Here is a 72,089-nt window from a genome sequence, read left to right on the forward strand (position 1 = left end):
AAATAAATGGCCCGAGCCTGGGTCTGACATGCCTATCCGTTTGGGGCCTGGACTATGATTCCCTCACGCAGACTGTTCGGAGTTTGTAGGTCTAGATGTAGTACTTCTTAAAAGATAACAATTAGTTAGGTTTTATTTTTTAGAGCCAAGTTAAGTTGAGAATTATGTCTTGCTTTAGGATATCCTTTTAAAACAAATGAGATGAGCCTCGCCAAATAAAACACAGAAGTTGCGGGGCCCTTCGTAAATATTGCGCTAAAATACTTTAGATTTCGGGACGGGCCGTCCAATGAATTTCATGGCTCTCCTCAAAATAATAACGCGCCAGTCACTTTAGGCGCACTTTTAATAAAGTACTCTCTTAAACTCGGGTGCGCATTTATGTGACCCAAATCCAACTCTCAACGGAGTCGGAATGTGTCAATAACCACGGGCGCATTGATGTGACATGGTTGAGATGTGTTTTCACGACGTTGCAATTCTCATAAAAATAATAATAATAAAAGCGGTAAAAAGTTAAAATTTGCACATAGGTTCAACAGATATTAAAATCATATAAATAAGCCGAATATGATAGTTGAGCGACCGTGCTAGAACCACGGAACTCGGGAATGCCTAACACCTTCTCCCGGGTTAACAGAATCCCTTATCCGGATTTCTAGTTCGCGGACTGTAATACAGAGTCAATCTTTTCCTCGATTCGGGATTTAACCGGTGACTTGGGACACCATAAATCTCCCAAGTGGCTACTCTGAATTAAATAATAAATCCCGTTTCATTTGTCCTTTAATTAGAAAAACTCCCTCTGCGCCGCCTTTGCAGGGGCGCGGGTGAAAAAGGAGGTGTGACAGCTCTGGCGACTCTGCTGGGGATCGAACCCAGAATCTCTGGTTTAGGGTTCAGAATTCGAGCTTAGATGAATTGTTATATTTGGCTTTAAATATTATCTTATTTCATTACATGTTTTGTCCTAATGTGCTAAAATGTTGCTTTTACCGCTTTGATATTATCTGAACTGTATATAAACTGTGCCGAAACCCTTCTCTTCTTACCTCCGGGGATGAGCTTGCTGGTTGAGACTCCCTATTCTGTTAGTGACATACCTTGAAATAAGAAAGAGGCCGGACAAGTTACAAAGCCGGATGATCCCGCGGGTCCCCGGTATGTAGCCCCCTCCTCGACTCAAGTTGTCCGCTCGGGTACACAGTCTAGAACAAATACCCAGGTTACGAACCTAGAATAACTCAGCTTCATGCCGGATCCCTAGTAGGATGTTTGCATCACGTGCATTTGACTTTGGAGGCTCCACACAGGGGTTGGGTCTGTCTAGGACAGGTGTACCAAAAATGAAAATGACTATCCTGATACATCTTCCTTGCTTCTACTTGTGCATTTATTTGCTTCGGACTTGCATGCTGACCGGCTTTTGAATATTTTGAGGAAAGAGAGATAGAGGTACGGGGGTTAAAAAGAGTTAAATCGCCTATTTTGAAAACTAGTGTCCAAATAGCGTCGAAACTCTGCCGAATTTTTGAGAAAATGAAAAAAAAAGGAAGAGAAAAAGAAAAAAAGGGGTTTTTTTTATAATGAAAAATAGTTTTATTTGCCAATGAAAAAGAGTTTGTTTTCAAAAGAAGTTTGTTTTATCGGCCCGAACTACGCCGGTTTGATTCTCACAGGGTGTGAGATACGTAGGCAACCCTCATCGGGTCCAACCTCCCTTTTTTGCAAAAATAGCCAAAAGAACATAATTTACTTTAATTTGAAAGATAGTTAGAGTAATGTCATTCTTGTCAGAAATAGCCGAATGTCCTTAAAAAAGGGCACCTGAAGGCCTTTTTGCAAGAACAGCCACCTGTGGTCATTTTTTTGCAAGGCTTTCGTCAGTGAGCCAACACAACCTTAAAATCTTCGTGCTCGAAGGGCTGAAAGGCCGTATTTGCAAAATCGGGTTTTTATTTTATTTTTGAAAAATGTGTGTTGATTTTATTTTGAGTCAAATAACTCTTAAATTTTAAACACCCTAATAAATGTGCAGAATGAGCACAAATTAGAATTTACACGTAACAATAGTGAACAAGATCCCTTTGGAGTTGCACATGTGGTGGGATGACTTGGGCGAATCAGGGCGCGACACGGTCAAGCTATACCTGGGAGACCTCACTGGGTTGCCCTAGATTAATCCTAGGGGAATATCATAAAAGCTTTGGCTACATTTTGGACACACCCCACAATGTAGTCCATTTCTCAGATTTCGAACTCACCCCAAAAGAGGTAGCAGGTTATAGGACATTACTGAGGGGCTAAGGCACAAATATCTGATTACTCCAAGAGCCGTCAATACGCGCCAATTCATGGATCTACTGAAGATAAGCAAGGGAGTCCCGTACGCTGAGTCAGATAATGATTTTCTACTCTGCAGTTCATGGGCATATAAGAGGGTTCAACGATCCAAAAAGCGGGGTTGGCAACAAAGAAATCAGACAAAATGGGATGAACATAGGCGGTTCGCTTTCATGGTAGCATTCTGGGGCATGATGATCTTTCCCCGACAAGACAGAAATATTGATTTAAAGCTGGCAGGAGTCGTCAAAACCCTGATTACCAGCAATAAAAGCACGCTTGCCCCATGATGGTATCCAAGCTGTACCGAGCTCTCACAACTTGTAAAGCTAAGGCCGATTTCTTCGAGGGGTACAAAAGCGCGAGCAAAGCCTATGTGGCAAATAAAGAGGGACTACGAAGGGAACATCGCTATGTTGAGAGAAACAATATCCAAGAGCGGATCTTTAGACAGGCCCAAGATGCCAGAACAGATAGGAAGTGCTGCTATGATCTGATGGCCCGAATGGAGAAACAGATGAATGAGTTTTAGGATCAACTCTTTTACAACGCCCAACTACTGGGGATGCGGAATCAACAAATAGAGCAAATGCTTATGGAAAGGGACAAAATCAAGGGAAGAATCGACGATATCGGGCACTACATCACCATGAAGTGCCTAGCTTGTGAGAATATGTCCCGTACCACCTTCTTTGCTTCAATAATGATTCACGTCCACCAGATCATGGAAGATTTAAAAGATCTGCAGAAAGGTCTTGCACCAAAACCCGCGGCGAGGCCGAATGACGCCCCGCGGGCGCCCAAAATTTAAAACTCCGAGACATTCACAGTTTGAAGTCTGTATGTTCTTTGTCTTCAGAGTCTGTTGTCCGTTAGAGTTTGTAATTTCCCTTTTGCATAAAGTCTGTAGTCTGTGTCAAGTCCGTCAGTTTCCTTTCAAAAAGTGTTTTGCCTTGTAATAGATCGTTTTGCTAATAAAGATTGAAAAATCCAAAAATGGTGTCTTTGTTTTTTCGTACTAGTGGACAGAACTACGCACGGTCTGATTCATGCGGGGACATGATACGTAGGCAATCCACATAAGATTCGACCACCATCAAAAAGAAAATATATATACGTATAAAAAAAAGAAAAATGAGAAATAAAAGAAAAATAAAGGAAGGATTGGGAGGCATTCAAAAGGAGCACAATTACAAGAAGCCGGAATGATGCACGTAACTGAAGCAAATGCATGATAGAAAGGGTTAATTGCCTAGTTGCATTGCATCCTCAATGTGTGTTTTCCTATCTATTGAAAACCTTAATGCTAACAGGTTGCTCCCATTTTGTTCTCGATTATATTTCCAGCAAAGGTGGTTGGTTGTGATTCTAAAGTAACGCTTCCCTGCAACACAAAGGCAAAAGACAATGCCAGAGAATAACAGAACTGAGCGGGTTGGTACCGATGCCCGAAAGCGGTTGGTTGAACAGGACTACGGGTTGGTATAAGAGGTAAAAATGTTGAGACAGCATGTGGCAGACATGTATCGGGCATGGATGACTGGGAAAGCACCACCCCCGCCACCCCCTAGCTTCCTAAACTCTATCTTTACCCAAAAACCTCACACAATAACGGATGATCCTCCATACTATCCATATCTACCCACCTACGACAGATTTCCCAGCCACCCGAGTAGCTCTATCACTCGTCATCCAACTATGTTTTTTTAACGCTACTCCCCTCCCCGACGCTACTTCTCTCCACGGGAATCCCAAAAACATGCTTCACTCTCCAAGTACCCAGCTCCACAAAATGCCTATCCACCCCCAAGAGCACACCAGAAACCCCCTGGATCAGGTTTTAGGCCAAATCAGGCATTTAGGAACGAGAGGTTGTTGAAACGAGGAAAGGCTCTCACCCCTATCGGAGAATCTTATGCAAGTCTGTTTGAAAGACTAAAGCATGCTGGCCTGATTGAGCCGCTCCCCGAATATACTCCAGATCTACATGCAAGAAGCTTTGATCCTACTACACGATGCGCATACCATTCTAATGTCCCAGGGCATAGCATTGAGAGTTGTCATTCGTTAAAAAGGGAAATAGAAAGAATGATTCACGAAGGAGTGATTGCGATCGACGACAGTAATAAAGAGCATGTGAACCCTCTTAGGATTTTGACTAAAGTTGAAGATGTTGAAGCAGATGGTGGTCTTGATGCGAAGCTCAGTGGCTAAGATGTCGTGCTTGGTAATTGGGAAGATGCTTCCTTTCTTGGTCAGCTGGAGCGGAGCTTTGGTGGTTCATTTTGTTATCATTTCTGTTATCTGGGTTATTTGCAGGGTTGTAATCCAGACATTGTCTTGTGTCAAACCCTCTTATCCTTCCATTTTGTCATAGTGGTTTGTTTAGTGTTGTCTAGGATTGTTTTAGGTTTGTTCCAAGGTTGTACCCCAGTTGTTTTGCTTGTTTCGTTATACGAACCGTTTCACCGCTTGTCTAATGCAAATTCCGGTCTTTTGTTACCTCCATTCATTTTCTTTGTTTAGTTCTTTTTATCCTTTTGTTTTGTCTTTGTTCAACGCCTATTCTAGTGACATGACATGCGCGCACAGTTTGGGCCTAATCTTAAGAGTTAATTATAAAGCCATTGGGAGATGATCGGGACACTTAAGGGAAATAAGAACAGCTTGAGATCATTTGAAGCCTGAGCCACGTGAAACTGGGGCAAGTAAAACATAAAGAAAAACCATAAAAGCAAGTTAGCCACATTAACAAGGGGACCGTTCATGGTAACTAAAGTGAGAGTATTGCCCAACAGTGCTTTAAAAATGACAGATGAAAAGGCGAATGTGTGGATATGGTTATCAAGTCCGGCACAATCAGAAGATGTGGCGAATGTTTAATTGTGTTGTTTGTGCTTGGCATGTTTTGAAGATTGGAATGACGAAGGCATTTTATTCTTCTATCTAAAACACTTTACCCTTCGTTAACCCTTTGAGCCTTATTGGTTTTCTTTCATAGCCCTCGTGTGGAATCAGTAGAAAAGATTAGAAAACACAAGCATGGAAGATAAAGAAAAAGAAAAAAAAGGAAAAGAAAACAACAGAAACAACAAAACAACAAAAAAAAGGAGAAAGGAGAAATGAACAAAAGAGAAAGAAAAAGAAAAAGAAAAAAAAGAAATAATAAATAAGCGGAAAGGAAAACAAAAAAGGAATGGGGAATTACGTTTGACCTGATTCCTCAAGAAGGATACGGAGGCGCTTCACGGCTCGGTCATAGTGTAACAAAAAATCAAAATTCCCTAAGCAAGAAACTGGGGCAGAAGTTGTGTTTGATGTAAAGAAATCTGGTTCCGAAGGTTGTAAATTTTGAACCCAAATTGATTCGTTTTGAGCCGCTAATACCCTTTCTTTCTAGCCCTATCCAAAACCCCACGTTACAGTCCAAAGAAAGACCTTTTGACCAGCCTTCGAAAGATGCCAAGTCATGCAAATGGAAGTCGAGAATAACACTCTGATCCCCGACAGAAAAGTGATAAAATAAGAGAGTCTTATCGGTGAAAACCTTCACGGGCACCTTGAGGCGGCTATAAGTTGAGAGAAAAATCAAAATGAGAGAGGCTTGATAGTGAAAACCCTTCGGGCACTACAAGTCAAATAAAGATTGAGAATCAAATAGGAAAGCACCATACGAAGATTGTAAAAGGCGATTAACAACAAAGGATAGGCCACAAGTGCATGTCATGGCCAATGGAGTTGGCATCCACATCTGATAGGTTTTACTTTGTAGTTTTTCTCGTCAGGAGTCATCTCTTCCTTTTGTCTTTTACTCCGTTCCTTTTACCTTTGTCGTTTCTTCTTCTTGAGTCTCTTTGGTCAGAACAAGGGAGAAATGATTTCAAAATTTGCCATCAGCTTTCCAATTATGCAAGACGAGATCTGACTAGTACATCAAAGTGGTATAAGTCAGGAAAGAACAAGCGCAATGAGCTGGTAATAGTCAACGTGATTTGAGGTTCGCGCAAAATACCCAAGATTGGTCCACATCAATTCAGGGATAGTGCAACAAAAAGAGGGACAGGGAGATTGAACCGAGGGTATATTTGATGATGAGATTGACAAAAGGATGGACCAGTGTTAAGAAGGATATCCCCAGCAGAAATCGAGGGTTATAAGGCCAAGGCCAACGGAAAATCAAGAAAGAACAACGCGGAAAGCAATGGACATAATTGGGAAATTCATATGAGACTCAAAGGTTGGGGAAATGCCAGTTCACGGACAGTACCGCAAAAGAAGATATTGGGTCTGCACCGGAAAAAGGTATTTCAGTAACACAGACGATGGAGGGAGTGGTTAATCAATGAACATGCAAGATCTTCAAGTGAAATCAGCTGTCATGAAAATACATGAGGTCAGATAAGGAGACTGGGAAAATGGTTAAGAAGTTTGTGAATAAGGAATCGTCAAGAAGGTCGGAAGGTATCAGCCAAGCTTCAAGACGGTCAGACAACACATAGATGGGAAAATGGTTGATAGCATCCCCAGCAGGAGTATCACAACTAACCACCACGTTTTAAACTGACCAAATTTTCTTTGATTTGAAGCAGGGATAGGGAATGTTACTGATGATGGAAAGATGCGCCACAAGAAAGATTGTCAAACTGGGGCAGAAAATTTTCGGGAAGTCTAACACAAGTTTGGTGAAAAGCAGTATCCTCAGCAGTTTTCGGGAGGAAGATAACACGAGTTTTAAGGGAGGTAGTCTTCGAAGGAAGAAGATAAAAAAAAAAGACTTTTAAGGAATACCTGTTTTTGAAGAGATAATGGAACACCAGTTTTTCAAAAGGAAACGGTTTGCAGAGGAATGAAACATCAGTCTTAAGAGAAGTAGTCTTTGAAGGAGTAAGATAACATATCTTTGAAAAAGTGTTATCCCCAGCCGTTCGCAGAGAAGTGAGACACCAGTTTTGAGGGAAGTAGTTTTGAAGAATGAAGATAGTACAAGTTTTGAGACAAGTAGTTTTGAAGAAAGATAATTCAAGTTAGAAGGAAAATGGTTCAGGAGGTAAGGGGAAACAATGGCGATTTATTTTTCGAAGTTGTTGTTGAGGTCAGGAGCTCGCCTGAAGAAAGGTATGGCGCTTTATTTTTTTCGAAGATGTTGTTGAGGTCAGGAGCCCGCCTGAAGAAAGGAATGGCACTTTATTTTCGAAGTTGTTGTTGAAGTCAGGAGCCCGCCTGAAGAAAGGAATGGCGCTTTATTTTCGAAGTTGTTGTTGAAGTCAGGAGCTCGCCTGAAGAAAGGAATGGCGCTTTATTTTTTCGAAGTTGTTGTTGAGGTCAGGAGCCCGCCTGAAGAAAGGAATGGCGATTTATTTTTCGAATTTGTTGTTGAGGTCAGGAGCCCTCCTGAAGAAAGGAATGGCACTTTATTTTCGAAGTTGTTGTTGAAGTCAGTAGCCCGCCTGAAGAAAGGAATGGCGATTTATTTTTCGAAGTTGTTGTTGAGGCCAGGAGCCCGCCTGAAGAAAGGAATGACGATTTATTTTTCGAAGTTGTTGTTGAGGTCAGGAGCCCGCCTGAAGAAAGGTATGGCGCTTTATTATTTTCGAAGATGTTGTTGAGGTCAGGAGCCCGCCTGAAGAAAGGAATGACGCTTTATTTTCGAAGTTTTTGTTGAAGTCAGTAGCCCGCCTGAAGAAAGGAATGGCAGTTTATTTTCGAAGTCGTTGTTGAAGTCAGTAGCCCGCCTAAAAAAGGAATGGTGCTTTATTTTTTTGAAGTTGTTGTTGAGGTCAGGAGCCCGCCTGAAGAAAGGAATGACGCTTTATTTTTCGAAGTTGTTGTTGAGGTCAGGAGCCCGCCTGAAGAAAGGAATGGCGTTTTTTTTCCGAAGTTGTTGTTGAGGTCAAGAGCCCGCCTGAAGAAAGGAATGGCGCTTTATTTTTCGAAGTTGTTGTTGAGGTCAGGAGCCCGCCTGAAGAAAGGAATGACGATTTATTTTTCGAAGTTGTTGTTGAGGTTAGGAGCCCTCCTGAAGAAAGGAATGGCGTTTTTATTTTCGAAGTTGTTGTAGAAGTCAGAGCCCGCCTGAAGAAAGGAATGGCATTTTATTTTTCAGTTTTGAAGCTGGGAACCCGCCCATATAACAGGGGAATACATTGATGTTTGAAGTCAGTAAAGCGGAGGGTTACAACAAAAATCCCCAGCATAGGTTAAAATTCAGAAGTCGGAAGGAGGGCAATACTAATCAGAAGAAGGCAGTTCAAGCTTTGAAGGAAAAATAATTCGAAGCTCACAAGAAGAAAATAAGCAGTTCAAATTCGGCAATAAAGAGAGAATTACAAGTCAAGTCAGAAGCAAAGAAACATCAGAGGAAACACAAGACAGCAAGACAACAAAGCAACAAGGCAACAACAGTCACATGACCAAGTTTGAGAATAAATCTTTGTAATTCATAGACCATAGCTTAGTATAACTTCTTTATTTTTATCAAGGTGTAACAAGGAGGTCTGTCAGTAGCGGCAGCAGCAGCAACAACAGTAACAGTAAATCCACAGCTCCAGGGTAGTCCCAGCTACCAAAACTTCCCGAACTACATTGACCTGATTTCCTTTTTAGCCAGGGATATGTAGGAAACATTTGAAGCAGAGGTTCGGTCAAATCTTTCAAAAATGCTTCACACGGAGTAGCCGAGCGGGCAAAAATCACTCGTATCCGCTCACTTTATCTTTGCACGGAAACTCTTCATGTTTCCGGACAAAGAGGGGCAGCTGTGAGCACGTGATTTTTTGCCCTACAAGAGCTACTCCCACAAAAATTCAAAATAAACTAGTTTTGTGTTGTGTGTGATTTATTTGTATTTTTTGTCTGTGCATGTTTATTCTACTTTAATTAAGAAAAATACAAAAATATGTGTTGTGTGCGTATTTAGGATTTAATTTTACGATTAGGAATTAATTAAACTGGTTTGTTTTACAAAAATGGAAAAATCACCAAAAAATATGTATTTTGCATTTAATGTACGAATTGTGTGATTTTATCTTTATTTGATGTTTAATTTCATGTGATTGTCAATTTTATAATTAGGATTTTTAGTTGGTAATTAGGAATTAAAAAGGAAAGAGAAGAAAAGGAAGAAATAAAGAGAAAATCGGACTAGGCCAGTTTTGAATTAAGTAGACCAGGCCCAAACCAAAATAACCCCTTTGCAACCCAGTCCAAATAACTTGTTTACCCGGTCCAATTAGGCTGGCAACGCGACCGTCCAAACGACGTCGTTTTTGCCAGTCTCAGTCTGGGCCGTTGATCGCACTAGATCAACGGTTCAGATCACTCCGCCCTTACCCATTCCCTGGCCTGACCCACTTGCACCCGGATCGACCCCGTCCCAGTATTACTCCAAAACGACGTCGTGTCTGTTAAATGAATTGATCCAGGCCGTTGGTCGGGCTTGATCCAATGGCCAGGATTAAAACACCCCCCCCCCCGTATATAACCTTGATTCCTTACCCCCATGCCCCCTCTAAACCAAACCCCTCCCCCCCCTTTCACCTTCGTCTCTAAGCTTCAGAGACCAAACATGTCCGCCGCCTTCAACCACCATCCTCCGCCCACCGGAAATTGCCTCATGGCGGTTCCGGTGGTCCAAACAGCCCCAAAATTACACCATGGAACCCCCTCAGCATCCTCTTTCCGAATCCCCACCCCATCGCCCTCGAATCATCCCCGAGTTCTTCGAATCTTAGATCGTAGAACTGGCCCCTAACCCTAGCTCATCCAAACAGCCCCAAATTTACACCACAGCTTCCCCTCGACCTCCCCAACCTAACCCCTCTAATCGTCACCCTCGAATCCCACCCGTTTGTTTCGAATATCGGATCGAAAATCGGACCAGAACCCTAGTTCATCTAATTAACCCCGAAGTCACACCACTAAACCACCTAGCTAACCCCGTCCCAAATTTCACCCAGGTTCTGTCCAAATCTTGTCAAAGCCTTTCAAATTTCAAATCGAAGGCAAACCCTAGAGGAACCAGCTTCAGGCTGTGTACGAGGTTAAAGGTTTGAGGTCTTAACCGACTTTAGTCGAGTGTTCTCAGTCGAGAACACTCGATTAAGGTCTGTTTTGGCTTCAAAAATTTCAAGACGAAGTGTCAGTGAGAACGGAGTTCATTTGGGTTTCTGATTTTTGAGGTATTTCTCCTCTTTTCCTTTTTTCTTCTCTGATTATTGTTTGTTGTTGTCTAATTAGTTTTCCTTGCTACGTTTGTCAATTAATTCCCCTTCTCTTTCGAACCTTTTCTTGGTCCAGTTTCCTTCTGTTGATTAACATGTGTTTTAAACAGTTTCGTCGATTAATCCATTCATGTCTGTATTTTAGTAGTCCTCGTCAAGTTGTTTGGTGTCGTTTGTTTTGTTTTCAGCCGTAGGGTTCCATTCAGTATATCCTCAGGGTCCTTACATTTTTGTGTTTAAGGCTAATTTAGAACCATGAATATTGGTTCGAATTGCTTCATTTCTGTGATGTCTGATTCCTTGTTTGTTTTGTTATGCGTCAATTTACATTATAAATGCAGTTGTGCCCATCCAGTGTGTGACAGTATTTCATGCATCTTGTTTGATTTAGAATTGGGAACTTAGTTAGTCATCCCCCTGTATCTGTGCCAATCATGGTTTGAAATTTGACCTTGGTAGTTCAATAGGATTTTGTTCACATGCATTAGTCTTTATGCTATTTGATCTGACCTGAGTTCTAGTTTGAATTGCTGATTGGATTATTAACTGATTTGAATTGGTTATAGTTGTGGTAGTTAGTTGGATTCAGTTTAGTTAACGGGTAGGTTTGAATAGGTTATAGTTGAAGGTTTCAATGCAGAGTGAAAGGGATTAGGTAGGATAGTGATTCCAGGGGCTTTAGGAGGGTATTTTGGGGATTGAAAAGTTCAAAAATTGGCTAGTTTAAGTGGGCTGTCAGTAAAATATTAAAGTACCATTAAACTAATGAATTGTTTAGTATTAGTGGGGAACAAAACATAATAGCATGGGGATTAATGGAATATTATAAGCTACCCATGCCTTTGGTTCAAGACACATGATCATGGGTTGTAATAGAATATCATGGGCAAAAGGATGGTGGTGGTATTAGTTTAATTGCTTTTGAGAAGGGGAAGGGTCTGTTTTTTGGCAGATGAATAGAGCAAGGTTTAGTCATTGCTGGGGACGCTTTTTTTTTAGGGATTTGGGAAAGAGTTAAGGCTGGGTTTCTGGTAGCTAAAAAAATCAGTTCTTTGATCCTTTTGAGGCTGGTCTGGCTGACCTTTTGGGCAGACTTTAGGAAGAGAACATTCTGAAAATCTGGAGGGCATTCAGTTTTCTTTTAGCTCGGGGAAGTTTAAGAACAGAAAACCAAAATATATTGTCTCAGTGCTGAAGTGGTTCAGTAGTCTACTAATTAAGTTTTGGTTTGATTCAAACTCTATTGAGTCTGTTCATTTTGGTATTTGCTATGGCTATTGTTTCCCTTTTGCAACTTGTTCTGGGCTGTGGTCGAGTTGATTCTGGGTAAAAGTTGGTCTTGAACTGTGATGGTTGTTGTTGGAATCCCTGGTTGCTGTTGTTTGCTCTTCTGTTGCTAACTCCTCATTCTACTCGATTATCTTTCCAGGTACCTTGTTATCTCTAATGCCTTGAAGTTTCATTCGATGTATCTGAACGATTATGAAATCAAACGACGAGGCACTGCTATCATATGAATTTGCTTCTGTATTTCATTACTCGTATAACTTGTAGTTGTAGATTTCAAATATGCATTAATGTCGATTAGAATTTCTAAAACTCGTCTTGTAATTAAACTAGAGAGACTGTGGAGCATTGATGATATGACCTTGAATCTGTACTGGACTGTATGAGCTGCTCGGATTTGCTATAGTTAATTTAGTTAACTGTTAATAGCCAATTACTATAGCTTCCATATTTAGGGTGCTGGGATCACAAACGGGTATAAAATTAGACATGATTCATTGCGCGAATAATATGGTACTGAAGCTAATCACCTCAACAAGTTATGCTTTTCCTTGATTGCACGTGTTAATTCCTAGCATGAACAACGACCCTAAATCGGGTAAACACATGAACTCGAGTTGGTAATTTTGGTTAGCATAAGGGCTGGGGTAAAAATCAAAATAATTGTTCGTTAAGTTGAGTTAGTTAATTAAACTTGATAGTTTGAAAAACTTTCAGTAAACACTTGTACACAATTAAGCTGGAGCAGTGATTAATTCGATGGCTGGGGCTCGACAGCCTTTTTGCATAACGTGTAAGCTTCAGGGCCGAAATAAATGGCCCGAGCCTGGGTCTGACATGCCTATCCGTTTGGGGCCTAGACTATAATTCCCTCACGCAGACTGTTCGGAGTTTGTAGGTCTAGATGTAGTACTTCTTAAAAGATAACAATTAGTTAGGTTTTATTTTTTAGAGCCAAGTTAAGTAGAGAATTATATCTTGCTTTAGGATATCCTTTTAAAACAAATGAGATGAGCCTCGCCAAATAAAACACAGAAGTTGCGGGGCCCTTCGTAAATATTGCGCTAAAATACTTTAGATTTCGGGACGGGCCGTCTAATGAATTTCACGGCTCTCCTCAAAATAATAACGCGCCAGTCACTTTAGGCACGTTTTTAATAAAGTACTCTCTTAAACTCGGGTGCGCATTTATGTGACCCAAATCCAAATCTCAACGGAGTCGGAATGTGTCAATAACCACGGGGGTATTGATGTGACATGGTTCGAGATATGTTTTCACGACGTTTCAATTCACATAAAAGTAATAATAATAAAAGCGGTAAAAAATTAAAATTTGCACATAGGTTCAACAGGTATTAAAATCATATGAATAAACCGAATATTACAGTTGAGCGACCGTGCTAGAACCACGGAACTCGGGAATGCCTAACACCTTCTCCCGGGTTAACAGAATCCCTTATCCGGATTTCTGGTTTGCGGACTGTAATACAGAGTCAATCTTTTCCTCGATTCGGGATTCAACCAGTGACTTGGGACACCATAAATCTCCCAAGTGCCGACTCTGAATTACATAATAAATTCCATTTCGATTGTCCTTTAATTGGAAAAATTCCCTCTGCGCCGCCTTTGCGGGGGCGCGAGTGAAAGGTGTGACACATGCAACATGAGAATTATGACCTGGGTGATTCCATGGCACCGTGTAGTGACTCTATCATGTTGATATTCATGTTTTCATCATGTGATAATGTAATTGAGCTGTAAATCATGCTAGATATCATGTTTAGGCTTTATGCCGGTATTGTTAGGAACCTTAGTGGTCGTTTCTTGCTGTCATTCACTATTTTCATTTATATTCCGTACTCAGTCATGTTCATGCATTTTTATATCATATCTCAGTCTCAGTTATTTATTGATTCATCATATCATTGTTCCAAGTTTTTTTCATGACATTGTAAGCCCAGGGTGAGACTAGAGAGATTGATGACTAAGTGAGGCCGGGAGCCTGATTATGAGTGATAGTTATGGGATCCGGTTGCATGTCGCAGCGGTTATATTTATGATTATGATAGCTCTTAAGCTGTAGTAGCCCCTCCGGAGTCTGTAACACACCCCCAGTGAGTGCGGATGATATTATTGTGGGATGGATTTTTCCTGGACATAAGTTTGTCCGAAGTACTTGATAGTTGGAGATGGATTTCTTCATAGGGTTGGATTGCCCTTTTTCCTCGGTACTGGGTGACTTACAATTAGTGTTGTATATATTCCGGGATGGATTTCCCCATGTCGGATGGCCATATATAGTACCGAGTGGTTGAGCACTTGAGAGTGGGAGCACACGGTGCATTTCATATAGTATGTGCATTGGCATGTAGATATAGCTGAGTTGTATACCTTACATTGTTCATATTTGTATTTATTTTATTACCTTGAGCTGTCTATTTAACTTGGAAGCATGCCTACATTTCTGCACACTTATTTTTGTTATATCTGTTGCGGTTGAGTTCGTGACTACCTTTCATTCCAAAGTTTGGACTTGTTACTTACAAAGTTGGTGTACTCACGTTACTCCCTGCACCTCATGTGCAGATCCAGGCGACTCCATTCACGGCGATGGTTGATGATTGAGGATCCCAAAGTTTGGAGACTATCAAGGTAGTTGCATTGTGTTCGTAGGCCTTGACTCTCTTTCTCTATCTTTTGTCGTATTTTCAGTTTATTACTATAGATAGTGTAGTTGGATTTATTCTGATCTAGACCCTCATGTACTCAGTGACACCCCGGTTTTGGGTAGATTGCATCGTATATTGGGTTTTTTTATGTTTCCAACAGTTTCCTTTAAATGTTAAATGCTTCGTTTAATGTGTTTGAACTTATTATTGTTGGTGTTGGGTTGTTGATTTGAGGCTGACCTAGTTCCACGATGGGCGCCATCACGACTATTGATTTTTGGTCATGACATTTTTAGGGATAAACTTGAATTGAAAAATTCGAGTGGATAGCTAACAATTGGATCACAATCACTAATCCAAAGTAAGGTTAATTTCACTGATGGTCACTCAACTATGTTTCAATTTCACTAGAGTCACTCAACTATTTTTTGTCACTTAAAAGTAACTAAGCTTTCACATTGTCACTTAAAAGTCATTTTGGCTCAAACCCTTACCCATAAATATGACATGACATAAAATTTAATGAGAAAAATCCAAAAATAAATGCCATATAAGCATAAATGGACAATACCCACTTTAGATCCATTTCTACCTTAATGTGATTTGACCCATAACCCAGATGGGTTTCAATAAAAAAAATATTAAATTTCACATTAGTTTAAAATGATTATCCTATACTACAAAATTCTTGCCTTTTCTGTTACATAATGCCTATTTATAATTATCTATACTAAAAAAATTCTTATCTTGTTTGTATGCCCCATCCAAGTTGTTTTATAACTCTACTGAAGTTAAAATACAACTGTATCCAACTCACATAACATATTTATAATTTTCGAATGAAATTAAAATACTATTGTATTCATCTTACATAACATGTTAATGTATCATAAGTATACAAGAATAATAATAAGGATAATAAGAGTCTATTTTCACGATGAACATGCAATTAGAGACAACCTATTGTAATTGTTTAGCTAAAAGAAATATTGTATTTGTACGATAAAAACCTCACAAAAAAATCACAAGACCTAATTTTATTAGGGGTGTGTGTTTCAAATTTGTAACGACCTGACCGGTTGTTTTAAGAACTAATACTCTGATCCCCTATTAACTGCTTTTCTCGTATTTGTTTGTGCTATTTTGATTTGCCGGGATGTTTGATTTTGAGTTTCGGAGTGTTTTGGGACACTTAGACCCTAAAAGAGAGCTTAAGCTTTAGAATTTGGACCATAGTCGGAGTAGTGTCAAGACGGCCTCGGAATGGAATTCCTTCGGTTCCGTTAGTTCCGTTGGGTGATTTTGAGCTTAGGGGCGTGCTCTAATTGTGTTTTGGAGGTCTGTAACTTATTTAGGCTTGAAATGTCGAAAGTTGAATTTTTGAAGTTTTCGGTTCGATAGTGAGATTTTGATATCGGGGTCGGAATGAGGTTCCGAAAGTTGAAGTAGCTCTGTAGTGTAGAATGTGACATGCTTGCAAAATTTCAGGTCATTCGGACGAGGTTTGATAGACTTTTTGATCGAAAGCATAATTTGAGAGTTTTTGGAGTTCTTAGGCTTGAATCCGATGTTAAATTGGTGTTTTGATGTTTTTTTGAACGTTCCGATGGTTGGAACAAATTTGAATGAGGGTTCATAATCCGTAAATTTACTATATTCCAAGATGTGGTCCCCGGGGTCATTTTGGTCATTTTACATAATTTCGCGTATTATCTTAGAATTTATTTGTGGAATCTGTTACTTGAAGTTATATTTATATTATGCAATTTAATTGAATATATTTGTACCATTTTGAGTCGATTACTTGTGGCAAGAACGTGGTTTCAGGTTGATTTTGAGCTGGTTCGAGGTAAGTGGCTTGCCTAACCTTGCATGGGCGAACTCCCCTTAGGATTTGGTATTGTTGATATTTGAAATGCCTTGTATATAAGGTGATGAGTGTGTACTTATGCTAATTATTGAAAATTCTATTTTTATTAAGTAACTATAATTGTGTTTCTTTTTCCATTTATACTACTTGCAATTGAAGCCTACTGTTAGCTTAGGGGAGCATGTCTAATTGACTTAATTGCTTTACTTGCTCAAACTGCCTTATTTGGATTATGTGTAGCATGTTATGTTAGAAATATTTGTTTTGCCTTGGTACGAATTGAATTAAATTGAGTATTCTTCGTGTTGCTGTTGTGTGTTTACTTTGGGACTACGGGACGGTATCCCGGGAGATCCCTTTTCCTGTTTACTTTGGGACTACGGATTTGTATTCCGGGAGATCCCCTGCACATATACACTTATTTGCACTGTAGTGTAGGATACCGAGAGATCCCAGCATGTATATTGAGGATGCTAAGAGTTCCTCGGGATACCGAGAGATCCCCAACATGTATAGTGAGGATACTAAGAGATTCTCGGAATACCGAGAGATCCCCAGCACGTATAGTGAGGATACTAAGAGATCCTCGGGATACTGAAAGATCCCCAGCATGTATAATGAGGATACTAAGAGATCCTCGATATACCAAGAGATCCCCATCACATATATTGAGAATACTAAGAGATCCTCGGGATACTGAGAGATCTTTGGTTGTTATCTCTTTGTTTAGTTGCATTCCTTCTGTGATTATTTTATCTCTGTTATAGTTGTTATTCTTATTATCCGGTGTTACTTCATACTGTTAGCTTTTAATCATATCGTAGTATTCTATACTATCTTACCTCGTTTTTCAGCTATGATCAGTAGGGCCCTGACCTTCCTCGTCACTACTCGACCGAGGTTAGGCTTGGCACTTACTGAGTACCGCTGTGGTGTACTCATGCCCTTTCTGCGCATGTGTTTTATGTGCAGATCCAGGTACTTCGACTCAACCCTACTACCCCTTGAGGCGAAGTGATTCTCCAGAGACTTCGAGGTACATCTGTCGCGTCCGCGAACCGAGGAGTCCCTTTCCATTCTCTCTTATAGTTTTAGCCCTTCTGTATTAATCTCTATTTAGACATTCTGGAGTTACAGCACAATGTAGCATTCATATCTTGTGACTTCATGAGATTCCGGTTTTGGAAAATTGTTCAGTTTGAGAGTTATATTTTAAATGCCGAGCGGCATCTTCAAACCTTCATTATGTTTATTTCGTAGTTTTTATTTGTTCTATCTGTTGTTTTCCCGTTTTTCCACAATTGTTAGGCTTACCTAATCGTAGAGACTAGGCGCCGTTACGATAGTTCACGGAGGGCAAACTGGGGTCTTGACAAAATCAGATTAAGGGAGAAATGGATCTAAAGTAGGTATGGTCCATTTAAGCTTATGTGGCATTTATTTTTTTTATTTTTCTCATTAAATTTTATGCCATGCAAATTAATGGTAAGGTTTTAAGCCAAAATGACTTTTAAGTGACTATGTTAAAGTTTATTTACTTTTAAGTGGCAAAAAATAATTGAGTGACTTTAGTGAAATTGAAACATAGTTGAATGACTATCAGTGAAATTAACCCATCCAAAGTATTTAGGCAAGCTACGTACATCCTAGAACTAATTATGCTATATTGAGGTTGCAACGATGGTCTTTCTCTTCATAGAAAACAAATTATATTTTAGTTGGATGCTACGTATTCGCTTCAATTCCTTAGTAAGTAATTTAGTAGTTTTAGCTATTATTTTAGAATTAATTGCAATGAACTCTTTTGTTTGGCGAATACAAAAGGAAATACCAAGTTTGCATGCATTTGGACACCTTAGTGCACACCATACTTCTTGTTAGATTTAACCCCAGTCTTTGTTGTGTTTATTATAATGTGACCGTACTACTTTCATGGCGAGAGTAGGATTGGATGCCACAAACACATAGTAAAAAGAGAAACAAGAAAAGAAAAGGTCAATTGTGTACATAATGAGACTATTGGCATATTCCAATCTAATTAGGCATCGATATACTGTCAATATGTTATTTATAGAATAGCAGGGGAAAAGCACAACAATCACAGAACCATGGAATAGAAACTTTAAATATCGCTTGTGTAATATTAACAGCAGCTAAGTAAAATAAAAAGTTTAGAAAACTAGTTCTCTTCCAATCTGCAACGTGTTTGCCTCATTTCTTTAGTCTATAAGTAGGAAGAGCCATCAATGGCTTTTCTTTGCATGCTATCATCCCAAACTGCTCATCGATGTCTAAATCAAGAGGCTGCATACCATTTGGAAGCTCCCAATCAAAGCAATGCACCAATTGTGCAACCACAAGGCGAACAATGGTAATCCCCAACTGCATTCCGGGGCAGCTTCTTTTACCAGAGCCAAATGGTAAAAGCTAAAAATTACGTCCACGAATATCTACACAGCTCCCAACAAATCTCTCGGGGAAAAACTTCTCAGGCTCACACCAAACATTTGGATCCCTCTGAACTGCATAACAATTAATCATGATTCTAGATCCCTTTTGTATGTGGAAGCCATCTACTACACAATCTTCCATGGCTTCATGATGCAATACTGGCTCTACGGAATGCAGCCTCAGGCCCTCTTTTACAACCATATGTAAGTACTTCAAATTCTCCAAATCTGATTCTTCTACCATCCTTTCAATTCCTACCACTTCTTCCAACTCTTTTTGGAGTTTCTTCATCACATGAGGGTGCCTAATTAGCTCAGTGAGTATCCATTCTACTGATGTTGTTGAAGTGTCTGTTGCTGCAATAAGCATGTCCTGTATGGAAAAGGAAGCCGAGAAATTATTTAGTGAAACTAGCAAATTTAATCTAAAAATTTATGGTTTCTTGAGCTTATATTAGAATGTAAAATGGGATGGCAGTATATACCACGAGGATAGCTTTTATATGTCGACGGTCAAACTGAAACTCTGCTTTTCCTGATTGCATAATCTCCATCATGGTGTCGACAAAATCCTTGGTAACATGTTCATCAATAATCTTCTCAAGAATTTCATCAAACACCTTTGAATATCTTTGAGCTTGCGATTGAGTCCCTGAAGATCAATAACACCAAGAAAGGGGAAAAAATCTCCAAGATTTGGTCTCCCACCAAAATGCACAACTTGTTGAACTACAGCTTTGAATCCCCTCTTGTCAAAGTCCTCATCCATATACTTCTTTCCAAACACCATTAAGCAAGTCAAGCTAGCATTCAAGGATGTAATCTTTGCACTAAGATCAACAACCGCGCAATCATGAGCTTGTTCTTTAACCGATTCAATCAGAAGTTCAACTTCTTGCTTTCTCATGGATTGGAATGAATTAATCTTGTGATTACTCAAAAGGTGCACAATTTGCGCATGTTACGCCAATATGGTCCATACTTTGCAAAAATCATATTCTTCTGGCCATAAGACATACATTGAGATGCCTCATTATGAGGCCTACTAGCAAAGATGGGATCATATGTCTTGAGGACTTTCTTGGCTGCATCAGCAGACGAGGCAACGATTGCAGGTACGATTCCCAGTTGCATATACATAATAGGACCACGGTTGTTGGCTAGTTTTTGTAAATCTTTGTGTCGATATTTACCTAACAAATGAAGATGTCCTAAGAGGAAACCTTTTTCTCTTCTGAATGTTTAGCAGCACATAGAAAGCATATACAAATAGACCAACAATTAGAGTTGCCCATATAAAAGCCATGGCTAATATGACTTTGTTATCTTCTAAGAGCACTAATAGAAGAAGATGCAATGGATATATGTTGGTGCAAGAGCTCGGACGGTGAAGATATATATATATATATATATATATATATATATATATAGCTGGAATGTGAGATGTCAGTGTTCTTTTCTAATCTATACTGAGAATAGTCTTTTCTCAAGGTAAACATTTTTTAAACTAGGAGGTCAAAATAATTTATAACTATTTAATAACCAAAGTGCGATACAACTAATAACTGAAAGGAGGATTTAAGTTATTCTATATCAGATAGCATATAATTTACAAGACAATTTAATTATTTATAACATGCTATTATTTTAGTTTTCAAGTCACAATTTCACAGTTGTTATGAGTTACATGTTATTATAGGTCAATTTAATTTGACAACATTGCACAAATTTAAAGAAGGATGACATTGCCTCTCATGTTCATTGCCTCTAATAAAAAATCACTTGTCAATTTTAAGTCAATATATATTATCTAAATCTATTCTATATCTTTCTATAAATATAAAATATGAGAGTTGTTAAGTCAAGCGGTAAATTAATAAGAAATCACTTGACAATTTTGAGACAATATCTATTAGGATATGTTATAAAAATAATTTGAAGTAAATGATATATTTTTTTAATCTATAAATAAAGTTTTTGAATTTAAATGAAATATAAAAATATTTTGTATTGAAAGATAATCATGTTTTGAAAAAAATACGAATATTAATAGTGAAGAATATCATTTTATGAGGATATTTATGGGATCGAGCTGCGCGGCGTAGCAAGCCAGATTGGCTTTATATATTATTATTATTATTATTATTATTATTATTATTATTATTATTATTATTATTATTATTATTATTATTATTATTATTATTGTAAGTGGCACTGCAGGTCGTGATGGCGCCCAATGCTATTGTCAGGCAAGCCAACACGAAAATATTAATAAGTTCTAGTTTTTACTTTACTAAAACAGTTACAACAATTTCTTAATTTGAATTTAAAACAGGTGATAATTAGCAACGTACAAAAATAATTATACAATCCCAAAAGAACAGTCTACCAATGTGTGTGCCAAGACCTGGTGTGACAAGTATATGGGCATCTAGTAGAATATACAAAAAAATAAATCTATCTTACTGTCTGGAATAGAATAGACAGCCAAAAGTAAAGAGAGACACCATCATGCTGCTGAACGGCATAGGAAGGGAGCAAATCACCGTGAAATCTCGGACTACGATCAAGAATGCGCACCAGACTGGTAGCCAGATGTACCTGCCTCAGATCCTGTACAATTAAGTACAGAAGCATACTATGAGTACATAAATAATATGTACCCACTAAGTATCCTGTCTAATCTCGAAGAAGTAGAGACGAGCAGTCGACTTGATACTTACTAGAGTCAATTAATAAAATAAGTGTTATGCTAAGCATTGATAGTACAAACAAGTAACAATTTATAGCAAGAAGTGGTAGGTCATTTCCTGGATAATATAGCAATTAGACATTTACATTTCAAGGCATTTAACAAGGTAAGTCATGAATAAGATTTCACATAAATATCATGCGCACATTATGTCGAGATCGTACGGCCCGGTCCAACAGAAAAGAAACTGTGCACTGCCAGAGGGTCGAATGACGCAAACCATAGATGCATCTATTTCTACCGAGGCGATCGGCCCGATCCACAAATATCAATTATCGTCAAGAAGGTATATAAAGGCGCATTTATATTTAAATAAATTCATACAAGTGTTCAAGCAAGTACATACATTCACATATGTTAATTTCCAAATCTCTAGCATATCCTCAGTGATCTCATTAGAATGAATGGATATAAACATTCACAAATGGCATGATACGGGTCCTAAACTACCCGGAAAATTTACATAATAGTAACCACATACGGACTCTCGTCACTTAGTGCGTACGTAGCCCCCGCATTTAGTGGTAAATTATTCAATTATTTCACCTATGGGGACAATTCCCTCTTACAAGGTTAGAAAGGAGACTTACCTCGCTTCACGGCCTACTTTCCGGTCCAAGCTTAAGCCCAAACCCTCAATTTGGTGCCACACACTCCAAAACTATCCAAATAGCATAGAAACTAATCAATATAGGCTTAAAAGTTCATATCCCAATCACTAGGGTGATTCCCCAACACAAATTACAAGATTCCTAAAATTCTACCCCGGTCCTACGTGCCCGGATTCTGAATTTTTTTGAAAAACGTTGTTACCCACAGCCTAAAGATCAAGAATATATAATTTTTACTCCATTCCATAACAAATTTCATGGTTAAATCTTGCCTTTATCAAAACCCTTGGTTTTCACTCAAATTCCATGATTTTCACTAATTTTAGTGTGTTAATCTACCCAAAACCCAAGTATTAAACTCACATTAAGTAGAAATAACTTACCTCACAATGCTAGTTTGAAATCCCCTCTTTGAAAGCTCCCAAATCGCCCAAGTGTAGACGTGAAATAAAATAAATGGCCTAAGTTCCGTTTTTAAAAAGTTGTGACTAGGCCTCTGATGTCGCATTTGCGACATCAGGCTCGCAAATGCGAAGTCGCAATTGCGACAAAAAGTTCGCAAATTTGAACTGGGCCTTCCTCTGCCTTGATCGCAAATGCGATAGAGGGGTCGAAATTGCGGACCCTGCTGGGTTCGCAAATGCGAAGACAGTGTCGCAAATGCAACCACTGGCCCCAGCCAGGCTTCATCGCAATTGCGAGTTCGCAAATGCGAATAGTTTCCTCAAATTTGCGAGACATGCAATCTTGCCCAAAAATACTAGAAATCTGGGGTGATTTTTACCCCTAACCTATGCCCAAAACTCACCCGAGCACTTGGGGATCCACTCCGGACACTCACACAAGTCCATCAACATTGTATAAACTTGTTCGAGCGATCAAATCGCCGAAATAAAATCTAAAACTACGGATTCAACACCAAAACGCATGAAATCCTTAACAACATTCAAATTCCTATTTTTACAACCGGACGTCCGAATCACATCAAATCAGTCCTGTTTCTCACGAAATTTCACAAACAAGACTTAAATGTTATATTGGACATGTACCGGGCTCCGAAACCAACATACGGGCCCGATACCAATATGATCAAGAATTATTCAATTTCTTTAAATCTTTAAAATTTCGGTTTAACAATTTCTAACAAAAATTCATTACTCAGGCTAGAGACCTCGGAATTCGATTCCGGGCATACGCCCAGGTCCCATATTTTCCTAAGTACCCTTCGGGATTGTCAAAACACAAGCCCGGGTCCGTTTACTAAAAATATTGACCAAAGACAAACTTAGTCTTTTAAGCAAATCTTAGGGAATCAAGTGTGCCTATTTCAACCCAAACTCTTCCAAATCCCAAACCAACCATCCCCGCAGGTCGTAAATTAGTTAAAGCAAGTGCAGGAAGTCTTATTTAGGGGGACTGGGTTCTAGAAAGCAAAACAACCAGTCGGGTCATTACATGTCGCATGGTACTTTCGCAGCATCGATACATGGAAAAGTGGACGAACTCCCGATAAGCTGGGGGGTATAGCAAGCTCGTAAGAAACCTCCCCAACTTGCCTCAACACCTCAAATGGGCCAATAAACCATGGGCTCAACTTACCCTTCTCCCCGAATCTCATAATACCCTTCTTCGGCGAGACTTTCAATAGGACCTTCTCGCTAACCCTGAATGATACATCTCGCGCCTTTTGATCCGCGTAACTCTTATGTCTGGACTGAGCTGTGCGAAGCCTTTCCTGAGTCAACTTTACCTTTTCCAAGGCATCTTTCACCAAGTTTGTACCGTACAACTTAGCCTCACCAGGCTCAAACCACACGATAGGAGAACGACATCGCCGACCATATAAAGCCTCAAATGGAGCCATCTAGATGCTGGACTGATAGCTGTTGTTGTAAGCAAACTTTGCCAAGGGAAAGAACTGATCCCACTGCCCTCCAACGTCAATCACATATGCTCTAAGCATGTCTTCCAAAACTTGAACTGTCCGCTCCGACTGCCCGTCGGTCTGTGGATGAAATGTTGTGTTGCGTTCCACACGGATCCCCAACTCACTCTAAAAAGCTCTCCAGAAATGGGAAGTGAACTGAGGGCCTCTACCAGATACGATGGAAATAGGCACGTCATGTAACTGGACTATCTCCGCAATGTAAATCTAAGCCAATCCCTCTGAAGTATAAGTAGTCACAATCGGAATAAAGTGTGCCGACTTGGTCAACCTATCAACAATGACCCACACTGCATCAAACTTCCGCAAGGTCCGGGGCAACCCAACTATGAAGATAATCTTGAAAGTTATCAACACAGAAAAGAATTAATTCTGAGAAATATAGAAACCATTGATATATGTATCAACAGGTATAAGCCCTGCATGAATCATCTGTAATAACCTGCTAACCCCAGAAAACTCGTAAATTGGTATCAGAGCTATCATAGATAAATTCTTTACTTTAAGAAATAATGGAAAACAACACTGACATTAATAGTACAAATCCGCAAAAACTACCTATAAACAATGAGAAAATTACAGAAAATATTCAAATTAAAGTAACTAAAATAAGGAAGAAACTAAAGAAACTACATGTAGAATATGAATACTTAAGTATCACAAAAATAAACAAAGTTAGACTATCTGAATTGATCGATATAATATCTAAAACAGAATATAGATATATTTGTTATCTAAAAAAGAGATGAATAAGGAAGAATTCGCACTAGAACAGAAAACATATGAGAATCCAGAAGGATTAAAAATAACAATAATATTTTCCAACTTAGGAAGAAGATACAAGAAAATAGGAAATAACCTGAACTTAATGTTAGAAAAGGAAACTGTAAAACTAGAAGATAGTTTAACCGCAATGGTTAGAATAACAAAAGAAAATGAAGAAATAGATAGAAAACGAGAGATTAAAGAAATACAACAGCAAGCTAAAGAAAAAATACAATAGATAGAGGAAGTAAAAAATACTAAAATAACAGAATTAGAAAAAGAATTAGAAATGCTAAAACAGCTATATAATAATAGACTAAAAGAAAGAGAAAAACGTAAAGAAGAAGAACAAGAGCTAAAATTGACAAATGAGATAGAAAAGTTCAAATTACAGTTAGAAGAAGTACAGGAGAATCCTGCAAAAATAAGCATAAATGAAATAAATGACCAAAGTGATAATGACACAAATCTAGAAGAAGACTATTCAGAAACAAGTGAAACATACACAGAACTAATAGAAAAAAATAGAAAAAATAAAAACAAATCCCGAAATAAATACAGGAGATATGAACGAGGATAAACCAAGCACATCAGGAGTAAAAAATCCAAAACAATTAAACCCAACCTATTATAGAGTAAGTTATGATGCATATGATAGAAACAAAACATTATGGGATAAAAGGTTAAATAAGAAATGGGCACCAAGACAGATAACTGAACAATATAATTTTTTAGATCTAGATTGTGTAGCAGATATAAATAAAACAATCCAATTATGGATCGGCTACATCTCCAAACAACTAATAGATAATAAAATTGCAATAGCTGAAACACCAGGATATATAGAAAGAACACTCATAGGAACGGTAAACTATGGTTACAAAATTTATCAAGTGAAAGCTTAGATACATTAAGAAGTAATAAAAAACTTGATGGCACAACTGCAACAACAGTTACCGATATATTGTATAAATATGAAATAGCAATAAGAAATGAATTTAGTAGTATGACAACAGAAGTAGAAGAACAAAATAAAGAAAAGATTACAAATAGAAATTTGATGACAAAATTAGCAATATGTAATATGTGTTATATAGACGAATATACTTGTGCATTTAGAGACTATTATTATAAAGGGACATATAGTTCGGATGAAAGCAAGGAAATAAGAAAGTTATATTTTACAAAACTACCAGAACCGTTTAGTTCAAAAATAATAAAAAATTGGAATGAAGCAGAACTAGCAGATACTCTAGGAGCTCGAATAAAATTTCTACAAAACTGGTTTATAGAATTATGTGAAAAATATAAAGAAAAGATCAAAATGGATAAAATATTAGTAAAAAATCTGGCATGCTGTAAAAGTAGAATAGCACCCCAATTTGGATGCACAGATAAATATTACAAAACTGAAGGAAAGAGAAAAAGATATAAATCAAAATATTCAAAATATAAGTATAAGAAACCAAGAGGAAGATATTATGTAAAAAATTACAAACATAAAAAACCATATAGAAAAAAGAAAAGACTAACAGAATGTACTTGTTACAATTGTGGAAAGCTAGGACACTTAGCTTAAGATTGCAGATTACCAAAAAATCCAAAGAAGAAACAAATTACCGAAATAATGATAGACAATGATAAATATACACAAATAGAATATGTAGATTATGAATTAGGCAGTGAAGACAGCATATATGAAATATCAGAAAACGAGTTCTCAGAAAATGAGTTCTCCGAAAATGAAAAAGAAATAAACAATAATATAGAGGAATCAGACGAAGAAAATTATGACTGAAAAAGATATACAAATTATACAACAAGAAGAACACCAAGATGAACAATATTCAGAACAGAAAATAATATTTGACGCCACTATATTTGAACAAATAAAAGGAAAAGAATTGGACCTAAGCATAGACAAAATATTAGAAGTACCAACAATAAAGAATTGGTTTAAAAGACAGAAAGAAGAATACTATGTAGTAAGCCAAAGAGAACATATAATAGATTGTAAATACATTAAAGGTAAAGCACGAATACCAATTTTAAATAAAAAACTACTAAATAAAGAAATACAAGATATAAAAGCAAAAAATCCAATAAAATATGTACACTTAAGAGGAACGGAGATACTAATAAAAGCATGTTTTAGAGAAGGAATAGATACCCCTATAGAAATATACTTGACAGATGATAGAATTGTACAACCTATAGAAAAGAGTATAATAAGTGCAGTAAGAGGTAACTTAATATACCAAAAATTTAAATTCATAATAAGTGCCAACTATTCAGTAGCAATAGATGATAAGAATATAGATAAATCATTAGTACTATACTGGAAAATGTCTGGAATAGAACTAGCACCAGGAAGTAAGATATTCAAAGCAAAATGTAAAAATCTATATGTCTTAACGACGAAACATAAGGTAACAGCTAGAAATAAAATAAACAGGATAAAAATAGAAAATTCATTCGAAAGAATAGTATCAGTTATAGACAACAATGATTATAGTTATAAGGAAATGGATATAGAAGAAGATTTAGAAATAGTAAAAGAAAGATTAAGCACGTCAAAACGAACAAATAATAAAATACCAGAAACGTCATCAAGAATAAGTACATCAAGAAGTACATCAAGAAGAATAGATTACATAACTCCACAAAAATTAATAGAACAAAAAATAGAAGAAATAAACCCACATCATTATTATATAACGAGAATAATGGACCAAAGAAAATATTTAATATTAATAAATACAGGGCAGGAAGAGAATTATGTTATAAGAGAATTAATACCAGAACAAGAGATAGTAACAATAGAACAGCAAAATTCAGAATTGCCAAAAGCATTAAGAAAAAACGAAGAAACGACTGAAAAAGAATTAATTATAGGTGGAATACCAATATTAATAAATTTTAAAATATATCAAGGAGATAAAAACATTACACTAGGAATAAAATGGTTAGAAAAAGTCAAACCATATAAATTAGAAGATAGACAATTAACAATAAGTTATGAAAATAAGAAAATAATAATAAAAAGAACTTTGATATAATGCCAAAGATATACATACTTGCCAAGATAATAGTAGAAGGATACTATAATAGATATTATACACCTATGATGGATACAGGAGCAGAAGCTAACATGCGTAGACATAATTGTTTACCAGAAAGTAAATGGGAAAAGCTAAAAACCCCCATAGTAGTAACAAGATTCAATAATGAGGGAAGTATGATAACATACAAAGCAAGAAATATAAAAATACAAATATGGGATAAAATATTAACCATAGAAGAAATATATAGTTATGAATTCACAAATAAAGATATATTATTAGGAATGCCATTTTTAGATAAATTATACCCACATATTATAACAAAAACACATTGGTGGTTTACTACCCCGTGTAAACAAAAATTAGGAGCAAAAAGAGTAAATAATAAAGTAAGAAAAACAACACCCTGGATTAAAGGAAGTGAAAAGATTACCCAAAAATTAGAAAATGTAATACAAAGCAACCATAATATAGAAATAATCATTTTCTCAATAAATAAAATAAAACTACTACAAGATAAATTAGAATTACTATATAATGATAATCCACTCCAAGGATGGGAAAAACATAAAACAAAAATAAAGATTGAACTAATAGATGAAAATAGCATAATAACACAAAAACCTTTAAAATACAATTTTAATGATTTAACAGAATTTAAAATGCATATAAAGGAATTATTAGACAATAAGTACATACAAGAAAGTAATAGTAAACATACTAACCCGGCATTTATAGTAAATAAGCATAGTGAACAAAAACGAGGAAAAAGCCGTATGGTTATAGATTATAGAAAATTAAATGCAAAAACAAAAACATATAATCTGATACCAAATAAAATACTAAAAATCAGACAAATACAAGGATATAACTATTTCAGTAAATTTGACTGTAAATCAGGATTTTACCATTTAAAACTAGAAGATGAATCTAAAAAGTTAACAACATTCACAATACCACAAGGATTTTATGAATGGAACGTATTACCGTTTGGATATAAAAATGCACCAGGTAGGTATCAACATTTTATGGATAACTACTTTAACCAATTAGAAAATTGTATAATATATATAGATGATATACTGTTATATTCTAGAACAGAGAACGAACATATAAAACTACTAGAAAAATTCATACACATTGTAGAAATATCAGGAATAAGTTTAAGTAAAAAGAAAGCAGAAGTAATGAAAAATCAAATAGAATTTTTAGGTATACAAATAGATAAAAACGGAATAAAAATGCAAACCCATATAGTACAAAAAATAATTGACTTAAATGAAACACTTGATACAAAAAAGAAGTTACAATCATTTTTAGGATTGGTTAACCAAGTAAGAGAATATATTCCTAAATTAGCAGAAAACTTAAAACCATTACAGAAAAAATTAAAAAAGGATATAGAATATCATTTTGACGAAAAGGATAAAATACATATACAGAAGATAAAAAATATGTGTAAAAAATTACCAAAACTATATTTCCCAGATGAAAAGAAACAGTTCACATATATTGTAGAAACTGATTCTAGTGATCACAGCTATGGAGGAGTTCTAAAATATAAATATGATAATAAAAATATTGAACACCATTGTAGATATTATTCAGGATCATACACGGAACCACAAATTAAATGGGAGATAAATAGGAAAGAACTATTTGGATTATATAAATGTTTGTTAGCATTTGAGCCATATATTATTTATAACAAGTTTATTGTAAGAACAGATAATACACAAGTAAAATGGTGGATAACACGGAAAGTACAAGATTCAGTAACTACAAAGGAAATAAGAAGACTTGTATTGAATATACAAAATTTTACATTTACAATTGAAGTAATACGAACTGACAAGAATGTTATTGCAGATTACTTATCAAGACAAAAGTACTCAAACTGATGAGAACCAAGAATCGAAAGATATATTTGCAACCCTTACTACCCTATCATTACAGATGGATAGTATGGGCAAAAGATTACAACAGCTAGAAAGTCAGTAGCATGACTATAAAAATGCGGAGCTAAGTCGATCGGAAGACTTAAAAATTCCAGAATTAGAAGGAGACGTTGGGAAACTCCAAAAAACCCATGACAAAGTTTGTTTACCTACAGCTGCAGGCACAAGCAAACAGGTGAATAAGAAGCTACATACCAATGTAAATCTAAACAACGTATTTGATAAGCCATTTACATCAAAAAAGCCAAAAGAAGCAATAGTTATAACCCCACAAACTACAACCTATGCTAATAGCCTACACCACAACAAAAAGGTATATAACCATATTACTCAAACATATATTGAGAATATATATAAAATTCAGACATTTCTGAACCTAAACCCCAGATCAACTACTACTAGAGATCCAACACAGGATTATGTAACCCAAAAACTACAGGGATATAATAGGCTAATAGCCCAACCAAAAACAAAAGTCAACCTAGTAAAGACATGTTACAACTACGGACTACTTAGCACTGTATATACTTACGAAGGAGAAGAAATAATTGGAATACCAGAGCTATACAAAGCATTTGTCACCTTCAAAAGAATTACAAAAGGCGACCTATTCTTCATCAAATTCTATACAGCACCAGCTGAAATACTATATGATGAAATAAAACCCATTATACAGGTGATAAAGATAGGACTAACACGAGATATGATAATACCGGAAGAAATAGAGCAACAACCGGAGATACAGAAAATGGAGATACCAAGTTTCTATGCCAACAAAAGAATAATTGGTATAGCAACTATTATTCAAGAACTAGCTAACAATTATCTACAAGGAAATGCTATCTGGAGCTATTATTCCAGAGACCAGTTAATGATATATGCCAATTCAAAAGAACTACGACAAGGAGATATGGATGAAGTCCAAAAATGGATTTTATCATTGCTAAAACTAGAAGCACAGCCAACTACAAGAGCCTTGAAGAAGGAATTTATTTCTAATAAGTTATTAACAAGATACTACAAACTAGTGGGACACAAATACCCAGACCACATATGTTCGAAATGCAACGGAGAAGATAACCAAGTACCAGAAGTCCAACTAGAATAAAGGTATCGACAAGAAGACAAAAGAAGAAGAAAGCTATTGAAAAATGTAAAAAGGGAGTCACGTATGTAAAAAAGTCGTAAAGTAAATAGTAAGAGTCACGTTCGTGAACAGTAAAGGTCGTTCATGAATAGTAAGAGTCATGTAAAAAAGTCATAAAGTAAATAGTAAGAGTCATATTCATGAACAGTAAAGGTCGTTTGTAAACAGTAGGAGTCGTTTAAATTTTCTATATATAGAATGTAAATCCGAGGAAAAAGGGACATCCACATCCAAAAAAAAAATATATGATTATATACAAACTTTTGAAAGCTATGGAGCATTCAAACGAGTTACAAAACCAGGTAAGTTTATTCATAATCATGTTTAACTAAACTCTTATATTCCTTATAATCTCTTGAATATCATAATTGTTTATCATGTTATAGTACTGTTATAAAGAACATCTTGAGAAAGTTTGCCTGTATAATAATGCTGAGAGTAGTTAAGCCCAGACTATGCCATCCTAAAGTGGAAACCAGTAGGCAAGGAAGCCGTTTAGGGGAGTACACAGAGTTGAGGCGCTGTTAGGGTAAATGATTGAAGCATGAAAAATATGGTAGTGACCAGAAAAGATTGTTCAGTATAACTTATTAAAATATGATAAACTCTATGATAAACAAAGAGGTTAGAGGGAATATGTTTAGTAAACATATGATAAGGATAAAAAATCTGAATGAACAACCACACGTATTTATTAGAAGAAAATATTGACTACAAAATACTTATATTATATATCTTTAACAGACTTAATAACGATGTTAAAAGAAAAATTTATGATATTCTAGTTACTTTTGAAATAATATATGTAATGGAACAAGCATTTACAGAACTAATTGTATCACAAGAAATAGATATATTAGATCTATATGAATTAGATTTATATTCAGATTAATGATCACATATCAAGTTAATAAAATCTGTTTATAAATGAAACATAACACTTTTCATTACATAAGATTCTATAACACCCAGAAATGGAAACTTCTTAAAAACCTTAGTAACATAAATAGAAAACTAGATTGTGTTAAACACAATATTAAAACCTGCAAATACATAATTAGAGTTAATAGGCTATGTAATAAAGCTTTATTAACTATAGAAAAAGAAATTGAATTCTATGAAGATAATCTTGAAAGTTATCAACACAGAAAAGAATTAATTCTGAGAAATATAGAAACCATTGATATATGTATCAACAGGTATAAGCCCTGCATGAATCATCTGTAATAACCTGCTAACCCCAGAAAACTCGTAATCTCGATCACTGAAGTAGGACGTGGCCAACTCTGAACTGCCTCAATCTTCTTGCGATCCACCTTAATACCCTATCTTGATAAAATATGCCCAAAGAATGCCACTGACTCGAGCCAAAACTCACACTTGGAGAACATAACATATGGTTGCTGCTCTCACAAGGTTTAAAGCACTACTCTCAAATGTTGCTCGTGCTCCCCCAGGCTACGTTAGTATATCAAGATGTCATCAATGAAGGTGATGACAAAGGAATAAATATAAGGTCTGAACACCATATTCATCAGGTCCATAAATGTTGTTGGGGAATTAGTCAAGCCAAAAGACATCACCAAAAACTCATAATGACCATATCTGGTCCGAAATCCAGTCTTCGGAACTCCCGAATCCCGAATCTTGAACTGATGGTACCCTGAACTCAAGTCAATCTTAGAGAACACTTTAGCACCCTACGATTGGTCGAACAAATCATCAATGTGCAGCAACAGATACTTGTTCTTGATGGTAGCCTTGTTCAACTGGCGGTAATCAATGCACATCCACATCCTATGAAGATCAGAAGGAAACACATCGGCAAACTCCCGAACTACTGGAACTAAATCAATTGTCGGAGGCTCTGCGGTGGTGTCCTGAACATAAACCAGATAAGCCAAACACCCCTTCTCAACCATATGCTGAGCTTTCAGGAAAGAGATAACCCAACTAGATGTATCAATTGTGGAACCCTTCCACTCTAACCTTGGCAACCTTGGCATCGCTAATGTAACAGTCTTGGCATGGAAATCAAGGATGGCGTGGTATGGGGATAACCAATCCATGCCCAGGATGACCTCAAAGTTGATCATATCAAGTAACAGGAGATATGCTCTAGTCCCGAAACGACAGTATGTGACCACACAAGACCGATAAATCCAATCTACAACCACAAAATCGCCCACAAGACTGGACACATAAACATGAGTGTCGAAAGGCTTAGGAGGGATAACTAGGAAATGAGCAAACAGAGAGTATACATATGAATAGGTAGACCCTGGATCAAATAATACCGAAGCATCTCTATCGCAGACGGAAATAATACTTGTGATAACGACATCTGAGGCCAATGCATCTGGTCTGGCTGGAAGGGCATAGAATCTGGCTGGAGCACCGGCTGGCTAGCCTCTACCTAACTGAGCAGTAGCTCCCTGTCCGGCCTCCACCTCTTGGGCGGCCTCTACGACTTTATCCCCCGCCTCTAGATGGTTGGGCAATCGGTGCTACAATCATGGGCTGCTGACCCTGCTACATTGCCTTTCCCGGAAGTCTGGGGCAGTACCTCCTAGAAGCCTGATGGCTTGTAGACCCACTAGAAGAAGCCTGAATAGCCGGTGGACAGTATGAACTCTCCGGCATAGCACTTAAATAGAAACCAAAAGGACCTTGGGGACTTGAATACCCACTGGAGGTACCATGAATAGATGACGGGCGATAAGAACTCTCTGGTATGGTGCTAAAATAGGGGCGCGCTGGAGCACCCCGAGTAGGTAGTGCTGCTGAATATGGGGGTCTACTGGGCTGACCCCTTCCCAACTGACCTCTACCCCTAGCCGGGGCACTTCTTCACTCTCCGGAGAATCTATCCCTCTTGTCATGCTGCATCTGCTCCCTACCTCTTAGACAGTAGCCCTCGATCCTCCAAGCAATCTCTACCACTAGCTGATAAGAAGTCCCCATCTCCACCTCTCGGGCCATGTTGGCCCTAATGCCAGAATGCAAATCTGCAACAAACCTCTGCACCCTTTCTACGTCAGTAAGAAGTATCATCAATGCATGGTGGGATAACACAGAAAACCTCGCCCCATAGTCGGTCACGGACATCTGACCCTGCTCAAGCTACTACAACTGATACTGCAGCTCTTCCCTCTCAGAGGGTGGAATATACTTGTCCAAAAACAACTGTATTAACTGACCCCAAATGATGGGAGGAGAACCTGCTGGCCTGCCAAGAACATAGGACTTCCACCATCTACGGGCTCTGCCCTCCAGCTGCAAAGTAGTGAAGTTTACCCCATGTGACTCCAATATCCTCATGTTGTGTAGTCTGTCCCTGCACCTATCAATGAAATCCTGGGCATCCTCGTGACGCTCACCCCTGAAGACAGGAGGGTGTAACCTGGTCCATCTGTCTAATAACTTCTGCGGATTACCATCCGTAGCTGGTCTGGGCTCGGGCACCACTGCAGCAACTAACTGGGCCCCATCCACGAGTAGTGCACCCGGAGTTTGATACTCTGCAACTGCATGGCCAGGAGCTTGTGCAGTAGAGGACTACGCTCCCCCTCCTACCTGTGATATATCTTGATCTGCCAGAAATAAACCAGCCTGAGTCATGGTGTCCATGAACCGCAACATACCACCCATGACCTCTTGGAAACTCGGTGCTGTCATAAAGTCTGTCGGGGTAGGCTCAGTTGTGGGCACCTTATCCTGCTCCTCAATGATATGATCTCCCATAGGATCTGCCGGTAGGGCTACTGGAATAGCTCTAAGATGTCCTTATCCCCTCCCTCGGGCCAGTGCCCTCCCCCAGACTCTTCCTCGGCCTCTAGCAATGGGGAGCAGCTCCTCCCGGGTTTGGAACATTTGTCGTGCATGTCCTCACCATCTGTGAGAGAATAGAAGAGGGAAACTTAGTATACCAACCACTACATGATAGAAAATGAATAAAAAGGAGTTTTCTAACACCCTATAGCCTCTTGAAGATAAATACAGACGTCTCCATACTGATCCGCAAGAACTCTATGAGGTTTGCCCATGACTTGTGAGACCTACGTGAACCTAGTGCTCTGATACCATGTTGTAATGACCCAATTCCATTATAGGTCATGATGGCGCCCAACACCATTGTTAGGCAAACCAACAGGGAAATATTAATAAGTTCTAGTTTTTATTTTACTAAAACAGTTACAACAATTTCTTAATTCGAATTTAAAACAAGTGATAATTAGTAACGTACAAAAATAATTATACAATCCCAAAAGAATAGTCTACCAATGTGTGTGCCAAGACCTGGTGTCACAAGTATGTGGGCATCTAGTAGAATATACAAAAGAATAAATCTATCCTACTGTCTGGAATAAAATAGACAGCCAAAAGTAAAGAGAGACTCCATCATGCTGCTGAACGGCATAGGAAGGGAGAAGCTCACCGGAATCTCGGACTACGATCAAGAATGCGCACCAGACTGGTAGCCAGATGTACCTACCTCAGATGCTGTACAATTAAGTACGGAAACGTAGTATGAGTACATAAACAATATGTACCCAGTAAGTATCCTGTCTAATCTCGAAGAAGTAGAGACGAGAGGTCGACTTGATACTTACTAGGGTCAATTAATATAATAAGAGTTTTGCTAAGCATGTATAGCAAAAACAAGTAACAATTTATAGCAAGAAGTGGTAGGTCATTTCCTGGATAATATAGCAATTAGACATTTACATTTCAAGGCATTTAACAAGGTACGTCATGAATAAGATTTCACATAAATATCATGCGCACATTATGCCAAGATCGTACGGCCCGATCCAACAGAAAAGAAACTGTGCACTGCTAGAGGATCGAATGACGCGAACCATAGATGCATCTATTTCTACCGAGGCAATCGGCCCGATCCACAAATATCAATTATCATCAAGAAGGTACATAAAGGTGCATTTATATTCAAATAAATTCATACTATTGTTCAAGCAAGTGCACATGTTCACATATGTTAATTTCCAAATCTCTAACATATCCTAAGTGATCTCATTAGTGTGAAAGGATATAAACATTCAAGAATATGGCATGATACGAGTCCTAAACTACTCAGACAATTAACATAATAGTATCTACGTATAGACTCTCGTCACCTAGTGCGTACGTAGTCCCCCAATTTAGTGGAAAATTATTCAAGTATTTCACCTATGGGGACAATTCCCTCTTACAAGGTTAGAAAAGAGACGTACCTCGCTTCACGACCTACTTTCTGGTCCAAGCTTAAGCCCAAACCCTCAATTTGGTGCCACACATTCCAAAATTATCCAAATAGCATAGAAACTAATCAATATAGGCTTAAACGTTCATATCCCAACCATTAGGGTGATTCCCCAATCCAAATTACAAGATTCCTAAAATTCGACCCCAGGCCCACGTGCCCGGATTTCGAAAATATTTGAAGAAAGTTGTTACCCATAGCCTAAGGATCAAGAATATATAATTTTACTCCATTCCATAACAAATTTTGTTGTTAAATCTTGCCTTTATCAAAACCCTAGGTTTTCACTCAAATCCCATGATTTTCACTAATTTTAGTGTGTTAATCTACGCAAATCCCAAGTATTAAACTCACATTAAGTAGAAATAACTTACATCACAATGCTAGGTTGAAATCCCCTCTTTGAAAGCTCCCAAATCGCCCAAGTGTAGAAGTGAAATGAAATAAATGGCCTAAGTCCCGTTTTTAAAAATTGTGACCAAGCCTCCGATGTTGCATTTGCGACATTTGGCTCGCAAATGCGAAGTCACAATTGCGACAAAAAGTTTGCAAATGCGAACTGGGCCTTCCTCTGCCTTGATCGCAAATGCGATAGAGGGGTCAAAATTGCAGACCCTGCTGGGTTCGCAAATGCGAAGACAACGTCGCAAATGTGATCACTGCCCCCAGCCAAGCTTCATTGAAAATGCGATGCTTACCTAGCATTTGCGAGTTCGCAAATATGAACAGTTTCATCGCATTTGTAAGACCTTCAACCGTGCCCAGAAATACCAAAAATCTAGAGTGTTTTTCACCCCCAACGTACGCCCACACTCAACCAAGCCCTCGATGATCCACTCCGAACACTCACACAAGTACATAAACATTGTACAAACTTGTTCGAGCGATCAAATCAACTAAATAACATCTAAAACTATGAATTCAACACCAAAACGCATGCAATCCTTAAGAACATTCAAATTCCTATTTTTACAACCGGATGCCCGAATCACGTCAAATCTATTCTATTTCTCATAAAATTTTACAAACACGACTTAAACATCATATTGGACCTGTACTGGGCTCCGGAACCAACATACAGGCCCGATACCAACATGATCAAGCATTATTCAATTTCTTTAAATCCTTAGAATTTCAGTTTAACAATTTTTAACAAAAATTCATTACTCGGGCTAGGGACCTCCAAATTTGATTCGGGGAATACGCCTAGGTCCCATATTTTCCTACAGACCCTCCGGGACCGTCAAAACAGAAGTCTGGCTCCGTTTACTAAAAATGTTGACCAAAGTCAAACTTAGCCTTTTAAGCAAATCTTAGGGAATCAAGTGTGCCTACTTCAAACCAAACTCTTCAAAATACCAAACCAACCATCCCCGTAGGTCGTAAATTAGTTAAAGCAATCATGGAAAGTCTTATTTAGGGGGGACGGGGTTCTAGAAAGCATACGACCAGTCGGGCCGTTACAAGTCGGCGTGATACTTCTGCAGCATCGATACATGGAAAACTGGATGAACTCCCGATAAGGTGGGGGGTATAGCAAGCTCGTAAGCAACCTCCCCAACTCACCTTAACACCTCAAATGGGCAAATAAACCTTGGGCTCAACTTGCCCTTCTTCCCGAATCTCATAATACCCTTCATCGGCGAGACTTTCAAGAGGACCTTCTCGCTAACCATGAATAATACATCTCGCGCCTTCTGAATCGCATAACTCTTCTGTCTGGACTGAGCTGTGCGAAGCCTTTTCTGAATCAACTTTACCTTTTCCAAGGCATTCACCAAGTCTGTACCATACAACCAGGCTCAAACCACCCGATAGGAGAACGACTTCGCCGACCATATAAAGCCTCAAATGGAGCCATCTAGATGTTGGACTAATAGATGTTGTTGCAAGAAAACTCCACCAAGGGAAAGAACTGATCCCACTACCCTCCAAAGTCAATCACATATGCTCTAAGCATGTCTTCTAAAACCTGAACTGTCCGCTCCGACTACCCGTCGATCTGTGGATGAAATGTTGTGTTGAGCTCCACACGGGTCCCCAACTCACTCTGAATGGCTCTCCAGAAATGGGAAGTGAAATGAGGGCCTCTATCTGATACGATGAAAATTGGTACACCGTGCAACCATACTATCTCCCAAATGTAAATTTAACCCAATCTCTCTGAAGTATAAGTAGTCACAATCGGAATAAAGTTTGCCGACTTGGTCAACCTATCAACAATGACCCACACTACATCAACTTCCGCAAGGTCCGGGGCAACCCAACTACGAAGTCCATCATAGTGTGCTCCTAATTCCACTCAGGTATAGGCATATGCTGAAGTAGGCCACCTGGCCTCTGGTGTTCATACTTAATCGCTTGGCAATTCAAACGCCTAGCCACATACTCCACTGTGATGACTCAAAGGGTCATCACTTGCTTTCAGTTGATTTATGTGTCTCCGAGGCCTTGAAAACCTCATTAGAGTCACCTCAAATTGCATGCGCAGTCCGGGCGCGTAGCCGAAAAGCTTAAATATGAAACTCTATGAAAACAAATGCTAAGTTTTGATGTTAAAAGGAATAATCTTGACTTCGGTCAATATTTTGGGTAAACGGACCTAGATCCATGATTCAACGGTCCCGGAGGGTCTGTAGGAAAATATGGGACTTAGGCATATGCTTGAAATCGAATTCCGAGGTCCCAAGCCCGACAAATGAATTTTTAAGTGAAATTATTTTCAGAAATTGATTAATAAAATTTGAAATGAAAACTAATTAGAAAGCAATGGTATCGGGCCCGTATTTTGGTTCTGGCGCCCGATAAAGGTCTTATATATGACTTGAGTCATTCCTATGAAATTTGGTTAAAAACGGACGTCGTTTGACGCGACACAAACCTTAATTGAGAAATTTGATGTTTGAAAGAGTTTTGAGAAATTTCAGTGATCTCGAGGTTTAATTCGATGCTCGTGATATTATTTTGGTAATTTGATTACACGAATATGTCCGTAGGATGTTTTTGAGGTTGTGTGTATACTTGGGTTGGAGTTTCGAGGGCTCGGGTGAGTTTCGAGTAGGTTTCAGGATGCCTTAGGCATAGAAAGTCAGGTGTTGCAGGTTCAGAAAGCCACACTCTGAACCCTCTAATGCGGTCCGCGAGAAATCGCGTACGACCGTAGAGGGGCCAGCGCGGCCGCGGTCGCCTTTGTGCGGTCTGCGGTGGAAGCTGTGCAGCCGCAGTCGCCTTTGTGCGGTCCGCATAGGGTGCTCAACTGCAGGTCTTCAGGGAGGGGTCAGCGCGACCGCGGTCGCCTTTATGTGGTCTGTGGTGGAGGCTGTACGGCCACAGTCCATTTGATGTGGTCCGCATTGGGGGTCTTAGAGGGGTATAAATAAACGGGAATTTCAGCTATTTTTCACAATTCAAAAACCCTAAAAACATAAGTGGCGATTTTTCAAACAACCTTTCTTCTCCAAAACGTTGGTAAGTGATTTCTAATTCATTTTCTTCACTCTTTTAACATGATTTCAACTTCAAATCAAAGATTTTCATGGGGGAAATTGGGTGTTTTGGGTAGAACCTAGGTTTTTCTAAAATTGGGGATTTGGACCTCAATTTGAGGTCCGATTTCAAAACAAATTATAAATTTGTATTCGTGGGGGAATGGGTAATCGGGTTTCGGTCCGGACCTCGGCTTTCGACTACGTGGGCCCGGGAGATGATTTCTGACTTTTGGGTAAACCTTTAGAAAACTCATTTTCATGCATTGGGGTTGATTTATTTAGCACTTATTGATGTAATTAAGTAACTTGTGACTAGATTCAAGCGGATTGGTGGTGGAATCAAGGGGTAAAGCTATAGTTGAGACTTGAGTGGTGATCAAGGCATCGAGGTAACTGTTTGGTCTAACCCTAGCTTGAGGGATTAGGAGTTGTCATACTTGCTACTTGCTTCTTGTTGAGTACGATGTATAGGCATGGTGACGAGTATCTATACGTTGGTGTCAAGCATGATCGTGAGTCTTAAATTGAAAGTTGTTATGTTCTTAAATGACACTTGGGTGCTTTACTTAATGATCTTCGATGACTGAGCATTTTTAATAATTTAACTGAGTATAAGTTGAGTTGAGATTGGTTATAGCTGATTCTCCCTTGCCGGGATGACTAATTCAATATTTTTATCCGTTGCCGGGAAAATTATAATATTGTTGTGTTCTCTTGCAGGGAAGTTATTATATTATTTATGTTCCCTTGCCGGGATTTCTTGTGATTGTATAATGAAATGTAAAAGGGAGCGGGTGGTACGCCTACCACAAGATATAATGAAATGAGAGCGGGTGGTACGCCTACCACGAGATATAATAGAATGGGAGCGGGTGGTACGCCTACCAAAAGATATAATAAAATGGGAGCGGGTGTTACACCTATCGCGATATATAATGAAATGGGAGCGGGTGGTAGGCCTACCATGAGATATAATGAAATGGGAGCGAGTGGTATGCCTACCATGAGATATGATGAAATGGGAGGGGGTGGTACTCCTACCACAAGATATACTCAAATGGGAGTAGGTGGTACGCCTACCACAAGATATACTAAAATGGGAGCGGGTGGTACGCCTACCACAAGATATGAGAAATGGGATCGGGTTGCACGCCTGCAACAAGATGAAACTGAAAGTGAAAGTTGCCTTATTTCTCTTTATCCGTGTTAGAAGTTAAATTGCAGTTTCCTTACTATTCTTTGATATTTTGTTTTATCTGCTACCCCCGAAGCATGTTACCCTTTTTCCCAGCTTTGATTGCTTATTACCTGTGTACTTTTCCGCCATATAGTATATAACTGCATAGGTTTATTTGGAATCTGGTCCTAGCCTCGTCAGTACCTCGCCGGGGTTAGGCCAGACACTTACCAGCACATGGGGTCGGTTGTGCTGATACTACACTTTATGCTCTTTTGCACTAATCCAGGCTCTGGATAGTAGCAGTAGCGTGGGATCCAGCTTTCAGTCCAGTGAGACACCAAGGTAGCCTTGCAAGTGTCTGCAGGCCCGGCGTCTCCTCTATCTTTATTTCAGTCTGTTATCTCATGTATTCGAGATAAACAGTTTATATTTTTCTTTCAAACAGATGTATTTAGTACTCTTAGAAGTTTGTGAGTAATGTGACACCAGTTCTTGGGTAGAGGCATATGTTGATTTCCGTATTATTGTTCAGTTTCTTTAATTTAAGTCTTCTGTATATTCATTAAATTCCGCTGTTTTCATGCTATCACTGATAATCGTTAAAAGAAGTGATTTGTTAATGAAGTAAGTTGTTAAGGATTGGCTTGCCTAGCTCATATTAGTAGGCACCATCACGACTCCCGAGGGTGGGAATTTCGGGTCGTGACAAGTTGGTATTAGTGCTGTAGGTTACATAGGTCTCACAACTCACGGACAAGCTCAGTAGATTCTGAGGGATCGGTATGAAGACGTCTGTATTTATCCCCCAAAGGCTACAGAGTTAGGAAAATCTCACATTTGTTCTTTCTTGTCGTGCGGATTTGTTCCTCAAATGCTAATTAGATTTCTACTCTATTCTTTCACAGATGTCGAGAACACGCGCTTCATCATCTATCGCTCAGCAGCCTGAGCCCCCAGCAGCAGCTCCTACTAGGGGCAGAGGCCGAGGCCGTGCTAGAGGCCGAGGTAGGAGCAGAGTTCAGCCCCGAGCAGCAGCACCAGTGGCGGAGCCTCAGGTTGATTTTGAGGAGGAGGTTCCGGCCCCAGCAGTTTTGGTGGGCCCAGCTCAGGTCCTAGAGGGGTTCATTGCCACCCCAGTTCTTCAGGACGCTCTGGTCCGATTAGTGGGCCTCATGGAGAGTGTCACCCGAGCGGGTTTGCTTCCCGTAGCACCAGCCACTTCTTAGGTTGGAGGAGGGGCTTAGACTCCTGCTACGCGCATTCCAAAGCATGTAGCTCCTCAGATTCAGACTCCAGCAGTTCAGCCAGTTGGAACTGTCCAGCCGGGTGTAGTAGCTCAGACCGGCCAAGCTCTTCACATCTACTTTCTGCGGTGCATCTACTAAGGATCCCCAGGATTATCTAGACAGTTGTCATGAGGTTCTCAGGAACATGGGTATTGTTGAGACCAATGGGGTCGATTTTGCTACATTTCGCTTGTTTGGATCCGCCAAGACTTGGTGGAGGGATTATTGCTTAGCTAGGCCAACCGGGTTGCCATCTTTGACTTGGGAGCAGTTTATAGTATTGTTTCTGGAGAAGTTTCTCCCGGTTACTTAGAGAGAGGCCGATCAGAGGCAGTTCGAGCACCTCCAGTAGGGTTCCATGACGGTCACCCAATAGGAGATCGGGTTCATCGACTTAGCTCACCATGATCTTGTCATACATCCAACCGAGAGAGTGAGGGTGAGGAGGTTTATCGACGGTCCTATTTAGCCGATTCGTCTTCAGATGGCCAAGGAGGTTGGGAGTGAGATCACTTTTCAGGAGGCGGCCAATGTGGCCTGCAGAGTTGAGATGGTTCTGTTGTAGCGAGATGGTCAGGGGTCAGATAAGAGGACTCGTCATTTAGGTAGATTCAGTGGTACCTCATCTGGAGGTAGAGATTCATATGGTAGAGGCCATCCTCCTAGGCCCTTTCAGTCAGCTCTTAAGGCTTTTCATGGTGCTTCATGTGGTCGTGGTCCTCCGATTCAGTATTCTGATCAGTAGTCCATCAGTACACTACCAACACCTATCAGTGCACCGCCACTTCAGAGTTTTCAGGATCGTTAGCCCCAACAGCCGGGGGCTTGTTTTACTTGTGGCGACACGAGACACATTGCTAGATATTACACTGGGGCTTTGAGCAGTTCTCCGCATCAGGGTTCCCGTGCTATGGTTCAGGCACTAGATGTTCCACAGCCCCCCCACCTAGCTAGAGGTGGGGGTAGAGGTGCTAGAGGTGGAGGTAGATGTCCTAGAGGTTGAGCTCTGGCCGCCAGATATGGAGGCCAGCCAGCTACAGGCCATCCCAGAGATGTAGTTCAAGGTGGTGGGACCCAGCCCCAATGTTATGCCCTCCCAGCCAGACCCAAGACTGAGGCTTCAGATGCAGTTATTAAAGGTACGGTTCTAGTTTGTGATAGAGATGCTTCAGTGTTATTTGATCCAGGGTCTACATACTCGTATGCGTTATCTTATTTTGCACCATATCTGGTCATGCCTAGTGATTCGTTGAGTATTCTTGTTTATGTGTCTACACCGGTGGGTGATTCTATTATGGTAGATCGAGTCCATCGCTCTTGCGTAGTGTGATTGGGGGTCTTGAGGCTCGTGTGGATTTGTTTCTTCTAGACATGGTCGATTTCGATGTCATATTGGGGATGGACTGGCTATCACCTTACCACACTATCTTGGATTGTCATGCCAAGACTGTGACCTTAGCTTTACCGGGTATACCTCGTTTAGAGTGGAGAGGGACTCCTAGTCATTCTACCTGTAGCGTCATTTCTTATATGAAGGCTAGGCGTATAGTCGAGAAGGGGTGCTTGGCCTATTTAGCTTATGTTCGTGATTCTAGTGCGGAGGTTTCCTCTGTTGATTCTGTGCCCGTGGTTCGTGAGTTTCCTGAGGTATTCCCTTCAGACCTGCCGGGTATGCCGTCCGGCAGGGATATTGACTTTTGCATTGATTTGGCTAGGAGAACTCAGCCCATTTCTATTCTGTCGTGTCATATGGCCTCGCCTGAGTTGAAAGAGTTGAAGGATTAGTTGCAAGACTTGCTTGAGAAGGGTTTCATTAGACCTAGTGTTTCGCCTTGGGGTGCGCCGGTGTTGTTTGTTAAGAAAAAGGATGGTTCGATGAGAATGTGCATTGATTATCGGCAGTTGTACAAGGTCACTATCAAGAATAAGTATCCACTGCCGAGGATCGATGATTTGTTCGATCAGCTTCAGGGTGTCAAGGTATTTTTAAAGATTGACTTGAGATCTGGATACCATCAGTTGAGGATTAGGGCATCCGATGTCCCTAAGACAGCTTTCCACACTCAGTACGGGCATTATGAGTTCTTTGTCATGTCATTTGGGTTGACAAATGCCCCAGCGGCTTTTATGGATTTGATGAACCGAGTGTTCAGGCCTTATTTGGACTCATTCGTGATAGTCTTCATTGATGATATTTTGATATATTCCCGCAGCCAGGAGGAGCACGAGCAGCATCTCAGCGTGGTTCTTCAGACTTTGAAGGATAGTCAGTTATATGCTAAGTTCTCAAAGTGTGAGTTCTGGCTGAGTTCAATTGCATTTCTGGGTCATGTCGTATCAGCAGAGGGTATTCAGGTTGATCCGAAGAAGATTGAGGCAGTCAAAAACTAGCCTAGACCAACATCGGCTACAGAGATTTGGAGTTTCTTGGGATTGGCAGGCTACTATCGTCAGTTTGTGGAGGGGTTCTCATCTATTGTAGCCCCGATGACCAGGTTGACCTAGATGGGTGCCCAGTTCAGATGGTCGGATGAGTGTGAGTCAAGCTTTCAGAAGCTCAAGACAACTCTAACTACCGCACCGGTGTTGGTTTTGCCCACAAGTTCAAGGTCTTACACGGTTTATTGTGATTCTTCCCGTATTGGGCTTGGTGCAGTGTTGATGTAGGATGGCAAGGTCACTGCCTATGCTTCGAGGCAGTTGAAGATTCATGAGAAGAACTATCTGGTCCATGATTTAGAGTTGGCTGCCATTGTTCACGCATTGAAGATTTGGAAGCATTATCTGTATGCGTGGCATGTGAGGTGTTCACTGATCACAAGAGTCTTCAGTATTTGTTCAAGCAAAAGGAGTTGAATTTGAGGCAGAGGAGATGGTTGGAGTTGTTGAAGGATTATGATATCACCATCTTATATCACCTGGGAAAGGCCAACGTGGTGGCCGATGATCTGAGTAGAAAGTCAGCCAGCATGGGCAGTCTTGCTTATATTCCGGTCGGTGAGAGGCCGCTTGCATTGGATGTTCAGGTTTTGGCCAATCGATTTATGAGATTGGATATCTCTGAGCCTAGCCGAGTATTAGCTTGCACGGTCGCTCGATCTTCATTGGAGCGTATCTGTGATCGATAGTTTGATGATCCCCATTTGTGTGTCCTTAGAGACACGGTGCAGCGTGGAGGTGCCAAGCATGTTACCTTAGGTGATGATGGAGTTTTGAGATTGCAGGGGCGAGTTTGTGTGCCTAATGTGGATGGGCTTCGAGAGTTGATTTTAGAGGAGGCCCGTAGTTCCCGTTACTCTATTTATCCAGGCACCGCGAAGATGTATCAGGATTGGCGGCAGCATTATTGGTGGCGTAGAATAAAGAAGGATATTATTGCATATGTGGCTCAATGTTTGAATTGTCAGCAGGTTAAGTATGAGCATCAGAAACCTAGTGGACTGTTTCAGAGGATTGAGCTTCCCGAGTGGAAGTGGGAGCAAATTACTATGGACTTCATTACTGTACTTCCGCTAATTCGGAATAAGTTTGACACAGTTTGGGTCATTGTTGATAGGCTGACCAAGTCAGCGCATTTCTCTCATGTGGAAGTCTCCTATTCATCCGAGAGGTTAGCTGAGATCTATATCCAGGAGATTGTTCGTCTTCATGGTGTGCCAGTATCTATCATTTCGGACCGAGGTACGCAGTTTACCTCGCATTTTTGGAGAGCAGTTCAGCGAGAGTTGGGCACCCAGGTTGAGTTGAGTACAACATTTCATCCTCAGACGGACGGGCAGTCCGAGTGGACTATTCAGATTTTGGATGATATGCTCCGAGCTTGTGTCATCAATTTTAGAGGTTCGTGGGATCAGTTTTTGCCTTTAGCAGAGTTTGCCTACAACAACAGCTACCAGTCGAGCATCCAGATGGCTCCTTATGAGGCTTTATACGGTAGGCGGTATCGATCTTCGGTTGGGTGGTTTGAGCCAGGAGAGGCTCGGTTGTTGGGTACGGATCTGGTTCAGGAGGCCTTGGAAAAGGTCAGGATCATTCAGGATAGGCTTCATACAGCTCAATCTAGGTAGAAAAGTTATGTAGACCGCAAGATTTGAGATATGGCTTTTATGGTTGGTGAGCAGGTATTGCTCCGAGTGTCGCCTATGAAGGGCGTGATGAGATTCGAGAAGAAGGGCAAGCTTAGCTGTCCATTTTAGATTCTGGATAGAATGGGAGAGGTGGCTTATAAACTTGCATTTCCGCCTAGCTTATCAGTCGTACATCCAGTATTTCATGTGTCCATGCTTCGGAAGTATCACGGCGATCCATCCCACGTGTTAGATTTCAGCACAGTCCGGTTGGACAAGGACTTGTCTTATGAGGAGGAGTCGGTAGCTATTCTAGACCGGCAGGTTCGATAGTTGAGGTCGAAGAGTTTTCCTTTGGTTCGTGTTCAGTGGAGAGGTCAGCCTCCTGAGGCATCAACCTAGGAGTCTGAGTCCGATATGCGTAGCCGCTAACCTCATCTTTTCCCCGACTCAGGTACTTCCTTCTTCTGTCCGTTCGAGGACGAACAATTGTTTTAGAGGTGGAGAATGTGATGACCCTTTAGTTGATTTCTATGTCTCTGAGGCCTTGAAAACCTCATTAGAGTGGCCTCGAAATGCGTGCACAGTCTGGACGCATAGCTGGAAAGCTTAAATATGAAACTCTATGAAAAAATGTTATGTTTTGATGTTAAAAGGAATAATCTTGACTTCGGTTAACATTTTGGGTAAACGGACCCGGATCCATGATTTAATGGTCCTAGAGGGTCCGTAGGAAAATATGGGACTTGCCGGAATCGAATTCTGAGGTCCCAAGCCCGAGAAGTGAATTTTTAAATGAAATTGTTTTCAGAAATTGATTAAGGAAATTTGAAATGAAAACTGATCAGAAAGTAATGGTATCGGGCCCGTATTTTGGTTCTGGCGGTCGGTATAGGTCTTATATATGACTTGAGTCATTCCTGCGAAATTTGGTTAAAAAACAGACATTGTTTGACGCGATCCGGACCTTAATTGAGAAATTTGATGTTTAAAAGAGTTTTGAGAAATTTCAGTGATCTCGAGGTTTAATTCGATGCTCGTGATGTTATTTTGGTAATTTGATTACACGAATATGTCCGTAGGATGTTTTTGAGGTTGTGTGTATACTTGGGTTAGAGTTTCGAGGGCTCGGGTGAGTTTCGACTAGGTTCTGGGATGCCTTAGGCTTAGAAAGTCAGGTGTTGCAGGTTCAGGAAGCCACAGTCTCTGAACCCTCTAGTGCGGTCCGCGAGAAATCGCGTGCGACCGCGGAGGGGCCAGCGCGGCCGCGGTCACCTTTGTGTGGTCCGCGGTGGAAGCTGTGCGGCCGCAGTCGCCTTTGAGCGGTCCGCACAGGGTGCTCAACTGCAAGTCTTCAGGGAGGGGCCAGCGCGGCTGTGATCGCCTTTATGCGGTCCGCGGTGGAGGCTATGCGACCATAGTCCATTTGATGCGGTCCACACTGGGGGTCTGAGAGGGGCATAAATAAACGGGAATTTCAGAAATTTTTCACCTTTCAAAAACCCCAAAAACATAAGAGGCGATTTTTCAAACAACCTTTCTTCTCCAAAACGTTGGTAAGTGATTTCTAACTCATTTTTTTCACTCCTTGACATCTTTTAACATGATTTCAACTTCAAATCAAAGATTTTCATGGGGGAAATTGGGTGTTTTGGGTAAAACCTAGGTTTTTCTAAAATTGGGGATTTGGACCTCAATTTGAGGTCCGATTTCAAAACAAATTACAAATTTGGATTCATGGGGGAATGGGTAATCGGGTTTCGGTACGGACCTCGGGTTTCGACCACGTGGGCCCGGGAGATGATTTCTGACTTTTAGGTAAAACTTTAGAAAACTCATTTTCATGCATTGGGGTTGATTCATTTAGCACTTATTGATGTAATTAAGTAACTTGTGACTAGATTCGAGCGGATTGGTGGTGGAATCAAGGGGTAAAGCTATAGTTGAGACTTGAGTGGTGATCAAGGCATCGAGGTAAGTGTTTGGTCTAACCCTAGCTTGAGGGATTAGGAGTTGAGTCATACTTGCTACTTGCTTCTTATTGAGTACGACGTATAGGCATGGTGACGAGTATCTATACGTTTGTGTCAAGCATGACCGTGAGTCTTAAATTGAAATTTGTTGTGTTCTTAAATGACACTTGGGTGCTTTACTTAATGATCTTCGATGACTGAGCATTTTCAATAATTGAACTGAGTACAAGTTGATTTGAGATTGGTTATAGCTGATTTTCCTTTGCCGGGATGACTAATTCAATATTGTTGTTCCCTTGCCGGGAAAATTATAATATTGTTGTGTTCCCTTGCCTGGAAGTTATTATATTATTTATGTTCCCCTGTCAGTATTTCTTGTGATTGTATAATGAAATCTAAAAAGGAGCGGGTGGTACGCCTACCACAAGATATAATGAAATGGGAGCGGGTGGTACGCCTACCAGAGATATAATGAAATGGGAGTGGGTGGTACGCCTACCACAAGATATAATGAAATGGGAGCGGGTGGTACGCCTACCACGAGATATAATGAAATGGGATCGGGTGGTACGCCTACCACGAGATATGATGAAATGGGAGTGGGTGGTATACCTACCACAAGATATACTAAAATGGGATCGGGTGGTACGCCTATCACAAGATATACTGAAATGGGAGCGGGTGATACACCTAACATAAGATATGAGAAATGGGATCGGGTTGCACACTTGCAACAAGATGAAACTGAAAGTGAAAGTTTCCTTATTTCTCTTTATCCGTGTTAGAAGTTAAATTGTAGTTTCCTTACTATTCTTTGATATTCTATTTTATTTGCTACCCCCAGAGCATGTTTCCCCTTTCCCAGCTTTGATTGCTTATTACCAGTTTACTTTTCCGCCATATAGTATATAACTGCACAAGTTTATCTGGAGTCTGGTCCAAACCTCGTCACTACCTCGTTGGAGTTAGGCCAGACACTTACCAACACATGGGGTCGGTTATGCTGATACTACACTCTGTGCTCTTTTGCACAAATCTAGGTCTTGGACAGCAGCAGTAGCGCAGGAGCCAGCTTTCAGTCTAGTGAGACACCGAGGTAGCCTTGCAAGTGTCTGCAGGCCCGGCGTCTCCTATATCTTTATTTCAGTCTGTTATCTCATGTATTCGAGATAAACAGTTTATATTTTTCTTTCAAACGATTGTATTTAGTACTCTAAGAAGTTCGTGAGTAATGTGACACCAGTTCTTGGGTAGAGGCATATGTTGATTTCCGTATTATTGTTCAGTTTCTTTAATTTAAGTCTTCCGTATATTCATTAAATTCTGCTGTTTTCATGCTATCACTGATAATCATTAAAAGAAGTGATTTGTTAATGACATAAGCTATTAAGGATTGGCTTGACTAGCTCACATTAGTAGGCGCCATCACGACTCCGGAGGGTGGGAATTCCGGGTCGTGACATCCACTATGTCTTTTTTCATCCTCCACCACCAATAATGCTGCCTCAAGTCACGATACATATTCATAGCACCCGGATGAATGGAATACTGCAAACTATGTGCCTCCTCTAGAATCCTCTCCCTTAAGCCATCAACATTAGGAACACATAGGTGACCTTGGAGTCGCAGGACAACATCCTCGTCAATAGAAACCTCCTTTGCACTACCCTGTAGCACCGTCTCTCTAAGAACTACCAAATGCGGATCATCGAACTGTCTGGCCTTAATCTTCCCCAATAATGAAGTCTGAGAAACAACAGACGCAAGGACTCGACTGGGCTCTGAGATATCCAACCTCACAAGTCCGTTATTCAAGGACTAAATGTCCAAGACTAGTGGCCTCTCCTCTGCTGGAATGAATGTCAAGCTACCCATACTCTCTGCTTTCCTACTTAAGGCATCCGCGACCACATTTGCCTTGCCCGAATGATAAAGAATGGTGATGTCATAATCCTTCAGTAACTCAAGCCATCTACGCTGCCTCAAATTGAGATCCCTCTGCTTGAACAAATGCTTTAAGCTACGATGATCAGTGTAAACCTCACATGATACCCCATACAGATAATGCCTCCATATCTTAAGAGCATGAACAATCGCCGCCAACTCTAGATCATGCACAGGATAATTCTTTTCATGAATCTTTAGCTGGACGTGAAACATATGCAATAACTCATCCCTCCTGCATCAACACACAACCTAAGACAACGCGTGTAGCGTCACAATGTACTGTATACATCCCTAAACCGGAAGGCAACACAAGAATAGGAGTTGTAGTCAAAGTTGTCTTGAGCTTCTGAAAGCTCGCCTCACAATCCTCTAACAAATAGAAAGGAGCACTCTTCTAGGTCAATCTAGTTAGAGGTGATGCAATAGATGAGAAACCCTGCACGAATCATCTGTAATAACCCGCTAACCCTAGAAAACTCCTAATCTCGGTCACTAAAGTAGGACGTGGCCAAATCTGAACTGCCTCAATCTTTTTGGGATCCACCTTAATACCCTCTCTTGATAAAATATGCCCCAAGAATGCCATTGACTCAAGCCAAAACTCACACTTGGAGAACTTGGCATATAGTTGATGCTCTCGCAAGGTCTGAAGCAGCACTCTTAAATGTTGCTCATGCTCCCCTAGACTACGTGAGTATATCAAGATGTCGTCAATGAAGACGATGACAAAGGAATCAATATAAGGTCTGAACACCCTATTCATCAAGTCCATAAATGCTGCTGGGGCATTAGTTAAGCCAAAGGACATCATCAGAAACTCATAATGACCATATCAGGTCCGGAAAGCAATCTTCAGAACACCTGAATCCTGAATTTCAACTGATGGAACCCTGACCTCAATTCAATCTTAGAGAACACCCTAGCACCCTGCGACTGGTCGAACAAATCATCAATTCGCGACAAAGGGCACTTGTTCTTGATGGTAGCGTTGTTCAACTAACGGCAATTAATGCACGTCCGCATAGTCCCACGCTTCTTCTTTACGAACAACACTGGTGCACCCCAAGGTGACACATCTGGTTTAACAAACCCATTTGCTAACAACTCCTAAAGCTACTCCTTCAACTCTTTCAGGGCCATACGGTATGGTGGAATAGATATAGGTTGGGTGCCTGGAGCCACATCAAAACAGAAATCAATATCAGGATCTGGTGGCATGCCAGGAAGATCAGAAGGAAACACATCGGCGAACTCCTGAACTACTGGAACTGAATCAATCATCGGAGACTCTGCAGTGGTGTCCCAAACATAAGCCAAATAAGCCAAACGCCCCTTCTCGACCATATGCTGAGCCTTCAGAAAAGAGATAACCCAACTAGATGTATCAACTGTGGAACCCTTCCACTCCAACCCTGGCATCGCTAATGGAACAGTCTTGGACTGGCAATGATGGCGTAGTATGGGTATAACCAATCTATGCCTAGGATGACCTCAAAGTCAATCATATCAAGCAATAGGAAATCTGCTATAGTTTCGAAACCACAGAATGTGACCACATAGGACCAGTAGATCCGATCCTCAACCACAGAATTGACCACATGAGTGGACACATGAATAAGAGTGCCCTAAGGCTTAGGAGGGATAACCAGGAGATAAGAATTCTCTGGTATGGCGCTAAAATAGGGGTGCGCTGGAGCACCCCGAGCAGGTGGTGCTGAATATGGCGGTCTGGTGGGCTGATCTCTTCCAAACTGACCTCTACCCCTTGCTGGGATACCTCTGAACTCTCCGGAGAATCTATCCCTCTTGTCATGCTGCATCTGCTCCCTACCTCTCAGACGGTAGCCCTCGATCCTCTTAGCAATCTCCACCACTAGCTGATAAGAAGTCCCCATCTCCACCTCTCGGGCCATGTTGGCCCTAATGCCACAATGCAACCCTGCAATGAACATCTGCACCCTTTCTACGTCAGTAGGAAGTATCATCAATGCATGGCGAGATAACTCAGAAAACCTCGCCTCATAGTCGGTCACGGACATCTAACTCTGCTCAAGCTGCTCAACCTAATACCACAACTCTTCCCTTTCAGAGGGTGGAATATACCTGTCCAAGAATAACTGTATGAACTGACCCTAAGTGATGGGAGGAGAACCTGCTGGCCTGCCAAGAACATAGGACTACCACCATCTACAGGCTACGCCCTCCAGCTGCAAAGTAGTGAAGTCTACCCCATGCGACTCCAATATCCTCATGTAGTGCAGTCTATCCCTACACCTATCAATGTAATCCTGGGCATCCTTGTGATGCTCACCCCCGAAGAAAGGAGGGTGTATCCTGGTTCATCTATCCACAAACTTCTGCGGATCACGATTTGTAGCTGGTCTGGGCTCGGGCACTACTACGGCAACTAGCTGGGCCCCATCCGCGGGTAGTGCACTAGGAGTCTGATACACTATAAATGCATGACCAGGAGCCTATACAGTAGAGGTATGTGCTCCCCCTCCTGCCTGTGATGTAGTTGGATCTGCTGGAAATAAAGCAGCCTAAGTCATGGTGTGCATGAACTGCAACATACGGCCCATGACCTCTTGGAAACTCGGTGTTGTCATAAAGTCTGTCGGGGTAGGCTCAATTGCGGGCACCTTGCCCTGCTCCTCAATGATATGATCTCCCAGTTGATTTGCTGGTGGGGCTACTGGAATAGCTCTGGGATGTCCTTGTCCCCTCCCTCGGGCCGGTGCCCTTCCCCGGCCTCTACCTCGGCCTCTATCAATGGGGGGAGCTGCTCCTCCCAGGTCTGGAACATCTGTCGTGCATGTCCTCACCATCTGCGAGAGAATAGAAGAGTAAAACTTAGTATACCAACCACTACATGATAGGAAATGAATATTGATGAGTTTTCTAACACCCTATAACCTCTCAAAGATAAATACAGACATCTCTGTACCGATCCACAAGACTCTATTAGGTTTTCCCATGACTTGGGAGACCTACGTGAACTTAGTTCTCTGATACCATGTTGTTACGACCCAATTCCATTATAGGTCATGATGGAGCCCAACACTATTGTCAGGAAAGCCAACGCGGAAATATTAATAAGTTATTTTTTTACTTTACTAAAACAGTTACAACAATTTCTTAATTCGAATTTAAAACAAATGATAATTAGTAACGTACAAAAATAATTATACAATCCCAAAAGAACATTCTACCAATGTGTGTGCCAAGACCTGGTGTCACAAGTATGTGGGCATCTAGTAGAATATACAAAAGAATAAATCTATCCTACTGTCTGGAATAGAATAGACAGCCAAAAGTAAAGAGAGACTCCATCATGCTGCTGAATGGCATAGGAAGGAAGCAGCGCATTGTAGAATCTCGGACTATGATCAAGAATGCGCACCAGACAGGTAGCCAGATATACCTACCTCAGATCTTGTACAATTAAGTACAGAAGCGTAGTATGGGTGCATAAATAATATGTACCCAGTAACTATCCCATCTAATCTCGAAAAGTAGAGACGAGAGGTCGACTTGATACTTACTAGGTTCAAATAATATAATAAGAGTTATGCTAAGCATGGATAACAAAAAAAAGTAACAATTTATAGCAAGAACTAGTAGGTCATTTCCTGGATAATATCGCAGATAGAAATTTACATTTCGAGGCATTTAACAAGGTAAGACATGAATAAGATTTCACATAGATATCATGCGCACATTATGCCCATATAGTACGGCCTGGTCCAATAGAAAACTGCGAGAGGGTCAAATGGCACAAACAATAGATACATCTATTTCTACCAAGGCGATCGGCCCGATCCACAAATATCAATTATCATCAAGAAGGTACATAAAGGCGTATTTATATTCAAATAAATTCATACTAGTGTTCAAGCAAATACATACGTTCACATATGTTCATTTCCAAATCTCTAACATATCCTAAGTGATCTCATTAGCATGAAAGGATATAAACATTCAAAAATATGGAATGATACGGGTCCTAAGTTACCCGGACAATTAACATAACAGAAGCTACGTACGGACTCTCGTCACCTAGTGCATACGTAGCCCCCGCATTTAGTGGCAAATTATTCAATTATTTCACCTATGGGGATAATTCCCTCTTACAAGGTTAGAAAGGAGACTTACCTCGCTTCACGGCCTACTTTCCGGTCCAAGCTTAATCCAAACCCCTCAATTTGGTGTGAAACACTCCAAAACTATCAAAATAGCATAGAAACTAATCAATATAGGCTTAAAAGTTCATATCCCAACCATTAGGGTGATTCCCCAACCCAAATTACAACATTTCTAAAATTCGACCCCGGGCCCACGTGCCCGGATTCCGAAATTTTTGAAGAAAGTTGTTACCCATAGCCTAAGGATCAAAAATATATGATTTTTACTACATTCTATAACAAATTTCGTGGTTAAATCTTGCCTTTATCATCACCCTAGGTTTTCACTTAATCCCATGACTTTCACTAATTTTAGTGTGTTAATCTACCCAAAACTCTTTAGTGTGTTAATCTACCCAAAACCCAAGTATTAAACTCACATTAAGCAGAAATAACTTGCCTCACAATGCTAGGTTGAAATCCCCTCTTTGAAAGCTCCCAACTCGCCCAAGTGTAAAAGTGAAATGAAATAAATGGCCTAAGTCCCGGTTTTAAAAATTGTGACCAGGCCTCTGATGTCGCATTTGCGATTAGTTTCGCAAATGCGAAGTCGCAATTGCGATAAAAAGTTTGCAAATGCGAACTGGCCTTCCTCTGCCTTGATCGCAAATGCGATAGAGGGGTCGAAATTGCAGACCCTGTTAGGTTAGCAAATGCGAAGACAGCATCGCAAATGCAACCACTGCCCCCAGTCAGGCTTCATTGCAAATGCGATGCTTACCTAGCAATTGCGAGTTTGTAAATGCAAACAGTTTCCTCGCATTTGCTTGACCTGCAACCGTGCCCAGAAATACCAAAAATCTGGGGTGTTTTTCACCCACAACGTATGCCCAAAACTCACCCAAGCCCTCGGGGATCCACTCCGAACACTCACACAATTACATAAACATTGTACAAAACTTGTTCGAGAGATCAAATCATCGAAATAACATCTAAAACTACGGATTCAACACCAAAACGCATGCAATCCTTAAGAACATTCAAATTCCTATTTTTACAACCGGCTTCTGAAACACGTCAAATGTGTCCGGTTTCTCATCAAATTTCACAAACAAGTCTTAAATATTATATTGGAGTTGTAACGGGCTCCAGAACCAACATACAGGACTGATACCAGCATGATCAAGCATTATTCATTTTCTTTAAATCCTTAGAATTTCAGTTTAACAATTTTTAACAAAAATTCATTACTTGGGCTAAGGACCTCGAAATTCGATTCCGGGTATAAGCCTAGGTTTCATATTTTCCTACGGACCCTCTGGGACCGTCAAAACACAAGTTCGGGTCCGTTTACTAAAAATGTTGACCAAAGTCAAACTTAGCCTTTTAAGAAAATCTTAGGAAATCAAATGTGCCTACTTCAACCCAAACTCTTCAAAATCCCAAATCAACCATCCTCGCAGGTCGTAAATTAGTTAAATCAAGCACAAAAAGTCTTATTTAGGGGGATGGGGTTCTAGAAAGAAAAATGACCAGTCGGGTCGTTACAAGTCGGCGTGATACTTCTGCAGCATCGATACATGGAAAACTGGATGAACTCTCGATAAGCTAGGGGGTATAGCAAGCTCGTTAGCAACCTCCCCAATTCACCTCAACACCTCGAATGGGCAAATAAACCTTGGGCTCAACTTGCCCTTCTTCCCGAATCTCATAATACCCTTCATCGGCGAGACTTTTAAGAGGACCTTCTCGCTAACCATGAATAATACATCTCACGCCTTCTGATCCGTGTAACTCTTCTGTCTGGGCTGAGCTGTGTGAAGCCTTTCCTAAATCAACTTTACCTTTTCCAAGGCATCTTTTACCAAGTCTGTACCATACAACTTAGCCTCACTAGGCTCAAACCACCCGATAGGAGAACGACATTGTCACGACCCAAACAGATGGGCCGCAATGGGCACCCGGTACCTTACTCGACCGAGTACCAACGTAACGTATCTTTCTTATTACATCATCATATACACATGACATACGGGCCTAATAGGCCAACATGATCCTTTATAAACTCAAAACATAGGCCAACAAGGCCATACAATCTTTTATGTACACGACATATGTCTACAAGCCTCTAACAATACATAAATGCCTAAAGGTCGGGACAGAGTCCCACCATACCAAACAATACACGTCTAAATCATACTAACCAAATGAGCAACTCCGAAGCAAATGGAGCGCACCAACATCTTCCGTTGAGCTGATAGCCTACTTGGTGGGCTCTCGACCTGTCTATCAGGACCTGCAGGCATGAAACACAGTGTCCCCAAGCAAAAGGGACGTCAGTACGAATAATGTACCGAGTATGTAAGACACGTAAATAAATACATAAGAGACATGGAAGACATATGGAGTACATGACTCAACATGTAAGTCTGAATAACTTTGTAAATCATAAATTACTTTCAACGTCATGCATATGCGTATGAATGTCATGTCGTGCATAGGTACATGTTTCATAACATCATCAGCCTCTGAGGGCCTTCCATTATATCATACCGGCCACTACGCGCAAAATCATCATCGTATGCCAGCTGATCAGGTGATGGTGCGTATATAACACCATAACCTTTCCCATATCCCATATACATATATTACATATATACGTGTATATAACGTCGTTTGAGTACATACATATATATACGTATATAACGTCGTTTGAATCATATTTCACCCACTGTGGGCAACATCATCATCATATACCAACTGATCAGGTGGTGATGCGTATATAACGCCGTAACCTTTTCCCATATCCCATACACATATATTTACATATATACGCGTATATAACGCCATCTGGTCATGGGTCAGTGCACATGAATGCAGTGCATAAAAAGTACACCAATAAAATCATTCGGAATGTCATAAGACCATTTTGCCTCTGAGTAATATCATAAAGTAAACTTTTTTCAACTTTCGTATTTTTCTGAGACCCATGAACAGATGATAAGACATTATAACACACGGAAATTCAAGAACAGAGATATCTCTAATACTTCTATGAATAGAGTCATTCATGGAATTTGTGCATTTGCACGTTCCGTTCGTATCGTATGGATCATGCCAAAAGAAAGAAGGGATAGCCTTAACATACCTGAACCGATTCTCTTGACAATCCCTTTAACACCTGTTGATTGCGACAACACGAAATGGGGATCGAAGTAGGGAAAAATCCATATGATATTCTTGGAAAAGGTTGCATTGTACTCCATTATAATTGCAAATCCTCACTTTGATTTGAATTATTGCAGTCTTGCGTTGTTGGACATATGCAGATGCACATGAAATGACTCAGAATAACCTGATGAAGTTCCTTACGAGTCACAAGACTCTTAAGTGATCGATGATAAAATGAATTTGGATATGAACCAGAATGTAAGTTATATGACTTGAAATTTAAGTCTTTTAAATTTGATACTTCTTATACAATGATGTGGGACCCACTTTCCTAATGATTAATCCATCTTGATGCCACCTTATTTTTATGTTTTTAAGAGTTACGCCTCCATCAAGCCTAGGCTGCCACGTTACTCTTTGGATAATTGATTAAATTTATTCACTTATTAGTTAACCGGGTAATGTCCCGTTACGCGGTAATTAATCAATTACCCGCATAATTTAAAATTTACCACAAATTACTTAAAATTCTATTTATTTTTAAAATACTTTATATATACTTTATATTTTATACTATCATGGTCATATGGTACCTTGCATGGTACTAGTTTATAATTAACGGGTATTAATACTTGACACGTATTTTATCCCAAATCGACAACCTTCAACGAAACTCATTTTCTTTAATTCATGTACCCTTTCCTTCATGGAACTTAGTTATTGCCTATTATAAATCGCATAAATATGCTAACCTCCAGATAATCTCATTCCCGAGTCTACGTCAATTAACTGAAGATAAAATTTTAACGTAGGAAAAATACGAGATGTAACAGACATCGCCAACCATATAAAGCCTCAAATGGAGCCATCTAGATGTTGGACTGATAGTTGTTGTTGTAAGCAAACTCCGCCAAGGGCAATAACTGATCCCACTGCCCTCCAAAGTCAATCACATATGCTCTAAGCATGTCTTCCAAAACCTGAACTGTCTGCTCCGACCACCGGTCGGTCTGTGGATGAAAAGTTATGCTGAGCACCACACGTCTCCCCAACTCACTCTGAACGGCTCTCCAGAAATGGGAAGTGAACTGAGGGCCTCTATCCGATACGATGGAAATAGGCACACCATGCAACTAGACTATCTCCCGAATGTAAATCTGAGCCAATCTCTTTGAAGTATAAGTAGTCACAATCGGAATAAAGTTTGCCGACTTGGTCAACCTATCAACAATGACCCACACTGCATCAAACTTCCGCAAGGTCTAGGGCAACCCAACTACAAAGTCCATCGTAATGCGCTCCCATTTCCACTCAGGTATAGGCATCTGCTGAAGTAGGCCACCTGGCCTCTGGTGTTCATACTTAACCTGCTGGCAATTCAAACACCTAGCCGTATACTCCACTATGTCTTTCTTCATCCTCCGCCACCAATAATGATGCCTCAAGTCACGATACATCTTTATAGCTCCCAGCTGAATGGAATACCATGAACTATGTGCCTCCGCTAGAATCCTCTCCCTCAAGCCATCAACATTAGGAACACATAGGTGACCCTGGAGTCGGAGTACACCATCCTCGCTAATAGAAACCTCTTTGGCACTACCCTGTAGCACTGTCTCTCTGAGAACTGCCAAATGTGGATCATCGAACTGTTGGACCTTAATCTTCCCCAATTATGAAGACTGAGCAACAACACACACAAGGACTTGACTGGCCTCTGAGATATCCAACCTCACAAGTCCGTTAGTCAAGGACTGAATGTCCAAGGCTAGTGGCCTCTCCTCTGCGGCAATGAATGCCAAGCTACCCATACTCTCTGCTTTCCTACTTAAGGCATCCGCGAATACATTTTCCTTGCCCGGATGATAAAAAATGGTGATGTCATAATCCTTTAGTAACTCAAGCCATCTACGCTGCCTCAAATTGAGATCCCTCTGCTTGAACAAATTTTGTAAGATGCGATGATCAGTTTAAACCTCACATGATACCCCATACATATAATGCCTCCATATCTTAAGAGCATGAATAATCGCTGCCAACTCTAGATCGTGTACATGATAATTCTTCTGATGAATCTTTAGCTGGCGTGAAGCATATGCAATAACTCTCCCCTCCTGCATCAACACACAACCCAAGACAACCTGTGAAGCGTTACAATGTACCGTATACATCCCTGAACCGGAAGGCAACACAAGAACTGGTGCAGTAGTCAAAGCTGTCTTGAGCTTCTGAAAGCTCGCCTCACAATCCTCTAACAAATGGAAAGGAGCACTCTTCTAGGTCAATCTAGTCAAAGGTGATGCAATAGATGAGAAGCCCTGCACGAATCGTCTGTAATAACCTGCTAACCCCAGAAAACTCCTAGTCTCGGTCACTAAAGTAGGACATGGCCAAACCTGAACTGCCTCAATCTTCTTGGGATCCACCTTAATACCCTCTCCTGATAAAATATGCACCAAGAATGCCACTGACTCGAGCCAAAACTCACACTTGGAGAACTTAGAATATAGTTGCTGCTCTCACAAGGTCTGAAGCACCACTCTTAAATGTTGCTCGTGCTCCACCAGGCTACATGAATATATCAAGATGTCGTCAATGAAGACGATGACAAAGGAATCAATATAAGTTCTGAACACCCTATTCATCAGGTCTATAAATGTTGTTGGGGCATTAGTCAAGCCAAAGGACATCACCAGAAACTCATAATGATCATATCTGGTCCGAAATGCAATCTTCAGAACACCCGAATCCCAAATCTTCAAGTGATGGTACCCTGACCTCAAGTCAATCTTAGAGAACACCCTAGCACCCTGCGACAAGTCGAACAAATCATCAATGCATGGCAACGGGTACTTGTTCTTGATGGTATCCTTGTTCAACTAACGGTAATCAATGCACATCAGCATGGTCCCATCCTTCTTCATTACGAACAACACTGGTGCACCCCAAGATGACACACTTGGACTAACAAACCCCTTTGCTAACAACTCCTCAAGCTACTCCTTCAACTCCTTCATGTTTTTCAGGGGCCATACGGTACAGTGGAATAGATATAGGTTGGGTGCCTAGAGCCAAATCAAAACAGAAATCAATATCACGATCCAGTGGCATGCCAGTAATATCAGAAGGAAACACATCGGCGAACTCCCGAACTACTGGAATTGAATCAATCGTCGGAGACTCTACGGTGGTGTCCCGAACATTAGCCAAATAAGACAAATACACCTTCTCGACCATATGCCGAGCCTTTAGGAAAGAAATGCCCAACTAGATGTATCAACTGTGGAACCCTTCCACTACAACCCTGGCAACCCTAGCATCGCTAATGTAACATTCTTGGCATGGAAATCAAGGACGACATGGTATGGGGATAACCAATCCATGCCCAGGATGACCTCAAAGTTTATCATATCAAGCAATAGGAAATCTGCTCTAGTCTCGAGACATCAGAATGTGACAACACAGGACTGGTAAATCTGATCCACAACCACAGAATCGCCCATAGAAGTGGACACATGAATAGGAGTGCCCTAAGGCTTAGGAGGGATAACCAGGAAATGAGAAAACAAAGATTATACATATAAATAGGTAGACCCTGGATCAAATAATACCGAAGCATCTCTACCACAGATGGAAATAATACATGTGATAACGACATCTGAGGCCAATGCATCGGGTCTGGCTGGAAAAGCATAGAATCTGGTTGGAGCATCGACTGGCTGGCCTCCACCTAACTTAGCAGTAGTTGACTGACTGCTCCCTGTCTGGCCTCCACCTCTAGGGCGGCCTCTACCACTCTATCCCCCACCTCTAGGCGTCTGGGCAATCGGTGCTACAATCATGGGCTGCTGACCCTGCTGCACTGCCTTGCCTCGAAGTCTGGGGTAGTACCTCCTCAGGTCTTTGAACTCAAAACAACCCCGAGGTGCGGCAGCCTGCTGTCCTAACGGCTAACCCTGATGGCCTGTAGACTCACTAGAAGAAGCCTGAATAGCTGGTAGACGGTATGAACACTCCATCGTAGCACTGAACTAGGAACTAGAAGGACCCTGGGGACCTAAATACTGATTAGAGGTACCCTGAATAGCTAGCGGGCGATAAGAACTCTCAGGTATTGCACTAAAATAGGGGCACGCTGGAGCACCCCGAGCAGGTGGTGGTACTGAATATGGGGCTCTGCTGGGCTGAGCTCTTCCAAACTGACCTCTACCCCTAGCTGGGGCACCTCTGAACTCTCTGGAGAATCTATCCCTCTTGTCATGCTGCATCTGCTCCCTACCTCTTAGACGGTAACCTCGATTGTCCGAGCAATCTCCACCACTAGCTGATAAGAAGTCCCCATCTCTACCTCTCAGGCCATGTTGGCCCTAATGCCAGAATGCAACACTGCAACGAACCTCTGCACCCTCTCTACGTCAATAGGAAGTATCATCAATGCATGGCGAGATAACTCAGAAAACCTTGCCTCATAGTCGATCACGGACATCTGACCCTGCTCAAGCTGCTCAAACTAATACTGCAGCTCTTCCCTCTCAGAGGGTGGAATATACCTGTCGAAGAATAACTGTATGAACTGACCCCAAGTGATAGGAGGAGAACCTGTTGGCCTGCCAAGAACATAAGACTGTCACCATCTACGGGCCCTACCCTCCAACTGGAAAGTAGTGAAGTCTACCCCCATGCGACTCCAATATCCTCATGTTGTGCAGTCTGTCCCTGCACCTATCAATGAAATCATGGGCATCCTCGTGACGCTCACCCCCAAAGACAGGAGGGTTTATCCTGGTCCATATGTCCAATAACTTCTGCGAATCACCATCTGCAGCTGGTTTGGGCTCGGGCACCACTGCAACAACTAGCTGGGCCCCATCCGGGGGTAGTGCACCCGGAGTCTGATACACTGTAGTTGCATGACCAGGAGCCTCTGTAGTAGGAGTCTGTGCTCCCCCTCTTTCTTGTGATGTAGTTTGATCTACTGGAAATAAACCAGCCCGAGTCATGGTATCCATGAACCGTAGCATCCGATCCATGACCTCCTGGAATCCCGGTGCTGTCATAAAGTCTGCTGGGGTAGGCTCAGCTGTGGGCACCTCGCCCCGCACCTCGATGATAGGATCTCCTGCGGGATCTGCTGGTGGTACTACTAGAATAACTCTCATATGCCCTCGTCCCCTACCATGGGCCGGTGCCCTCCCCCGACCTTTGCCTCGGCCTCTAGCAACGGGGGAGCAGCTCCTCCCTGGTCTGGAACATCTGCCATGCGTGTCCTCACCATCTATGAGAGAATAGAAGAGGAAAACTTAGTATATCAACCAATGCACGATAGGAAATGAAAAAAAGAGGAGTTTCCTAACACCTTATAGCCTCTCGAAGATAAATACAGATGTCTCTGTACCGATTCGTAAGACTCTATTAGGTTTGCCCATGACTTGTGAGACCCACGTGAACATAGTGATCTGATACTATGTTGTCATGACCCAATTCCACTATAGGTCATGATGGTAACCAACACCATTGTCTGGCAAGCCAACGCGAAAATTTTAATAAATTCTAGTTTTTACTTTACTAAAACAATTACAACAATTTCTTAATTCGAATTTAAAACAAGTGATAATTAGTAACGTACAAAAATAATTATACAATCCCAAAAGAACAGTCTACCAATGTGTATGCCAAGACCTGGTGTCACAAGTATGTGGGCATCTAGTAGAATATACAAAAGAATAATTTATCCTATTGTCTGGAATAGAATAGGCAACCTAAAGAAAAGAGAGACTCCATCATGCTTTTGAACGGCATAGGAAGGGAGCAGCTCACTGTGGAACCTTGGACTACGATCAAGAATGTGCACCAGACTGGTAGCCACATGTATCTGTCTCAAATCATGTACAATTAAGTACAGAAGCGTAGTATGAGTATATGTACCCAGTAACTATCCCGTCTAATCTCGAAGAGTAGAGACGAGAGGTCGATTTGATACTTACTAAGTTCAAATAATATAATAAGTGTTATGCTAATCATGGATAGCACAAAAAAGTAACAACTTATAGCAAGAACTAGTAGGTCATTTCCTGGATAATATCGCAGATAGCAATTTACATTTCGAGGCATTTAACAAGGTAAGACATGAATAAGATTTCACATAGATATCATGCGCACATTATGCCCATATAGTACGGCCCGGTCTAATAGAAAAGAAACTGTGCACTGCGAGAGGGTCGAATGGCGCAAACAATAGATACATCTATTTCTACGAAGGCGATCGGCCCGATCTACAAATATCAATTATCATCAAGAAGGTACATAAAGGCGTATTTATATTCAAATAAATTCATACTAGTGTTCAAGCATTACATACGTTCACATATGTTCATTTCCAAATCTCAAGCATATCCTAAGTGATCTCATTAGCATGAAAGGATATAAACATTCACAAATATGGCATGATATGGGTCCTAAACTACCCGGACAATTAATATAATAGTAGCTACGTACGGACTCTCGTTACCTAGTGCGTATGTAGCCCCCACATTTAATTAGTGGCAAATTATTCAATTATTTTACCTATGGGGACAATTCCCTCTTACAAGGTTAGAAAGGAGGCTTACCTCGCTTCACGGCCTACTTTCCGGTCCAAGCTTAAGCCCAAACCCTTAATTTAGTGCCACACACTCCAAAACTATCCAAATAGCATTGAAACTAATCAATATAGGCTTAAAAGTTCATATATCAACCATTAGGGTGATTCCCCAACCCAAACTACAAGATTCCTAAAATTCGACCCCGAGCCCACGTGCCTGAATTCCGGAAATTTTTGAAGAAAGTTGTTACCCATAGCCTAAGAATCAAGAATATATCATTTTTACTCCATTCCATAACAAATTTCGTGGTTAAATCTTGCTTTTATCAAAACTCTAGGTTTTTACTCAAATTCCATGATTTTCACTAATTTTAGTGTGTTAATATACCCAAAACCCAAGTATTAAACTCACATTAAGTAGAAATAACTTACCTCACAATGCTAGGTTGAAATCCCCTCTTTGAAAGCTCCCAAATCGCCCAAGTGTAGAAGTGAAATGAAATAAATGGCCTATCTCCCGTTTTTAAAAATTATGACCAGGCCTCTGATGTCGCATTTGCGACATCATGCTCGTAAATGCGAAGTCGCAATTGCGACAAAAAGTTTGCAAATGCAAATTGGGCCTTCCTCTGCCTTGATCGCAAATGCGATAGAGGGGTCGAAATTGCGGACCCTGTTGGGTTCGCAAATGCGAAGACAGCGTCGCAAATGTGACCATTGCCCCCAGCTAGGCTTCATCGCAAATGCGATGTTGCAATTGCGAGACCTGCAACCGTGCCCTGAAATACCAAAAATCTGGGGTGTTTTTTACCCCCAACGTATGCCCGAAACTCATCCGAGCCCTCGGGGCTCCACTCCGAACACTCACACAAGTCCATCAACATTTCTACAAACTTGTCCGAGCGATCAAATCGCTGAAATAACATCTAAAACTACGGATTCAACACCAAAACACATGAAATCCTTAAGAACGTTCAAATTCTTATTTTTACAATCGGACGTCCGAATCACGTCAAATTTGTCTCGTTTCTCACCAAATTTCTCATACAAGACTTAAATGTTATACTGGACCTATACCGGGCTCTGGAACCAACATATGGGTCCGATATCAACATGATCAAGCATTATTCAATTTCTTTAAATCCCTAGAATTTCAGTTTAATAATTTCTAACAAAAATTCATTATTAGAGCTAGGGACCTCGGAATTCGATTCCGGGCATATGCTCAGGTTTCATATTTTCCTACGGATCCTCCGGGACCGTCAAAACACAAGTCCGCATCCGTTTACTAAAAATGTTGAAAGTCAAACTTAGTCATTTAGGCAAATCTTTGGGAATCAAGTGTGCTTACTTCAACCCAAACTTTTCAAAATCCCGAAACAACCATCCCCGCAGGTCGTAAATTAGTTAAAGCAAGTACGAAAAGTCTTATTTAGGGGGATGGGATTCTAGAAAGCAAAACGACCAGTCGGGTCGTTACAATTATTATTATTATTATGTATAAGTAAATCTATTTAAGAATGCCTTATAAGTGGCCAACTGAGGAATTATTTTGATTTCTCCAATAATAACATAGTATTATTTTCATTTTTGATAACCAACATAGTATCATTTTCTTTGCTGCGTCAATAGTGTAACTTTACGGATTACTATTGTAGTTTAGTTGTTGGAACTCTATATCTATTGGAAACATCTATAACAAGTTTTGTGATTTTTTCCTACTAATGGTAATATATAAAATTTAATCATATTGATTTGATTTTTATATGTACAAAAGTAATAGATGTAGCATACAAGTAGCACTCTTAAAATTTAGTTAATTAAGAATATAATATCAGTATATATAACCGAAGATCTAAATAAAAATTATAAGATTTCAAAACTATTATTAACACATTATATTGTCACGACCCGAATTTCACACCGTCGGAACCGTGATGGCGCCTAACATTAAACCCGCTAGGCAAGCCAACTTTACTGATTAATTTATCTTTTTACCTTTATCTTTAACAATTTACCAAATTAATGCAAGGAAACAGCGAAAATAGAAATGCAGAATAACGCAATTTAATAGTTTAACTTGATACCAATACAAAATCTATAATAATACTTCACCTAGAACTGGTGTCACAATCTCACGGACTATCTACGAATACTACAAATAGTGATCTGAACAAAGAAAATACATGTCTGTCTCTGAAATAGATAAGAACAGAATGAAACATGATAGAATGGGACGCCAAGGAATGCGGACGCCTGCAGGACTACCTCGAGTCTCGCTGGACTAAAGGCAACAACCTCTAGCTATGGTCCGTATGCTCCAGTACTGGGATCTGCACAAAAAGTACAGAGTGTAACATAACCGACCTCGTGTACTGGTAAGGGTCGAGCCTAACCTCGACGAAGTAGTGACGAGGCTAGGACACAACAAACAACATAACCTGCAGTTAAACAATATCAAACAAAATAACAGTAATAGAAGATAATCAGAAAGTAACGGGAAAGGGCAACATGATACGGGGAATACCAGAATAAGGAACACATAAGTAATGGAAACGAAACAATTAAGGCACTTGAACCGATAATAGTAATTTAACCACATCAAACAGAAAAGGAATGTACGGCATCACCCTTCGTGCTTTTACTCTCGATCCTCACCATGCAATCAATAATGAAAATGTGCAAGGCATCACCCTTCGTGCTTTATCACTCTTCCTCACCATAGGGATAATAGAAATGTGCACGGCATCATCCTTCGTGCCTTATCTCTATTCCTCATCATGTGCATCAATATCAATGTAAATGTGCATAGCATCACCCTTCGTGCTTTATTACTCTTTCCTCACCCAAACAGTTGAAACAACAGTATCCCTGCAAGGGAATCAACACTAAATAAATACATCCCGGCAAGGGAATCAACAATAGAAATAAATACGTCCTGGCAAGGGAATCAACTATAACCAATCTTGCTGCAACAATTAACTTCACAAAATGAACCTCAACCAGTGCCAATACTCAACAATGGACAAATACCAAGAAAATGATCGTAAGTCTTATTCAACATGGATAATCATCAATTTAGGCATTGATAGTACTTAATAAGAATCACAACGATCACAATATAAGACTCACGGGCATGCTTGACACCAACGTATAAATACTCATCACCACACCTATACGTTGTACACAACACTAGCACATAGCAAATAAGACACAACACATATTCCCTCAAGCTATGGTTAGACCAAACACTTACCTCGATTACACGGCCACAAATCAAGCCTCAACTATCGCTTTCCCTCCAGATTTCACCTCCAATTCACTTGTATCTAGTCATAATTAGCTTAATAATATCAACAAATGCTAAAGAAGTCAAACTCAATGCTTAATTATAGTTTTTCCAATATTTTTCCCAAAAAGTCAAAAATCGACCTCGGGCCCGCTTAGTCAAAATCCGAAGTTCGGACCAAAACCTGATTACCTATTCACTCCCGAGCCCGGATATGCAATTGGTTTTGGAATCCGACCTCAATTGAGGTCTAAATTCCCAAATTTCACCCAAGTACACCCAATTTCCCATGAAGATCCCTAGATTTTGTGATGCAATCTTGCGAAAAGATGAAGTAGATTGAAAGAAAGGAGTTAAAAGTTATTTACCTATGATTTGGGGAAGAACATTTCTTTGAAAAATCGCCTATGGTAGCTTAGGGTTTGAAAATTTGAAAAAATGAGTTGAAATTCTGTCAAAACCTGTTTTTGAGCAGTTCCAGGTATCGCATTTGCGATCACAGGTTCGCAATTGCGAACTCGCAAATGCGACCAAAGATTCGCAATTGTGAGATTGGCCTGATCTGCTGCCTTCGCAAATGCGAACCAGTGTTCGTAATTGCGGCCTCTGCTCTTGTCGCATTTGCGACTCTGAACTTCACAAATGCGAAGGTCCCCTACCAAGCCCAGTCATCGCAAATGCGATGGTCCTTCGCAAATGTGAGCTCGCATTTGCGAGCCAGGCTTCACAATTGCTAAGCCTGCAGACCTGCAACACACCAGCAATTTTTTGTAAGTTCAAAACACTCCGCGGCCTATCCAAAACTCACCCGAGCCCTCGGGGCTCCAAACCAAACATGCACGCAAGTCCAAAAACATTATACAGACTTGCTTGTGCGATCAAATCATCAAAATAACATCAACAACTATGGATTTAACTTCAAAATCAATGTAATTCTCAATAAAACCTAAAGTTACCATTTTCACAACCGAGGGTGCGATTTAAATCAAATCAAGTCTGATTCATACCAAATTTCACAGATTTGACTTAAACATTATTTTAAACCTATACCAGGCTCCAGAACTAACATACGGGCCCGATATCTTCAAACATTATTCAATTTCTAAACTTCTTATATTTTTCAATTAAACAATTTTTTCAAAAATTTATTTCTCGGGCTAGGGACCTCGGAATTCAATTTTGGGCATACGCCCAAGTCCTATATTATGCTACGGACCCTCCGGGACTATCAAATTACGGGTCCGGGTCCGTTTACCCAAAATATTGACCGAAGTCAACTAAAATTCAACATTAAAGGCAAAATTGGTATTTTTCTCAAATTTTCATATAAGGGCTTTCCAGAAGCACACCCGGACTATGCACGCAAATCGAGAAAAAGGAAAATGTGGTCTTGAAGGCCTCGAAACCCCGGATTGGATTCTAAAAATACGAGATGACCTTTTGAGTCCTCACATATATTGAAAAAAACATAGAAAAAAATTAATTTCTAATTATACGTACTGCAACAACAATAATTATTAACAATAATGTTAGAATAAATTTATGAAAAGCTTCACCCATAATTATTAATATAATATATTTGAAAATTATTAAGTCCAAGTTTTAGATCCTTGTATTTATAAAGGTATGGACTGTTATTTTATTCTCTAGCAAAAAATACTGAAGGGAGGAAAAGGATAAATGATGATTAAAAAAATATAAGTTATTTGTAAATAATAAAGTGATTAAATAATTTAATTGTCTAGTAAATAAGACATGGTTTTTGCTATAAAATGAATATATACGTAACTCTAAAATATATTATTGGATAATAGCATAAGTTAATCATTATACAACTTATAATTCGAGCAACTTAAGCTAAAATTTTCTCAGAAAATATGCTGGACAATAATGTTGACTCCAACTGAGTTAAAATACCTTCTAAATTCAAGCAAAAATAATTTTCTATCATATTATTCTTTTATTATTATTAAAAGTCAAGACATAGTATTATTTCATATATATGGGACTATTTTTTACTAACTAAACATATGTTTACAAATGAATCACTTTCATGAGTTTCAAGTAGGAAGCGATTGAACATTATAATGAGGATGATTAACAATAACAAATAAAGTTAGAAAAATACAAAAAAAATCTAAATTCATTTGATTATAATGTATTGTTATTCGTTTTGAGTCAAGTTATATTTTTAGATTATTTAGTTATAATACAACCTAATAATTATTATAATCATCAAAAAATTATTCGATGATTATATGAGTCTTTTGATTTAATTACATAAATATTTATTATTGGGTAGATAAGAGGACAATAATAATTTTTTAAAACCAAATGGTGTAACGTGCTCAAATAAATTAGATATTTCGGTATGACTAACATTCATCAATAATGTTCTCCCATCACACACGCTGGTAGTAATCTATATCTATTTATCTATCTATACCATATTAAAAGCACGAAGCTCCTTAGCGAAATATTGTTCGTCTTTCTTACCCTTTAAAAATATATTTTATGCCAGACAAAATAGTCATTTAATTATTTTCTAAAATTTTAAAAAAGTTATTTAATTATTTTCCTAATATTTAGGATACCAAAATCAACTAAAAATTTTAGTTGGATCCTTCCTTGTAACGCCAAAAAAGTTAAAGTAGGAAACTCTCATCTACTTAGAACTCTTTTTAGATTTAGGAGTCTTGAATCTTTGTATAAAATTATAACCAATTAATTCTTTACCATTTTAGAAAAGGAAAAAAAATAGTTAATTGAAAGATAACAAATAAAAAGTTACAAAATAAAATCTCGTGCACTTAAAGCTCTTTTTAGGGTTAGGAATTCTTATTCTAATGTGATAAAATTAGATGCACTTTTAGTGGGAATATATGAAAGGGTATTTACAATCCACCTTACAACAAACAACTTAAAAAAATTATTACAGGCTAAAAATTTCTCGTTTATAATTTAAATTTTACACGTATCTTTGAAATTTATTAGTAAAAATTAAGTTTTAACTTTATGAACAACAACAATAAATTAAATTTAAATTACAAGTCTGGGGAAGATAGTGTGTATGTTGATCTTACCCCTACCCTTGCGGAGGTAGAGAAGTTATTTTTAATTGACTCTCGACTCAGGAAAAACATAATCACAACATAGTAACACAAATATAGTAAAGGAACAGCCATAGAAAAGCAGTAACAAGAAGCATTAATAACCGCATGATAGTTAGATAACCGAAGCAAAAGAGACTAAGTTCTAATTTTATGTCTAAAAATATTGAAGTTTAGCATACATCGTAAACCAGAACCAATATTTTTACCTTCTACCAAGTTTATAAAATATATGTTCTACAAATATCTATAAATAATGATGAGTAAAATACTATCTATAAATAAGTTTACAAATTTGAGTTATAATTATAATTATTTTAAATTTTAAGCACAAATTCAATTAGATAAGTAAAATAAAGATAAGATATAAAATGTATTTCTTATAAGGAATTTAAGGTAATAATAAGTTTTTGTTCTATCAGTTATATTAACTTTTTGAACAAATATGTTATTTAGATCTATAATTTAGATATTTGAGAATCCATATGTTTTACTATTTCAGATAAACGTAATTACATAAAATATATGGGTCTGGTGGGCCCATGGTCAAACAGTCAGACCAATTAAGACTCACCTGCTAACTTGATTTTCCTTGTTAATATATTTATTATTTTCTTTCAATTATTATTATTATTATTATTATTATTATTATTATTATTATTATTATTATTATTATTGTTGTTGTTATTATTATTATTATTATTATTATTATTATTATTATTATTATTATTCGATTTTATTAATACTATTTTATAAAAGCAAAAAACTTCAAGAAAAAATGTTAATAGTTTTTTTCTACTTTTAAACATTAATTTCATATATAAAATTATAATTTTTTTTTTTTAATATTTAGGACTTTAAAATTTACTTATTTATATTTAAGATTTAAATGGTAGCTCGTGTATTCTAATTTGGTACTGTAATTTTTTTAATCTAACAGGAATAATATTATATTGTATATTGATTTAAAAAGTAGAACAACTTGCATTTTGCTTGCGACAAAGAAAAAAAACCATTTTATGTTAGTTAACTAACTGTGTTTGTGTCTTCTAGAATGAACTTAAAAATATATAAAATAAAATAAAAACTTGAAAATAGCCCCAAAAACTAGAAAAGCTTTTAAATCTTCAAAGTCTATATATTTTTATCTTAATATTTATTTAATTTTTTAAACAAACTCATTCATCAAGATTGATACACGCGCAACGTGCGTATACAAACACTAGTACTAGTTTCAATATTTATAACATGCTATTACTTTATTTTTCAAGAATTACTATGAGTTATATATTATTATAGGTTAATTTAACTTGACGACATTGCACAAATTTAAACAAGGATGACATTGCCTCTCATCTCATGTTCATTAACAGAACTTCCCTCCTCTCCCACCAGAAAGAAAAAAAACAACAATAAAAGCATCAAGAAAAAGAAGATTTACGTAATGTTCAAACTTTGAAACTGCATGACGTATAATCCACCAAAAAGTAATGGAATTCTTTTTTGAGTAATATACACTAAGCGAACATCGCT

General features: G+C 39.5%; 1 protein-coding gene and 1 pseudogene across 1 annotated transcript; one reads left to right on the forward strand and one right to left on the reverse strand.

Annotated features, from left to right (window-relative positions):
• Window positions 1-18,475: 18,475 nt before the first annotated feature.
• Window positions 18,476-20,187, reverse strand: LOC107782780 (cytochrome P450 71AU50-like; annotated as a pseudogene).
• Window positions 20,188-27,436: 7,249 nt separating this feature from the next.
• On the forward strand, window positions 27,437-32,305 carry LOC107827947 (uncharacterized). Its single transcript, XM_075224200.1, has 3 exons — window positions 27,437-27,463; window positions 29,975-30,798; window positions 32,278-32,305. Exons 1-3 carry the CDS (start codon window positions 27,437-27,439, stop codon window positions 32,303-32,305), a joined length of 879 nt encoding a protein of 292 aa, XP_075080301.1.
• Window positions 32,306-72,089: the final 39,784 nt, after the last annotated feature.

This window comes from Nicotiana tabacum, chromosome 11 (assembly GCF_000715075.1).
Source record: "Nicotiana tabacum cultivar K326 chromosome 11, ASM71507v2, whole genome shotgun sequence".
Classification (NCBI taxonomy): Eukaryota; Viridiplantae; Streptophyta; class Magnoliopsida; order Solanales; family Solanaceae; genus Nicotiana; species Nicotiana tabacum.

What these genes read in the sequence shown, in the direction of transcription:
- LOC107827947 (XM_075224200.1), top strand. Translation starts at nt 27,437, where the DNA reads ATGGATATAGAAGAAGATTTAGAAATA. An exon ending in TAGAAGAAGATTTAGAAATA is followed by an intron (nt 27,464 to 29,974) that starts GTAAAAGAAAGA and finishes GAAAGTCAGTAG; the next exon opens with CATGACTATAAAAATGCGGA. An exon ending in AGCTATTATTCCAGAGACCA is followed by an intron (nt 30,799 to 32,277) that starts GTTAATGATATA and finishes ATGTATCAACAG; the next exon opens with GTATAAGCCCTGCATGAATC.